This window comes from Petaurus breviceps, unplaced genomic scaffold (genome assembly GCF_028583685.1).
Source record: "Petaurus breviceps papuanus isolate PSGF00001 unplaced genomic scaffold, PetGlider_PUasm1.0 189, whole genome shotgun sequence".
Classification (NCBI taxonomy): Eukaryota; Metazoa; Chordata; class Mammalia; order Diprotodontia; family Petauridae; genus Petaurus; species Petaurus breviceps.
Genome location: NW_027185809.1, coordinates 31,395,824 through 31,467,912, shown reverse-complemented (window position 1 = coordinate 31,467,912; position 72,089 = coordinate 31,395,824). Strand labels below are relative to the sequence as shown.

The window sequence follows — 72,089 nt, the reverse complement described above, 5'->3', positions numbered from 1 at the left end:
TACTCAGTTTTGCTGGGTAGGTGATTCTTGGTTTTAATCCCAGCTCTCCTCTGCCCTCCAGAATATCATATTCCAGGCCTTTCGATCCCTCAGTGTAGAAGCTGCCAGATCCTGTGTTATCCTGATTTTATTTCCACAATATTCAAATTGTTTCTTCCTGGCTACTCGTAATATTCTCTCCTTGATCTGGGAATTCTGGAACCTGGCTATAATATTCCTAGGAGTTTTCTTTTGGGGATCTTTTTCAGGAGGTGATTGGTGGATTCTTTCAAGCTCTATTTTGCCTTCTCATTCTAAAATATCAGGGCAATTTTCCTTAAGAATTTCTTGGAGGATGATCTCTAGGTTCTTTCCTTGATCATGGCTTTCAGGTATTCCAATAATTTTTAAATTATCTCTCCTGGATCTATTTTCCAGGTCAGTGGTTTTTCCCATGAGATATTTCACATTGCCTTCTATTCTTTCATTTGTTTGGATCTGTTTAACATCATTTTGATTTCTCATAAAGTCACTAGCTTCCCTTTGCTCTGTTCTAAATCTGGGGGAATGATTCTCCTCAGTGAGCCTTTGAGCTTCTTTTTCCATCTGGCAAATTCAACTTTTTAAGGCATTCCTCTCCTCATTGCCTTTTTGAGCCTCTTTTGCCAATTGAGTTAGTCCTTTTTTTTAAGGTGTGATTTTCCTCAGTCACGCTGTTAACTCTCATTTCATAATTTTCTTGCATTGTTCTCATTTTTCTTCCCAATTTTTCCTCCACTTCTCTTATCTGCTTCTTAAGGTCCTCTGTGGCCTGTAACCAGCTCATATTTTCCATTGAAGCTTTTGGTGCAGGAATTCTGACTTCACTGTCTTCCTCCTGTTCCATGCTTTGTTCCTTTTTGTCTCCAAAATAGGAGTCTAATGTTGGAATCTTCTGTTTGCTTTGTTTCCTTTGCCTGGCCATGTCGCCCCTCAGTCAGTTGACCCCTGGGCTTTTTGCCACAGTAGGACTCTGCCACCAGACAGGGGATCTTCGTCCCAAATGCTGGGGTTTTCTCAGCTGCCGGAGGTATTAGTTGGGTACCCTCTCTGAAGCTTCCCCACACTCTGGCAACCTGGTCACACATCCCAGGACCTCCACCCTAGACTGCAATCCAGATCCAAGCAGGTTAAAGCAAGAGTGATTACCCCTCAGACTGGTCACTTGGTCCCCCTACACTCTGCAGGCCAGGAGCTGAAGCTGCTACATGATGGGGGCGCTGCAGCCCTCAGTGATTTCTCGCGCCAGGGCAAAAGTCCACGCACTCCCAACTACTGGGTCCCAAAATCCACAGTGCACTGACCTCTCATTTTGTCCTTCGCATCTATGTGTTGATAATTCTAGCCTGCCACAGCTGCTGGTGATTTGGAGTCCCTCTGGCCGGTGGCTGGTCAGGCTCCCCCGGGGCTAACGCCTCTGGCTCACATGGGCCTGGGATCCACTCCCAGAGCACTGCGCTGGCTGGTTCCTGCCGGCCTGCCAGTCTGTTCTCAGCAGGAGGTTAGCTTCTCTGTGTCATTTTGTGAGTTCTACAGCTCCAAAGTTTGTTCAGAGTCCTCTTTTGCATGAATTGGGGGAGGTGGAAGCTGGAGCCCTGTGGAGGTCTTGCTTCTACTCCGCCATCCTTACTCCACCCCGAGTTGTGAAGGATTTTAAAAGCCAAACAAGCAATTTTATTTTTGATCCTAGAGATTTTAGGGATCCACTGGAGTTTGAGGAGAGCATAATGACATGGTCAGACCACTTTGACTTTTGAGTGGAAGATGGATTGGAATGGGGAGAAACTTGAGATAGGAAGACCAGGCAGAAAGCTTTGCAATAGTCCATACTTGAGGTGATAAAAATCTATACCAGGGTGGTGTCTGTTAGGTAGAGAAAATGGGGATGTATATGAGAGATCTTATGAAGGTAAAAATGATAAGACTTTAGAAATAGATTGGATATGTAGAGTAAGTGCAAGTTCAGAGTTTAGGATTATGTCTTGATTTAGAAACTGCATGGCTGGAAGGAAGATAGTGGTACTCTTCATAGTAAGAGGGTAATTTGGAATAAAAGAGAGTTGGAGAGAAATGAGTTCTGTTTTGGACATGTTCAGTTTTAAATATCTGTGGGGCATCTAGTTTGCGGTATCCAAAAGGCAGTTGTTGACTGGAGTTCAGGAGAGAAGTTAAGCTGCATATAAAGCTTTGGGAACTATTTGCATAGAGATGATAATTGAGTGCATCATTGCTGATGAGATCACTAAATGATATACTGTAGACTAAAAGAGGACCCAGATCAAAGCCTTGAGGTACACCCATGGTTAGTGTGTGTCACCTGGTGGAAGATCCAGAAGTGGAGAACAAGTCAGGTAGGAAACCAGGAGAGAGCAGTGTCAAAAAAACTGAGAGAAGAGAGAGTATTCAGGAGAAGAATGTGAGAAGAAGAAAACAGTATTGAAGATTGCAGAGACGTTAAGGATGATGGTTGAAAAAAAGCCATTACATTTTTGCAATTAAGAGATCATTGGTGACTTTGGAAAGAGCAGTTTCAGTTGAATATTCAGGTTGGAAGCCAGGTTGCAGAGGATTTAGAATCCAGTGAGAGTAGAGGAAGTGGAAGCACCATTTGTTGCTTTCTCAAGAAACTTTTAGATGAAAAGAGGTGATAGGCTATAGAATGATAGGTAGCAAATGAGGGATTTTTAAGGTTAAAGGAAACATAATGATGTTTGTAGGCAGCAGTGAACGATCCAGAAAACGGAGAATTTGAAGTTTATGATAGAAAGTACAATCTTCTGGGGGAAATGGGATGGGATTGGATTAAGGATATATGTACAAGGATTTTCTTTGACAAGAACGGTCTTGTCTTCTTGAGAGAAGGTGTGAAGGAGGACATGGTAGAGTGATTTGAGAAGAGGAGGAAGAATATAGAAGACTTGAGGTAAGGGAAGAATTGGATCTTTAAAGTTATATCAGAAAAGAATAAAGGGAATACCATGCAGCTTGAAGGGCCTACTCAGTATTAGATTGCATAAATTAGTTCTAGAGCCTATCTGAAGCCTGTCCTTACAGATGGGGAACTGAAAAGGATAGGGTTCCTCTCCCACATGAAGCTCACTTTTGTTGAAGAACAAGTATTCATATTTCTTTTCCCTGTTTTTCTTTCTCCTCAGTACTTTGAAACTGATGATCCAGAATTTTATAAATCCAAGGTTTGTTTCATTCTCAACAATGATATGAGTGAAATGGAACTGGTTTTTGCAGAAGAGAAATACAACAAATTGGGACAGCTGGATAAGGTGAGAGGCAGCACTAAAGCCCATGTCCTTTTTTCATGCTAGCATAGAGAAGGATAGGAGCTTCTTCCTTAGTCTTGCAGTGATAAAGGGATGCCAGTCTAGCTATTAGTTATTGAACAAATTACTCCTTTTACCTGTTGGTGTAGCCTTGTTGTTCCCCTCTAGAAAAAAGAGACACAATGTGGGGATAGGAATCCTACAATTGTAGTGCTTAAAGGAATCTTAGAAATCATCTTATCTAGCCTTTATAGAATAAGAAACTGAGGCCAAGAGAAGTTAAGAGCCTTGCCAATGGTCCCACAGTTAGTTAATGGCACAGCTGGTGAGAACCCATGCTTCCTAACTTGTCTTGTTCTTATTACTATACCTTTTTGGAGAAAAGAATACAGAAAAGTTTAGGAAAACATCTGTCCCCACTTTGGAAACTCTTTCTAATTTTTAATTCTAATGAAATAGCAGAATTCTCTTTTTTTTTTTTTGTCTTTTTTGGAGGGGGGAAGGCAGGGCAGTTGGGGTTAAGTGACTTGACCAAGGTCATACAGCTAGTAGGTGTCAAGTGTCTGAGGTCGAATTTGAACTTAGGTCCTCCTGACTCCAGAGCTGGTGCTCTATTCACTACTCCACCTAGCTGCCCTAGTAGCAGAATTCTTTAGACCATCTATCATTCCTCCTTTCTGTGATATTTTATGGCATTCTTTACCCAGTCTTCTCTGCTTCTTGTGTGTCCTGTAGACTCACTGCTTAGTTGAGGAGTAGACATTATAAGTGAAATCAGTGGTGATTGAATCTTTTGACTACTGAGAGGTTGAGCCATTCAGCAGTAAGTTTGGTAGGAGTCCCTTCTGTAGTATTGTCCCTATAATATGACTAAAACAGGAAAACACACCCAGAAACGCAATCCATAAAAATAACCACTGCTATAACGCAGAAATAATTAAGAGCTTTGTTGAGCTTGAGGAAATGGATCGAGAAGTGAACTTGGTGAACAGTCAGAACTTATAGTGAAGTCTAATCGTCTAGTCTTTGTAGAACATCACCTTTTTTCCATTCCTCAAGTCTCATTACTGTTTCAGGTTGTAGAGCTCATGACTGGGGGAGCTCAAGTCCCAGTCACTAACTCAAATAAAACCTTCTACTTAAATTTGTTGGCACAATATAGACTGGCCAGTCAAGTTAAAGATGAAGTGGAACATTTTTTGAAAGGTAAACTTTTGTCTGCTCTTTTTGTTTTGATAGCTATAGCACCCTTAATAGCATTGTAGATTTGACTTCAGTTTTGCTACTCTGTTTCAGGCCTGAATGAATTAGTTCCTGAAAACCTTTTGGCTATTTTTGATGAGAATGAACTTGAGGTAAGTGCTTGAATTCCTGAGGCCCTGCTTTGGTTCCTGGCACCTGGCATGTAATACCTGGCACATATTAAAACTTGAATAATGTTTGTTGAATTAATTAATATGTATATTGATAAATAGTTATTTTATTTCTTGTCTGGTATGGAATATAGGAAGACTTTTATAGAGGACTTATTTTTACTTTTGCCACAACCTTCTCTTCATTGAACACTTTTTAAGTCTTTCTTGCTTCATTAGACTATAGTAATGGAGACTCTAGAAATGGCCAGTCACTTATAATGAATGATCATGTTGGGTGAGTAGATGGTGCAAATGGGTTGGCATCAGCACTGTTGAAGGGAATGTTAACTTGGATGCAATTACAGATTCATCAAGGTACTTAGGAGCAATATGAGAGGCTCATTTTATAGTGTCCAGGATTTTCTGAAAAACCTTGGGAACTTTGAAACTTCAATAACTAAAGCTGTAGGTCTGACAACATTTACCTGTAAGCAGTGTTTAAAAGCATCCTTAATGGCATTTGGGGGAACACCATCACATAGTATTCTTATTTCAGATTTGTGGCAAACACAGAATGGTTACTGTAGACCAGAAGGTAAACTGCCTCCTTGATGAACAGAATTGAAGTCCATACTATCTGTCAGAAGAGCATTCAGTTTGCCACTTACTGATGATTTCTGTCATACCTGCAACCTAAGTGAAGTTCATAAATGAAAAGCTTAGATTTTTTTAAAAAGGCCTTGACTTTTTTATAGATAGGATGCATTCTGCAAAATGGGAATGCTGCTGCTTTGAGGCAGCAGGGTTACACTTGTGTTTGTACTTGTTAACAGAATTTTCTTACATCATGGTAATGTGATACCTTTTGGGTGGTCTCTATGGCATTTGTATATTATCGGGTATCTTGAACCCTTGGATTATAGAATCTAAGTGACACTAATTGCCTGAAGTTTCTAACTGGTAAGTAAAGGACTTATTTTAAGGTTGAAGAACTCTCACCTCATACTTTTACTATTGTCATATTTATGCATTTGGGCAGACAGAAAGGAAAAATTCTTTGATGATTTTAAATTTCTGTTAGTTCTATAGACTCTGTGTGTGTGTGTGTGTGTGTGTGTGTGTGTGTGTGTGTGTGTGTGTGGTGGGCATCTAGGTGGCGCAGTGAATAGAGCACCGTCCCTGGAGTCAGGAGGACCTGAGTTCAGATTTGGCCTCAGACACTTAACACAAAAACTAGCCATGTGACCTTGGGCAAGTCACTTAACCCCAATTGCCCTCCAAAAAAAAGCAAAATAAAACAAAGAAGAGGTTATTTAATAGGTTTAGTTGGTTCTAGTGTTTGTATGGCATATGAATATTACATCTTCATTTCCAGTTACTATGTATTGGATATCTGTCAGACTTTGAACCAAGCAAGAACATCATTTGAGCTCTGAAATTATTAATGTACTTATGTTTTTATTATTCACAGTATAGTATAGTTTTCCATTTATCTGATTGAAGTAGGGGGAGTTAAGGACTAAAGGTGAGAGAATTAAAGTTTAATTTTAAAATGACTGTAGGCAGGTAGGAAGGCATATCAGAAACATTGAGACTTGGTTTGAGTGCTTCCATTGAGACAGGAGTACCTCCTTGCTTCCTTCAGTGCTCATGATCTGCTCTGCAAGGCTTAAAATAACTACTGTTGATTCCTTGTCCACGTTTGTTATTTCTCTTCACAGAAGTAACTAGCAATTACTCTTTTGCCCCCAAAACTTTTGATGTTAGGATTATGACCTTGCTTTTTTTCTCCTAAAATTTTGACTTACCTTGTCTTTTTTTCTCCTAAAATTTTTACTTTCCTTACCCTCTTTAGATATCATCTCTTTTTTCAAGATTTTTGCATGTTGGTCTAGGAAATGGGTAGTATTTTTATCTTTGGTGGTGTCATTGGTTGGATACTTACTTCAACAAAATATAGGAAAGGATCATCTAAGAAAACCTAGTAGAAATTGCTTCCTTTTGTTACAGCACTTAGTTGGTGAGTATGCTCCCATTAATTTTTGCCAATCTCCTTCTAGCTGCTGATGTGTGGTACTGGTGACATCAATGTCTCTGACTTCAAGGCACATGCTGTGGTGGTGGGAGGCTCATGGCACTTCAGGGAAAAGGTAAATAGAAAAACTTTTGAAATGAATAAAAAAATTAAATATTTTGTTTTTATATTATCTTTATTAATCTTTATTTCCAAACCTATCCCCACTCCCTTGACCCAACCTTTGTAATTAAAAAGAATTTTTAATAGGAGAAAAAACAGCTTTTCAGCAAAACTAACCAAATCATCAACTGAGTTTTGACAGTATGTGCAGTGTTTCTCATCCATAGTTGTCCACCTCTGGAATGAAATTTTTTCATCTCTTTTTTGGAGCCAAGCTTGGTCATTATAATTACATGATGATTAGTTTTGTAGGGCTTTTTGATGTTGTTATTGTTCAGAAAGAAATTTTATAATTAGCTACTCTCTCTTAAATGAACAAAGGTAAAAAATTATACCTCATCATATCAGGTATCCCACCTTGCCATCTGGGAAGCAGATTTCAAAGTGGAAACAAACTGGAGAATTCTGAATAAGAGACTGTGAAGAAGGTTAAAGGGAATTAGAGAAGTAGACATGTTTAATGGAAAGGCATGGAAAGTAGAGGTGAGGAGATTGAAATGTTAGAGGAGCCGAATCCTTAAGGGCTTTCCTAGAACATGCATCAGGAAAATCAGAAAGTATGCAGTACGAAATATAAATAACCAACCAGCTAACAAATATTCATAGAAAAGGTTAATTACAGCATTTGTTGACTACTGAAGTAGACCAGACTGAGACTTGCTACTTTCAGTCAAGGGATTTTGAGGTAATCATTTAGTCAGTAATTTATTGAACACTTATTTTGTGCTGGGCACAGAGCTAAGTGCTTGGGATGCAAAGAAAGACAAAAATAATGTCTTTACCATCAAGGATCTGACATTCTAATGGAGTTGAGAAAACATCTACATAGCTAGGGACAAACAAGATACAGAGACAAGTCCCCAAGGAAAGGCACCAGCATCTACGGGACTGGGAAACACCTCTTGAAAAATGTGGGATTTGAGTCGTCATGAATGAAGCCAGGAACACCAGTAAGCAGAGCTGGAGAGGCAGAGTGTTCCAGGCGCTGGGGACAGCCACTGAAAAGAGTTAGGAAATGAGGGGCAGCAAGTAGGCCAGAGAAACTGGGTTGTAGAGTGGGTGGAGGGTAAAGAGTAAAGTATAAGAAGAGGAAAGGTTGGACAGGGCCAGATTGGAAAGGTCTTCCAATGCCTGACAGTTACTTTTGGCACCATTCTGCTTCCTGAGTAGGATGAGATTCCTTCCTGGTCTTAGAATGAAGCAGTCCCATCACCAGTGCTTTGCACACATGCAGCAATTAGAGCTAATCTTAGAAGAGATCATTAGACATAATCTTTCCTTTCCTTACACTTTTGAAATAGCAGCTCTCAGTGTTACCCATGTAATTCCTAAATATTCCAGAATTTATTTTTTTATTTCCTAAACCATCAGGCTGATCGTCTTTGGGATAAGTTCCTTTTTCTTGATTTTTCTGACCCCGTGCTATTCTTTCCAGGTAATGAGATGGTTCTGGACTGTGGTCTCCAGCCTCACACAGGAAGAATTGGCAAGATTGCTTCAGTTCACAACTGGCTCCTCTCAGTTGCCACCCGGAGGCTTTGCCGCCCTCTGTCCCTCATTCCAGATCATTGCAGCTCCAACCCATAGCACGTTACCCACTGCACACACATGGTAAGTGGTGGACCATAAATGGCATCCTTTTGGAGGAACTTCTTTCCACCCCTTGTCCTATGTGACCAGTCATTGGTAATATAATTTAATTGATTTTCTTCTTGCCTTCCAGTTTCAACCAGTTGTGCCTCCCAACATATGACTCATATGAAGATGTGCACAAAATGCTGCAGCTGGCCATCAGTGAGGGCTGTGAAGGCTTTGGCATGCTCTGATCAACTCTTCTCCTCTCCACCTGACCTCTGGGTTTTCCAGAGTGCCCTGACTGCACAGTTTCCTTTCAGGCAGAGCATAGACATAACCTTCGGTCCTCAGGGCAGACATAACAGTCAGCCAGAATATGTTGCATGCTCCCCCATTTCTGGAATATTTTGCCACCTGTAGGCCTTGTCCCTAAATTCCATATTGTTTCCTTCTCCTCACCATATGCCATTTTGGTATGGTACATAAACATTGGAAACTTTTGGCATGTTATCCATCTAAGAGAAGAGGAATTTCATTTGGTCCTCAGGGAGCAGATCTCTGTAGTTAGGATGACCTGTCTTGTAGAAGGCTGTGCACCAAGGACTCTTGAGCTCCATTGGACATCTGGCTTGCTGGAAGCCTTAATATCTGCCCATGCCTTGCTCCAGCTCCCTCTGCTAATGCTCCCCAATGGAACCCTCATTTCTCTCCCCTCTGGGATTTGACACAGCCTCAAGAGCTTCTCTGTGGAAAGGATGATATCTTTTCTCATCAGGAGCAGAGAGAACCATAGTAACTGCTATAGGAACTGGCCAGTCTGACTCGTCATTGCTTTGTTTCCCTGCACAAAGCAGTCATACATAGGCCATAGCATTGTACTACCTCTAATGGGAACTGGCAGCACAAAGGTGCCCTTCTCTTGGTGTCACATGACACAGGGCACAAAACTGGAAGAGGAGCTGCTCTTGTGAGCATTTCCAGAAGAGCTCATAAAACCCCAGGAGAATTCTTTTGATGGGGTTTTTTGTTGTTGTTTGTTTTTCCCCCTCTTGAATTCACACCAGGTGAAGAAAGCAGACCAGGTTTAGAATATATAAGATGATAAATTTATAGCCTCCTAAGTTGAACATAGTGGGTATATCTCAACCTTTAGCTATAGTAGAATCAAGGGGCATTCTGGAGTGCACGGCTGGCTTGGAGGCCACTGACACTGTGCATTAGGTTTCTTTTCCCACAGAGGTTCAGCTTGGTCTGTTCACTTTCCTCCATGTTGGACAGTCTGCTATGTCCTGTGAATCTTTATTTTGCATGGCACTAGTATCTTGTCCTAAGACTCTGCTAGAGAAAATTTTCTAGCATAGGAATCCTATTTATTACCTATTTGACTTGTACTAGAGAAATCTTTCTAGCAAAGGATTACTATCCCTGGTAGATATGATTTAATTTTATTTTTCTTCTTAGTATTTTCCCCATTCTAGGAGTACTGAGGCAAAGAGAAAGGGATGTAGAGTTCCTGAATTATGGCACACTACTGATCTGTGGTAAAGCCTTCCTATGTCCTTTCTCTCAGGTTCAGGGCACTAAAAATATGCTTTAAAGAGACCTACTTTAATAGTAAAAGTTGAGCTGTATCAGTGCCTTCCCCTTATCAACCAGGGGTGTGAGGGGTATGGGCAACAGGAAAGGGAAAAAAGAAATTATGAATACTAGTTTCTGAGAAGCTCTGTGGAGTGTGTTGACTGGTGGAAACTGGCAAAGCTCTCTTGAAAGATTTTCTTTTTTTTATCATAAATTTGAATAATAAGAACAATTGCAAGATTAGAAATTTCTCCCATTTGAAAAGTTTCCATTTTCTTTTTCTTTTTGGAGGGGGAAGGCAGGGCAGTTGGGGTTAAGTAACTTGCCCAAGGTCACAACAGCTAGTAAGTGTTAAGTGTCTGAGGCCGGATTTGAACTCGGGTTCTCTTGACTCCAGGGCTGGTGCTCTATTTGCTGTGCCACCTAGCCGCCCCAGAAATTTCCATTTTCAAGGATGCTTTGCTGTGAGACCCCATTCTCAGTGTAGCACTCTACACCAAGAATACTACAAGCCATTTTTGTTGTCAAAACCAGCAAGTACAAGAGTCCTAAGAAGAGGCAGAACTTAGGGCAGGGCCTCTGCTTCCTGGAAACCTCCGTGGGAACCAGTAGGGACAAGCCCCCTCGCCCCTACTCCTTGCCCTCTCCCTGAGCTGCTATAGCTCCTCTGTGGCTTCAGTCTCTTTCAGCTGTCATTTGTTCTTTCTTGACCAGGGTGCTGTCCTCTCCCATCTGCTGGAACCAGAATCCTGCAGCTGGGGCCTTAGCACTCCTAGATCCTCCATGCCCCATGTTTACTGCTCTCCTCAGGGACCCAGACAGGGTGTTGCTTCTTGCCTTAATCCTCTTCCAGTAAGATGTAGGAAGGCAAGTGCAATCACTACCCTGGAAAACAGGAACAACTCTTCATCCCTCAGGCCCAGATAGGGGTTTCCAGCTTTGGGCATGTGGACTGCCTCTGTGATTTTCCTGTGGTGGGACCTCTTCTGGATCCCCTGATCACCATTCCAGTGGCCGTCTAGAGACCTTACTGCTGGGAATTAAGGTTATTTCTTTGGCTAGAAGTATGTCCTGTTGAACTTTTGTTTTAATATTCATTTAGGGGGACTTGGGTCCTATAATAGTCCTCTAAGGTCAACCCCATAACTGTAGTGGGTCTTCATTGTCTTTGTTAATGAAACCTTTTGTACTTACTATCTATTGTTTTGTTTTGTTTTTTTCCAGCCTCCAGTTTACCCTGCTCCTTCATTCAATCCAAAAAGTCTCTTGGCCCTATCTGATCTTCCCATCCTGCCCTTGGAACTTAACAATGGGGGAAGATTATTAATTTTTTGGCAGTTCTTGATATGTATCTTTTTGGTCGGCACTTTTATTTATTCCCTCATGACTGAGGTGCTTTGGGGTTAACTGAGTTCACAACAAAGAAAAAGGCTGCATGTTTCAGGAACTTGAGGCAAGGGCCAGTCCCTACTACAGATTGGTGAGGCTGGGTAGGGTTCGATTCATGAGGGCAATTGCAGCTGATGATGTAAATAATTTGTACAATAAATAAAAGTTTAAAAGAAAGAGTAAAGAATATGTGTGTTATTTAAAATAGAAACTTTTAATTTCCTTAAGCAGTATTAAAATCTCTTGTTTTTACATGTAACTGGGGAAAAATAAAATACTAAATAAATTTTTAAAAATTTTAGCTAAAAATAATCTCTTAGAAAAGCTCAAATCATCTGGGCTGCTTATGGAGAAAGTAGCTATGTGAGACTGTCCAAAGAGGCACTATGTCATGGGAACTAAATGGAAAGTCTTGAGTGAAGAAGGGAGAAGACTCTTATACCTAGAACTAGAAGGATGTTAGAGGTCATTTGATCTAACCTCATTTTCCAGATGAGAAAATTCAAGACGCAGAGAGGAAGAAAGGGTTCGAATCCAGGTACTGCCTCCAAACTCACCATTGGGGTGGGTCTTTATGGAGAAAGCATCCATGTTAGAGAGGTGATAAGATAAAAATTATTTTTCCTAAACCGATTAGCAGAAATTCTTCATTTATATGCTTGAGAGCTACCATCCTCAGTATGAAGCAGAAAGCAGAGGCACACAAGAATGATATCTTTTTCATACTTCCTTTCTAACTAGAGGAGAGAACATTATCGAGCCAATTTGTTGGAGTGGATGTAGAAAGAGGAGAGGGTTGGACAAAGTGGAGAAAGGCCGATGGCTGATTTCAAATGTTTCCATTTTTCCTCACTAACTGATTGGTATGCAGGTCTAAGCCTTCACAGGAGTGCTCATATTTAGTTGTAGGGATGGAAATGCTCCTGGCTGTTGGATAGACCTTCATTTTCGGGCTGTGTATGTCAGTGGATGATATAAACAATGGGGCTAGACTGTAGCCAATAACTATCTTTTTCGCATTAACACAATAGTTAACATTAATTTCTCCACATTTATTTAAAAAACTAATAGGTTATGGTGGTAGAACTCAGATGCTTGCTGTAGAAGAGGAAGAAAGAGAAGGAAATAAGCACTTCTGTAGTGCCTGTTCCTGCTCCAAGCACTTTGGACAAAGGTCTCATTTGATTCTCGCAGTAACCCTGCAAGTAGATGCTATTATTTTTTCTTATTTTACAGTTGAAACAGGCAAACAAGTTAAGTGACTTACCCAGGGTCACACAGCTAGTAAGGGTCAGAGGCCATATTTGGACTTAGTTCCTCTTGCTTCTAGGTCCCTCAGTATTCTATCCACTATACCACCAGATACCAGTTTAATACACTGAAATTTCTTAGCATTTTTGCTTGGCCTTGTGCCTGACTGAAGAAGCCCATTCCTTTCTTCTTGCTGAGTGCTTTGAGTTTGACTCCCAAAAAAGTAGTTTTTTCAAAGCAGTGCCAGTTTGTTAACACAAAAGATGTTTTATAAACGGAAGAAGCAGAGTGCTTTGACCTGAGTTGCAGATGACCTTAGCAGAGAGGGAAAAGGAAGTATCCTGTTTTTTTCAGGTGAGTGATTAATGATGATATCTCACGTTTTCTTTCTTGACTGTTTCCTTCTGTGTGACCTGAAACTTTTTTAAAAATCTTAAATGTTTTATTGAAAACTTAATCATGAACTTCAGTACAACTATCTAAGCCTGTTTATCAGCTATTTATACTTCATTTAAAGGAATAAGATACAATCTTTTTTTCTGTGTCTATTACTACTTAGTAAGCTTCCTCTTCACTTCAATACATAACACTTCCTTTAAGAAATTTTTTTATTATTTTATGGACATCAACAAATTGGAATGTTTCCCTGCATAAGGAAGACGAAAAAATGAGGATCATGCTGACACTTCTGTATAGCTTATTTGTTTAAATTAAATTTGACATGGTAGTTTTCAACTTTCCCTGCCTGTCTTCTGAACTTCCTTTGCCTCTCTTCTGTGTATTTAAAAATTTTTTTCCATCAGTGATCTTTTCTTAATCTTCTTTTTTTTGTTATCAGTTCTCTATACCCCACTGGCCCATGAACCCCTTTGAGCCTTTTCAGACCCTGAAAAAAAAAGTTTTCACTTAACAAATGAGTGAAAGAGCAAAGCAGATCTTCACATTGGCTATGTCTGAAGTTTTATATCTCATTCTAAACCACTAGTCTAAAACCTCTACTAGGAGAGAATCATGATTAATCATCAGGCTTCTGGAGTTGGGATTGGATATTGCATTTATCATAGTTCTTAAGTCTTTCATGAGGCAGTGAGGTGGTTCAGTGGATAGAGTATTCGGCCTGGAGTCAAATGACCTGAGTTCAAATGTGACCTCAGACACTAGTTATGTGACCCTGGGCAAGTCACTTAACCCTCTTTGCCTCCGTTTCCTCAATTGTAAAATGAGCTGGAGAAAAAAATAGCAAACCACTACAGTATCTTTGCCAAGAATATCCCAGTTGGGGTCACAGAAAGTCAGATACGATTGAAATGACTGAACAACATATGTCTTTCATGATTTTCTTTCATGATTTTTCTTTACAGAATTATAGTCATTGTGTAAATTTAATTGTGTAAACTGGCTGTTCCACTAATTTTTAAAAATTTTTTTCATTTTTCAAATGCTTTATTAACTTCTGATTTACATCATTCATTTCCTCCAGATTTTGAGTTACAAATTTTCTCCCCTTTTTTCTCCTACCCACCACCCCAAAATAGCAGTCCCACAGGATATCCCCTCCTCCATTCTGAACACTCCCATATTTTCTCCCATACCCCTTTCAACTTTTCCAGTAAGGCATGGTGGATCTCTATGCCCCAGTGCCTGTATATCTTCTTTCTCAATTACATGTAAAATAGTATTAATAATAGTATGTGTATATATATATATATATATATATATATATATTTTAAACATTTAATTTTAAAACCACCCTTACTGGAAAGATAAGCAGTTCAGTATTGGTTGTACATGTGTAGCAAATGCAAAACATTAACATAGTAGATACATTGTAAAAGACTGACTATATTTCCCTCCTTCCTATCCCACCTCCCACTTGTTCTATTCTCTACTTTGATCCTGTCAATTTTCAAAAGTGGGTGCTTCCCTCCCCCACAGCCTGCCCTCCCTTCTATTATCTCCCCTCTTATATGCTTTCCCCCTACTCTCCTATAGGGTGAGATATCCTATTTAGTGTGTATTTCATTCCCTCCCCAAGCCAAATTTAATGAGAATAAGGTTGACCCATTCCCTTTTGCCTTCTATTCTTCCCCTCCATGGTAACCATTTTCCCTTGCCTCTTCTATATGAGATAGTTACCCCATTCTATCTCTCCCCATCTTCTTTCATTATATTCCTCTCTCACCTCTTAATTTCACCTTTTAAATATCATCCCTTCCTATTAAATTGGTCCTGTGCCCTCTTTTTATGTATACCTGTAAACATAAACACACATTCATACATGTATTCATATGCCCATAAACCCTCATAAATTGACATATATACATATATATTTTTTTCTATTCCCTTCAACTATTTTCATACTGACAAAAGTTTCATCAGTTACATTGTTTTTCCACGTAGGAATGTTAATAGTTCAACTTTGATAAGTTCCTTATGATTTTTTTTTCCTGTTTACCTTCTCAAGCTTCTCTTGCTTCTTGTATCTGAATGTCAGATTTTCTATTCAACTCTGGTTTTTTCATTAAGAATACTTGAAAGTAGCTGCAGCCCGGAAGGCGCGGCTGGCAGAGGCAGAGGCAGGCCCAGAAGGGGCCTAATCAACTCGGAGGGCAAGTCTTCCCACCAACCACAAGGGCCACTACCAGGCCTATCACCAAAGGGCTGGGACTGGAAAGAGCAAGGTAAGAAGCAAATACAGGGGCCCCTGTCCTGGATAGCAAACATACCTGGGGCTACCACTTCATAGCCCAGAAATTAAAAAAAAACAAACAAACCCTTTCAGGACCTCCAAATACCAGGATGACAGAGTGAACCTCACTTGCTCCAAACCCCTCCCCCCCCAAAAACATACTAACTCTTGCCCCAGGGCAAAACCCTCTACAGTAAAGGCTTGGGATCCTAGAGGAAGGGAGTGGCTAGGACCCTGCCTCAAAATGGGTAGAAAGCAGGCTACAAAGACAAAGACTCTGGAGTCCTACTATCCTCAGAGGGAGGAACCAAACTCAGAGGGAGACAATGTGTACTCCACACCCACAGCTGAAACATCAACAGGAAATGGGTCCCAAGCACTGAAGGCTCTTCTAGATGAGATCAAAAGGAACTTTGAAAACCAAATGACAGAGATAGAAGACAAAATGAATAATTCTCTCAAAACTAAAATAGCAGAATTAGAAAAACATTATAATGAGGAAAACATCTCTCTAAAAAGAAAAGTGTCTGATATGAAAAAGGAGCTCCAAAAATTAATCAAGGAAAATGATTTGCTAAAAACTAGAATCAACCAAATGGAAACAAATAACTATGAGGAACCAAGAATTAGTCAAACAAAACAACAAGAATGAAAAATTAGAAAAAGAGGTAAAATATCTCAAAGAAAAAATAACTGACCTGGAAAACAGATTCAGGAGAGATAATCTGAGAATCACAGGTCTTCCAGAAAATCATGATGAAAAAATGAGCCTGGACAGCATTCTCCAAGAGCTCGTTAAGGAAAACTGCCCTGAGATACTAGAACCTGAGAATAACATAAAAATCGAGAGAATCCACCAGACACCTGCTGAAAGAGATCCCAAACTGAAAAGTCCTTGAAATTTTGTGGCCAAACTCCAGAACTACCAGATAAAAGAGAAAATACTTCAAGCAGCCAGAAAGAAACAATTCAAATATCAAGGGTCCACAGTGAGGATTGCACAGGATTTGGCAGCCTCTACATTGAAAGATCGGAGGCAGTGGAATACAATTTTACGGAAGGCAAAAGAGCTCAGGTTACAACCAAAGATCACATACCCAGCAAGACTGAGCATATTCTTCCAGGCAAAGAGATGGTCATTCAATGTTATAACAGAGTTCCAGACCTTCTTGATAAAGCCAGAACTCCAGTTACAAGATGCAACAGTGACTTAGAAAGGTAAACAAGCAAAACACACACACACACACACCCTGCTATTTGATAAGAACAAACTGGTTATAGACAAGTAGAGGGTATGAGTATAAAATACACAAAATAATGATTAAAAAAAATCTTATTAAGGGCTACAAAGGGACTGCAATGGAAGAAAGGGAATGAATGAAGTGGAAAAGGGTAAATTATGCCACACATAGAGGCATAAAAACTGTATAGCAGAGGAAAAGAAGGGAGGGAGATGGGAATCATATGAGTTTTTCCCTCATTGGTTGTGGTACAAGGAGGGAATAACAACCAGTTAAGCATAGGACTCTATGGAGAAGAAACGCAAAAAGTATCATTTTAGAGGGAAAGAGGGGAAGGAGAGGAGCTTCGCATGAGATTTGTTCCTGTCACTCTTGGTGCAAAGAAGAAATAACATACTTCATTAAGTATAAAAATATCCCACAGGCAGTAGGAGGGAGAAAGGGCTACGAAAGAGGAGTGGGGGTGGTTTGTAGGGAAGGAAGAAGTAAGGGGAAAGGGGAGGAAAAGGGAGGAGGGCTGATAAGGGAATACTGAGGGAGGCGGTGGTCAAAAGGAAAACAACGGGGGGAAGGGAGTAGTGGGGGAAAATATGAACATTAACAGGGGTGGGAATAGGATGGAGGGAAAAAAACAGATAACAATCATAACTGTAAATGTGAATGGAATGAACTCTCCCATAAAAAGGAGATAGATAGAAGAATGGATTAGAAATCATAATCCTACAATATGCTGTTTACAAGAAACACATCTGAAACAGAGGGTAAAGGTAAAGGCTGGAGTAAAATATATCATGCCTCAGTTAAAGTAGAAAAAGCAGGGGTAGCAATCCTTATCTCAGATGAAGCAAAAGCAAAATTGACCTAATTAAAAGAGATAAGGAAGGAAACTATATCCTGTTAAAAGGCACCATCGAGAATGAAGCAATATCATTACTTAACATATATGCACTAAGTGCATCCAAATTCCTAGAGGAGAAGGTAAAAGAATTAGAGGAAGAAATATATAGCAAAACTATACTAGTGGGAGACTTTAATCTCCCCCTCTCTGAACTTGATAAATCCAACCTCAAAATAAACAAGAAAGAAATTAAGGAGGTGAACAGGATTTTAGAGAGGATAGGTATGATAGATCTCTGGAGAAAACTGAATGGGGATAAAAAGCAATAGACTTTCTTCTCAGTGGTTCATGGCACATACTCAAAAATTGACCACATTCTAGGTCATAAAAACCTAACAATTCTATGCAGTAAGGCAGAACTATTAAAGTATCCTCAGATCATGATGCAATAAAAATTATATGCAATAAAGGTCCAGGGAAAGACAGACTAAAAGCTAATCGGATATTAAACAATTTAATCCTAAAGAATGAGTGGGTCAAACAAGAAATTATAGAAACAATCAGTAATTTCATTCAAGAGAATGATAATAATGAGACAACATACCAAAATTTGTGGGATACATTAAAGGCAGTTCTTAGGGAAAGTTTTATATCCCTGAGTGCATACATGATTAAATTAGAGAAAAGGGATCTCAATGAATTGGGCATGCAATTGAAAATCCTAGAAAAAGAACAGATTCAAAATCCCCAGTTAAATACTAAATTAGAAATATTGAAAACCAAAGGAGAGATTAATAAAATTGAAATTAAGAAAACTATTGAATTAATAAATAAAACCAAGAGCTGGTTTTATGAAAAAACCAACAAAATTGATAGACCCTTAGTCATTATGATAAAAAACAGAAAGAAGAAAACCAAATTATGAGTATCAAAAATAAAAAGGGTGAATCTACCTCCAATGAAGAGGAAATCAAAACAATAATTTGGAATTATTTTTCCCAATTGTATGTACATAAATTTGACAATCTTAGGGAAATGGATGGATATTTACAAACATACAAGTTGCCCAGATTAACTGAAGAGGAAGTAAATTACTTTAATAATCCCATCTCAGAAAAAGAAATTGAACAAGCCATCAGTCAGCTCCCTAGGAAAAAATATCCAGGGCCAGACAGATTTACTAGTGAATTCTATCAAACATTTAAAGAACAATTGATTCCAACACTCTACAAACTATTTGGGAAAATTAGTGAAGAAGGAGTCCTACAAAATTCTTTTTATAACACAAATATGGTACTGATACCTAAATCAAGAAGAGATAAAACAGAGAAAGAAAATTATAGACCAATCTCCCTCATGAATATAAATGCAAAAATTCTAAATAAAATACTAGCAAAAAGACTACAGCAACTTATCTCAAGAATAATACACTTTGATCAGGTAGGATTTATTCCAGGAATGCAAGGATGGTTTAATATTAGGAAAACCATCAGCATAATTGCTCATATCAACAATAAAACTAGCAGAAACCACATGATCATCTCAATAGATGCAGAAAAAGCCTTTGACAAAATACAACATCCATTCCTATTAAAAACATTAGAAAGTATAGGAATAAATGGAGCCTTCCTTAAAATAATAGGTAACAGCTGATACAATCCGTCTCTATAACCTGACTAATGTATAATGTGAAAGTATTTACAGATCTTATACTTGACTATGTGCAGCCATGTTGGGGACGGGAGGGAGGGGGACAAAATGTGAAACGGAATTGTGGAATTGAATCCTGTAAACTAAAAGGAAACAAACAAAAAATAATCAACAACCATAAAAAAAAAGTATACTTGAAAGTCCTCTATTCCACTGAATGACCATATTTTCCCCTGAAACATAATACTCAGTTTTGTTGGGTAGGTGATTCTTAGTTTTAATCCCAGCTCCTCTGCCCTCCAGAATATCACATTCCAGGCCTTTCAATCCCTCAGTGTAGAATCTGCCAGATCCTGGGTTATCCTGATTTTGTTTCCACAATATTCAAATTGTTTCTTCTGGCTGCTAGCAATATTCTCTCCTTTATCTGAGAATTTTAGAACCTGGCTATAACGTTCCTAGGAGTTTTCTTTTTGGGATCTTTTTCAGGAGGTGATCAGTGGATTCTTTCAACCTCTCTTTTGCCCTCTGGTTCTAAAACATCTGGGCATTTTCCTTGAGGATTTCTTGGAGGATGATTTCTAGGTTCTTTCTTTGATCATGGCTTTCAGGTATTCCAATAATTTTTAAATTATCTCTCCTGGATCTATTTTCCAGGTCAGTGGTTTTTCCAGTAAGATATTTCACATTGCCTTCTATTCTTTTATTTGTTTGGATCTGTTTAACAGTATCTTGATTTCTCATAAAGTCATTAGCTTCCATTTGCTCCAATCTGATTCTGAAGGAATGATTCTCCTTGTTGAGCTTTTGAGATTCTTTTTCCATCTGGCAAATTAGTCTTTTTAAGGCATTCTTCTCCTCATTGCCTTTTTGAGCCTCTTTTGCCATTTGAGTTAGTCTATTTTTTAAGGTATTATTTTCCTCAGTCAGGCTGTTGACTCTCATTTCATAATTTTCTTGCATTGTTCTCATTTCTCTTCCCAATTTTTCCTCCACTTCTCTTATCTGCTTCTTAAGGTCCTCTATGGCCTGTAACCAGCTCATATTTTCCTTTGAAGCTTTTGGTGCAGGAGTTCTGACTTCACTGTCTTCCTCCTGTTCCATGCTTTGCTCCTTTTTGTCCCCAAAATAGGAGTCTAATGTTCGGTTCTTCTGTTTGCTTTGTTTCCTTTGCCTGGTCACATTTCCACTCAATTACTTGACTTTTGGACTTTTGTCACAGTAGGACTCTGCTACCAGACAGGGGAGCTTCGTACCAAATCCTGGGGTTTTCTCAGCTGCCAGAGGTATTAATTGGGTACCCTTGCTGAAGCCTCCACATACTCTGGCAAGCTGGATATACGCCCCAGGACCTCCACCCTTGACTGCAATCCAGATCCAAACAGGTTAAAGCAAGAGTGATTACCCCTCAGACTGGTCTCTTGGTTCCCCTACACTCTCCCGGCCAGGAGCCGAAGCTGCCACGGAGGCTGCATAGCCGTGGCTCCTCAGCAGTTGCCCAACGCACTCCCAACTACTCTGTCCCAAAGTCCACAGTGCACTGACCTCTCACTTTGTCCTTAACATCTATGTGTTGATAATTCTGGAGACAACCACAGCTGCTGATGATCTGGAATCCCTCCAGCTGGTGGCTGGTCAGGCCTGCCCTGGAGCTAAAATCTCCAGCCAGAGCACTGCTCAGTTCTTTCTAGTTCTTTCTCTGGATGTACACTTATCTCTCCATCGTGAGTCTTTTGGGACTGACTTATATCACTGCATTGATGCGAAGAGTCCAGTCTGTCAGAGTTGGTCATCACACATATGTTGTGTCTGTAATTGTGTACAAATTTCTCCTGGTTCTACTCTTCTCATTCAGCATCAGTTTGTATAACCCTCTCCAGGTCAATACGAAGTCCATCTGCTCCTTGTTTCTTATAGCACATGCTTTCTTTTTTTTTTTTTTAAACAAGAACAGTTTTGATAATTACTATTTAGTATTATGTAGTTTGAGATATGGTATTGCTAGGCTCCCTTCTCACTTAAAAAAAATTGTTCGGGGCGGCCAAGTAGCACCGCAAGTAAGATCACTGGCCCCAGAGTCGGCATGACTTGGGATCGAATGCGGGCTCAGACACTTAGCACCCACCCAGAAACACCTGGCCAAGTAACCTTGAGCAAGTTACTTAACCCCAATTGCTTAGGGGCGGCCAGGTGGTGCAGTGTGTAAGAGCACTGGCCCCAGAGTTGGGATGACCTGGGATCAAATCCGGGCTCTGATACTTAGCACCACACCCAGAAATAACTCAAGGTGTAACCTTGAGCAAGTTACTTAACCCCAATTGCTTTAAAAAAAAATATTGTTCTTCTGGGCATTCTTGACTTTTTCTTCTTCCAAATGAATTATGTTACTACTATTTTTAGCTGTATAACATTACTTTGGTAATTTGATAGCTATTACACTGAATCTGTGAATTAATTTGGGTAGTATTGTCATTTTTATTATGCTGCCACAACCTAACAAAAAGGATTCATTATCTCACTAGTTATATAGATCTCTCTTTGAAGAGTATTTTGTGGTTGTAGTTATGACTTCTTTGTATATTGGTAGCAGGGCTGTCAGATATTTTACACATTTTGTAGTTATTTTAGCAGGAAGTCCTTTTAAAAATCTTTTCCTTCTAGGTTTTGTTGATAATATACAGAAAGATTTTTGTGAGTTTATTTTGTATTTAGCTGCTTTGCTAAAATTATTGTTTCATTTGATTTGGAGTTAAATTTTTAAAGCTGTATAAGTAAAACATCCTATTACATGCAAAAGGAAATAATTTTGTTAACTTTTTGCCTATGGCTATTCCTTCCATTTCTTTTTTCTTATTTTATTACTATAGCTAGCATTTCTCCAACTATAATCAAATAATAGTGTTAACAATGTTCTTCTTTCCTTATTGGAAAGACTTCTGTTATTTCTCCATTATTGATAATGAGATAATTTTAACATTTGATGTTAGATAAATACTATTTGCCATATTAATAGGAAGTCCATTTATTCCTATTCTTTTTGGTGTTTTTAACATAAGGTACTGTTGCATTTTGTAAAAAGCTTTTTTCTGCACCCCTTGATATAATCCTGGTTTTATTGTTAATATGATCTAGTATTTATTGTAGTTTTCCTAATATTGAACCAAACCTACCTTCTTGATATAATTGTTTTTTTTTTTTTGGAGGGGAGAAGTCAAGGCAGTTGGGGATAAATGACTTGGCGAAAGGCACACAGCTAGTAAGTGTGTCAAGTGCCTGAGGCTACATTTGAACTCAGGTCCTCCTGACTCCAGGACCTGTGCTCTATATTCACTGTGCTACCTAGCTACCCCCTGATATAAATTTGACCTGATGATATTGTATACTCTTTTGAATATATTATTTTAACTTCTTTGCTAATAATTGATAATATTTTTGAATCAATGCTTACTACAGTTAAATCTTAATTACTCTCTCCCTGGTTTAGGTATCATATATAATAAATATATGTCTATATTTGTCTCAAAGAAGGGCTTTGGTAGAATTCTTTCATTTCTTATTTTTGCAACAATTTATCTAATATTGAAATTTTTCTTTAAATACCATTAAAATCCATTTGGAAATCTGACTCTGAAGTTGTTTTTATCCTTTGGAGAGTTCCTTTATTACTTTTTTCAATTTATTATGTTATTAAAATTCTTTATGTCTTGTTCTGTTCATCTAGATATTTTACATCTTTTTGTAAATACTTGTCCATTTCATTTAAGGGATTGATTTTTTACATAAAACTAGATAAAATAGTTTTTAATAAATTTTTATGTCCTTTTGTTGTGAGTTCTCTTTTTGCATGTTTTAAATTGGCAATTTGGTTTTCCTCTTCCTTTAAGAAATCAGATTAGCTAATAGTTTATTACTTTTTTCAAAAACCACTTGGTTTTATTTATCAATTCAATTAACTTTTTTGGTTTAGTTTTGTTTGTCTCTTTGATTTTCAGAATTTTTATTTTTGTATTTGGTTGAGGTTTTTTACTTGTTTTTGTAGTTTTTTTTTTAATGCTTTGTTAACTTCTGATTTACATCATCCGTTTCTGCCAGATATTGAGTTACAAATTTTCTCCCCATTTCTCACCCATCCACTGCCCCAAAATAGCAGTCCCACAGGATATCCCTTCCTCTAATCTGCTCTCTCCCACATTTTCCCCCATACCCCTTTCCACTTTTCCAGTGGATCTCTATGCCTCAGTTCTTGCACATCCCATTTCCCAGTTACATGTAAAATAGTATTAATAATAGTATGCACACACACACACACATACATATTTGAATATTTGATTTCAAAACTTTCAATTCCAGATTCATTCCCCTCCTTCCCTGTCACCCACCCCTACTGGGAAGATACGCAGTTCAGTATAGGTTGCATATATGTGGCTAATGCAAAACAATAACATAGTAGATACATTGTAAAAGACTGATTACACTTCCCTCCTTCCCATCCCACCTCCTACCTGCTCTACTCTCCACTTTGATCCCGTCTATTTTCAAAAGTGAGTGCTTCCAACCTCCCTCCCCCCAGCCTATTTTCCCTTCTATCATCCCCCCTCTCATCCCCTTCCCCCTCCCCCATTCTCCTGGAGGGTGAGATACCCTATTTAGTGTGTATTTCACTCCCTCCTCAAGCCAAATTCAAAGGGAATAAGCTTGACCCATTCTCTTTTGCCTTCCTTTTCTTCCCCTCCATTGTAACCATTTTCCCTTGCCTCTTCTGTATGAGAGTTTACCCCAATCTGTCTCTCCCCATCTCCTCTCATTATATTCCTCTCACCTCTTAATTTCAACTTTTAAGTATCATCCCTTCCTATTAAATTGGACCTGTGCCCTCTATCTATATATACCTGTAAACATATACACACACATTCACATATGTATTCATATACCCATATGAATATATATAGACATATATAGACAAATATATATATGTATATGTATATATATATATATTTCTAATCCCTTCAACTACTGAGAAAAGTTTCATAAGTTACAATTATTGTTTTTCCATGTAGGAATGTTAATAGTTCAACTTTGATAAGTTCCTTATGATTCCTTTTCCCTGTTTACCTTCTCATGCTTCTCTTGCTTCTTGTATCTGAATGTCAAATTTTCTATTCAACTCTGTTTTTTTTCAGCAAGAATGCTAGAAAGTCCTGTATTCCACTGAATGACCATATTTTCCTCTGAAACATGATACTCAGTTTTTCTGGGTAGGTGACTCTTGGTTTTAATCCCAGCTCCTTTGCCCTCCGGCATATCATATTCCAAGCCCTTCGATCCCTCAGTGTAGAAGCTGCCAGATCCTGGGTTATCCTGATTGTGTTTCCACAATATTCAAATTGTTTCTTCCTGGCTGCTTGTAATATTCTCTCCTTAATCTGGGAATTCCAGAACCTGGCTATAACATTCCTAGGAGTTTTCTTTTCAGGATCTTTTTGAGGAGGTGATCGGTGGATTCTTTCAACCTCTATTTTGCCCTCTGGTACTAAAACATCAGGGCAGTTTTCTTTGAGAATTTCCTGGAGGATGATTTCTAGGTTCTTACTTTGGTCATGGCTTTCAGGCAGTCCAATAATTTTTAAATTATCTCTCCTAGATCTATTTTCCAGGTCACTGGTTTTTCCCATGAGATATTTCACATTGCCTTCTATTCTTTCATTTGTTTGGATCTGTTTAACAGTATCTTGATTTCTCATAAAGTCATTAGCTTCCATTTGCTCCAATCTAATTCTGAAGCAATGATTCTCCTCATTGAGTTTTTGAGATTCTTTTTCCATCTAGCAAATTTGGCTTTTTAAGGCATTCTTCTCCTCATTGCCTTTTTGGGCCTCCTTTGCCATTTGAGTCAGTCTGTTTTTTAAGGTATTATTTTCCTCAGTCAGGCTGTTGACTCTCATTTCATAATTTTCTTGCATTGTTCTCATTTCTCTTCCCAATTTTTCCTCCACTTCTCTTATTTGGTTTTCAAAATCTTTCTTAAGGTCCTCTATGGCCTGTAAGCAGCTTGTGTTTTCCTTAGAAGCTTTTGGTGCAGGAGTTCTGTCTTCACTGTCTTCCTCCTGTTCCATGCTTTGCTCCTTTTTGTCCCCAAAATAGGAGTGTATTGTTGGAATCTTCTGTCTGCTTTGTTTCCTTTGCCTGCTCATTTTGCCACTCAATTACTTGACTTTTGGGCTTTTTGCCACAGTAGTTCTCTGCCACCAGACAGGGGAGCTTTCGTCCCAAACGCTGGGGTTTTCTCAGCTGCTGGAGGTATTAGATGGGTGCCCTCTCTGAGGTCTCCACATGCTCTGGCAAGCTGAACACACACCCCAGAACCTCCACCCTAGACTTCAATCCAGATCCAAGCAGGTTAAAGCAAGAGTGATTACCCCTCAGACTGGTGCTTGGTCCCCCTACACTCTGCAGCCCAAGAGCTGAAGCCACCACGTGGTGCTGGCTGGCTATGCTGGCATCTCAGTGGCTTTTCACCCTCAGGCTAAAAGCCATGCGCTCCCACTTACTGGTCCCAAAGTCCAGAGTGTACTGACCTCTCACTTTGTCCTTTGTGTCTATGTGTTGATAAATCTGGAAATGGCCACAGCTGCTGCTGATCTGGAGTCCCTCTGGCCAGCGGCTGGTCAGGCCCGCCCTGGGGCTAAGCCGTGGGGCTGGGCTTGCCTCCCAGAGCGCTGTGCTGGATTCCTGCTGGCCTGCTGGTGTGTCCTCGGTGGGAGGTTAGCTTCTCTGTGTCATTTTGTGGGTTCTGAAGCTCCAAAGTTTGTTTAAAGTCTTCTTTTTACATGGATTGGGGAGGGTGGAAGCTGGAGCTGCGGGAAGGTCGTGCTTCTACTCAGTCATCTTGGCTCCGCCTCCGTTTTTGTAGTTTAAAAAAAAAAACCTTTCATGCAAACTCATTGATTTACTCGATTTACCCTTGTTCTTTTGTAGATGAAAGTATTAGAGATAAACATTTTTCCTTAAGGACTGCTTTGGCTTCCAAAAGTTTTGGTACAGTATATTGTTATTCTCTTTTGATGAAATTATCTATTGCTTTTTTATTCATTCTTTAAGCCACTATTTCTTTATGATTAAATTATTTAGTCTTCAAGTTTGGATCTTTTTTTTTTAATCAGATGCCCTTTACTATTTATAATTTTATTTCATTGGGGTTAATAAAGGAAATGTTTAATATTTTTGCTTTCATGCATTTGTGTGTGGGATTTTTATGCCTTAGCACATTGTCAGTTTTTGTAAAAAATGGAATCTATCCTAAATATCTTAAAACAGATTTCCAAAATTGAACTCATCTTTTCCCCAGACTGTTAGTATCAAGGGCCCATCATTCTCTCAGTCACCTAGGCTCATAACTTAGGTATTATTGTCAACTCTTCTCTATTTTTACCCTTCCTTCACATATATAATTTGTTGCCAAATCCTATAGATTCTACCTTCACGACATCTCTCATATATGTTCTTTTCTGTTCTCTAATACTCGTAAGACCTTCATGATCTCATGACCAGACTGTTGAAGTAGTCTTCTGATTGGTCTGTTTGCCTCAAGTCTTTTCCCACTCCAGTTCATCTTCCATTCAGATGCCAAAGTGATCTTCTAAAGCACAGATCTCTGCTACTTACTTGTCACTCTCCTACTCAGTAAACTCCAGTGGCTCCCTATAACCTCCAAGATCCCTTCAGAACTCTCTCCCCCACTCTTGTTCAGTCTTCTTATACTTTATTCCCCTCCATGTATGCTGCAATCTAACTGGCTTCCTTGCTGTTCATGGAAGGAGATATTTCATCTCCAATCTCTGGGCATTTTTACTCACTGCCCCCACTCTTAGAATGCTCACCCTCCTTGTTTCTGCCTCCTGACTTCTTTGGCTTCCTTCAAGTCTCAACTAAAATCCTACCTTCTGCAAGAGACCTTCCCTGTTCTCTTTCTCCACCTCTTCCATTCTCTCTAATATTACTTTCCGTTTACCCTGTATATATCTTGTATGTATATAATTATTTCCATGTTGCCTCCCCATTAAAGTGCGAAGGATAACCACCATATTTTTGCCTTTCTTTGTATCTCCAGTGCTTAGCAAGATGACTGGAACATAATAAATGTTTGCTGATCGACTAAAAGTGTCTTGTGCAACTAAATATATATTCCTATTAGTTCCCATTAATCACCAGAAAGCTATTATATCTTAATTTTCTAAAATTAATTCAGTTCCTTGCATTCTTTCTTATATTTATTTAAGTATGAAAGGGGTAGGTTGAATACCCTAACTTTTAGTTTTGATATCTACTTCTTTTTAGTTAAGTTTATTTTCCCTTTAAATCCTTAGATGCCTTTCTGCTTTGTGTATATGTGATTACGTATTAATGTTATTTCATTATCTGTAGTTTCTTTAACCATAATGTAACTTCCTTGCTTATTTCCTTTAGATATGTCTGTTTTTACTATTGCTTTGAGATTGTGATTGCTAATCGTACTTTTAAAAATTTTCCTGAAACATGATAAATTCTGCACCAACTCTTTGTTTTAAGTGTAAATAATATTCAAAGTGTGCTTCTTGCACATAACATATTGTTGGATAGTGCTTTCTAATCCATTTTGCTACCCTCTTCCATTTTATGACTGCATCCATCCTATTTAGTCACTCTTATGATTTGTTAATTATGTGTTTCCCTTTATTATATCCTCTTTTACTTTTTAAATCTTTTTTCCACTAGTCTCTCTCCTTACAAATATGAAGAGAATGGAGAAAGAGAAGGAATATGATCAATAATATAGTCATTTAGGACTGAAGTGGTCTGTTCCTGCTCCTTTGCCTCAACACTTATCTCTGGTTTTTATACTTCAGTTATTTTCTTTGTAATCCTTCCTTTACTATTCATGCTCCAAATTTGAGGTTTGTGTTTCTTTGGATCTTCTCTCCCTTTTTAGCTCCCCCTCAACATTCCCTGTACCTGATTGTTTCCTTGTCAAATTTAATGTGTTAAACTCTGTGGATGTACATGTATTCAACTCTCCTTTGCATGGTTCATATAAGAATGAGGATCATGAGATGCCTCTTCTTCTCATTCCTACCTTCATATTTGTATATTCTTTTTCTTGTGCAATTTGTTCCTGTGAGATTGTTGCTTTCCCTTCTTCCTTATTTCTTTATTTGCATAGTCCTCTTTTTCTTCCTTTCCAGCCTTAAAAACAACAAAACCAATCCTAGATTCTATACCTGTATTTTTTTTTCCTTTCGGAGGGCAATTGAGGTTAAGTAACTTGCCCAAGGTTACACGGCTAGTTTTTTTGCGTGGGTATTAAGTGTCTGAGGCCAGAACCAAACTCTGGTCCTCCTGACTCTGGGGCCGGCGCTTTACTCACTGTGTCACTTAGCCTCCCCCTTATACCTGTATTTTTTTAGCCCCCTCCATGACTCTTGAAAACTGGGATTCTAGAGACACATCTCTTCTCTATTTGAATGCACTTATTTCATCACCATCTACTCTCTTCCAATTGTTGAAATACATTTACCCTTCAAGGTTTCTTTTGTTTCCCATGTCAGCATTTCAGAACTTTTGATTGAGTCTTTTCATACAGAATTCTTGGATGTCATCTTATTTATTTTATTTTATTTCACAGGTGGGGGTGACAATTGGAATTAAGTGACTTCCAGGATCACACAGATAATAAGTGTCTGAGACTGGATTTGAACTCAGGTTCTCTTGTCTCCAGAGTTGGTGTTCTATCCACTGTACCACCTAATTGCCCCCTGCTATCTGATTTATTAGAGAGCCACTTATTCCCTTCTTGGAGTGTACTCAGTCTTGCAGATTTTTATAATACTCTATTACTAGATTTTCTATCCTTTTCACAGAAGTTGCTGTCAAGTCTTGGGATACTGATTTTGGTTCTTTGGCACTTGGATTCTTTCTTTCTGGCTAATTGTATATTTTTTTCATTGATTTGAAAATTCTGGATCTTGGCTGGCCTTCCTGGGAGGTTTAGGTTTTTGTTTTTGGTTTTTTTTTCCCAGGAGGTGATGCATGGATGCTTTTAATTTTTACGTAACCCATTATTTCCAATAGATCTGGGCATTTTTCTTTTATTATTTCTTGCAATGATATTCAAGTTTTTTGGCCACTTTTTTTCAGGGAGCCTGATGATTCTTAAATTATCTCTCTATTTTATTTTTTACAAGTTAATTTATTTAATTTTTAGTTTTCAACATTCACTTCCATAAGTTTTAAATTTTCGTCCTCCCCCTCACTCTCCTCCTCCCTCCCCAAGACATCATGCAGTTTGATAGAGGCTCTATATACATATGTATATGCATATACATATATATTCCTATTAAACATACTTTCATGTTAGTCATGTATAGAAGAATTAGAATGAATGGGAGGAACCACAAGAAAGGAAAAAACAAAACAAAAAAAGAAAATAGTCTGCTTTGCTCTGCATTCAGACTCCATAGTTATTTCTCTGAATGTGGATGGCATTTTCCATCATGAGTCTTTTGGAATGTTTTAGGTTCCTGCACTGCTGAGAAGGGTTAAGTCTATCAAAGTCACTCATTACACACTGTGGCTGTTACTGTGGATACTGATTCTGCTCACTTCACTCAGCATCAGTTCATGTAAGTCTTTCCAGGTTTTTCTGAAGTCTGCCTGTTCATCATTTCTTATAGCACAGTACATTCATATACCACAACTTGTTCAGTCATTCCCCAACTGATGGGCATCGCCTCAATTTCCAGTTCTTTGTTGCCACAAAAAGAGCTTCTATCAATATTTTCGTACATATGAGTCAGCTCTAGAAGTGGTATTGCTGGATGAAAGGGTATGCACATGTTTATAGTCCTTTGGGCATAATTCCAAATTGCTCTCCAGAATAGTTGGATCAGTTCACAACTACACCAACAATGCATTAGTGTTCCAATTTTCCCACATCTCTAGCATTTTTCATTTTCCTGTTTTGTCATGTTAGCCAATCTGACCAGTGAGATGTGTTATCTAAGAGTTGTTTTGATTTGCATTTCTCTAATCAATAGTGATTGAGAGCATTTTTTCATATGACTATAGATAACTTCAATTTTTTCTTCTGAAAACTGCCTGTTCATTCCTTTGACCATTTATCAATTGGGGAATGACTTGTATTCTTATGAATTTGACTCAGTTCTCTATATATTTTAGAAATGAGGCTTTTATCAGAGACACTTGTAAAAATTTTTTTCCCAGTTTTGTGCTTCCTTCTTTTTTTTCTTTTTTTAAATTTTTTTCCATTTTCCTTTTTTTTGAAGTAGGGATGTCCAAGTCTATATTATACAGGAAGATCTCCAAGAGGCAAATGGGGGACAAATCTTCAGCTAACACAATTGCAAAGAACACTTACAACTTGTTCAGCCCTTGGGTGATTCATTCAATCTCCCTGAGCCTCATTTTCCTCTGTAAAATAAGGCTGGGTAGATAGATGACTTCTGAGGTAGTCACTCCCACCTCTAGACTCATAGCCCCGTGTCCCCAGAACAGCAATCAAATAAAAGTCTAACCCTCCTCACTAGCCCTAAAGGAAGGGCAGAATGCAGTCATAAGACAAGGGCACAGCAAACAGGAGTGACAGAGTCCTACCAGTGGCAGGAGGAGAATCAGAAGCAGAAAAGATTGCTAGGATTCTCTTGCTGAATATCTGATGTTACATATCTCTTCTATGATATAAATGAGGCAATGTTTTAACAACAGGCTGACAAGGAATAGAAGTGGTTAACCTCGTGTGTCAACTCATTTATCAACTAGCTGATCATTAAAGACAGTGAGGGTTGAGGTGGGGAGGCTTAGAAGAGACTTGACTTCCCCAGCTAGTGGTGATTAGGATTTTGAAGAGCTTCCCACTGTGCAAAACATCCTTCCTTGCCTAACACCTCCAAAAGGACTAATTTCTTGATTTCAAGACAGTCTCCAAGTTAGTATCCTCCTCCCCCAAGGGAAAGGTCACAATCAACCCCTTACCCAGAGGGAAAAGGGATGTCTGTATTTTATTTGGAGTTATAAACAGTTCATCTACAGAAACAGGCAACTTAAAGGTGATGATTGAAGAAGAATCCACTTTTCTTCTGCTCTATCCTATAGGTCGGGTCAAGGGAGGACCCACATCAGTTGGAGTTGCTGGCTGTAGCTGCTGCTCATTGGGTTTCCTCACAGGGTCACAAGTTTCTCGTTGAGAGCAATCTGTGACTGGGTTAGGTTGGCAAGGTAAATCACCATCAACAAGTCATTGATGTTGCTGTTCAGCATGGTCTCGAAGTCCTAAGGGGCAATCTTGGGAACTTGGTTAACCAGGCCCATCAGGAAGCGGCCCACGGTGTTGTCAGCTGACACCTTTCCCGACAGCACATCCTATGCATACTGCAACACTGCTTAGAGCATCCTGGATTTGGGCTGATGCACCACCCACCAACTTGCTGCAGATCACTTGAAAGGCCAATCACACGGTTGGGGCTGAAACATGTCTTCATTCAATTCCAATTCTCTCAGTATCCTAGTAGACATATTTCACTGTCAGTGGAGTGAACATCACCCCCATTGTTTTTCCAGGAACACCCGTGGAAGCACTGACTTTGATGCTCATCCGCCCATTCTGGAGGCTGGTGTCCACAGTGAGGTGAATGGGGCTATGGGCCTCCCAGCTGCAGTACTCATGAATCAGTACTGAATGTTCTGTGATGTCATGGCCTGTGGCATACCAGCTGTAATCCATTGTGTAATTCTTGTGTAATTCATACATATTCTTGGCAAATTTCATGTCCACAGCAACCTCATCCTCAGACTCATGATGTGGCACTGAAAAGCAGTTGGTGACTTCTACTGAGTGTTTGTCAATTGCTCCCAGCAGGGTGCCGATGATGCAGCCCGAGCCCTCGTGGCGCTGCTCATAGCTGTCCACGATGGAGGCGAGGATGACCGAGTGTAGCCGGACCACGCGGCCGCCGGCACGGCCGGGGATCCCAGGCCTGAGGGGCGCGGGTGCTGGAGCCGGGGTCGGGGAGGGAGCTGGGGCGGAATCCGGTGTAGACGCCGGGGTTGGGGTCGGGGCCGGAGTCGAAGTCGGGGAGGAACCCGAGGCTGCCGTAGCAGCCACCATGTTGCCGAAGCGCGAAAGGGTTTTTTCCATTTTTCATATGCTTTATTAACTTCTGATTTACATCATTCATTTCCTCCAGATTTTGAGTTACAAATTTTCTCCCCGTTTTTCCCCTACCCGCCGCCCCGAAATAGCAGTCCCACAGATTGGTGGATCTCAATGCCTCAGTGCCTGTATATCTTATTTCCCAATTACATGTAAAATAGTATTAATAATAGTGTATATATAATTTTATTTATTATATATGTATATATACATATATATATATTTAAACATTTGATTTTAAAACTTTTGAGTTAAAGATTCATTCCCTTCCTCTCTTGTCACCCACACTTACTGGGAAGATAAGCAGTTCAGTACAGGTTGTACATGTGTGGCTAATGCAAAGCAATAACATAGTAGATATATTGTAAAAGACTGACTATATTTCCCTCCCTCCTATCCCACCTCCCACTTGTTCTATTCTCTACTTTGATCCTGTCCCTTTTCAAAAGTGTGTGCTTCCAACTTCCCTCCCCCCCAGCCTGCCCTCCCTTCCATCATCCCCCCTCTCATCCCCTTCTCCCCTACTCTCCTGGAGGGTGAGATACCCTATTTAGTGTGCATTTCATTCCCTCCCCAAGCCAAATTCAACGAGAATAAGGTTGACCCATTCCCTTTTGCCTTCCTATTCTTCCCCTCCATTGTAACCATTTCCCCTTGCCTCTTCTTTATGAGATAGTTTACCCCATTCTGTCTCTCCCCATCTCCTCTCATTATATTCCTCTCTCACCTCTTAATTTCACCTTTTAAATATCATCCCTTCCTGTTAAATTGGTCCTGTGCCCTTTATCTAGGTATACCTGTAAACATATATATATGTTCACATATTTATTCATATGCTCATATATATATATATTTCTATTTCCTTTAACTATTTTCATACTGACAAAAGTTTCATCAGTTACAATTATTGTTTTTCCATGTAGGAATGTTAATAGTTCAACTTTGATAAGTTCCTTATGATTTCTTTTCCCTGTTTACTTATCATGCTTCTCTTGCTTCTTGTATCTGAATGTCAAATTTTCTATTCAACTCTGGTTTTTTCATCAAGCATGCTTGAAAGTCCTGTATTCCACTGAATGACCATATTTCCCCCTGAAACATGATACTCAGTTTTGCTGGGTAGGTGATTCTTGGTTTTAATCCCAGCTCCTTTGCCCTCCGGAATGTCATATTCCAAGGCCTTTGATCCTTCAGTATAGAAGCTGCCAGATCCTGTGTTATCCTGATTGTGTTTCTACAATATTCAAATTGTTTCTTCCTGGCTGCTTGTAATATTCTCTCCTTAATCTGGGAATTCCAGAACCTGGCTATAATAGTTAAAATTTGAGTCTATTTTTTAAGGTGTTATTTTCCTCAGTCAGGCTGTTGACTCTCATTTTGTAATTTTCTTGCATCGTTCTCATTTCTCTTCTGGGGGAGTTTCAAGGTGTGTACTGTAAGATTCTGCCCCAGATTGGGGCTGTTGCTATTGCTGTATCTGAGACATGGGTGGTGTCGGCTCAGCCCACCATGTGGCCTGATCAGCCATATAGTGTTTTTAATAAAGGGTCCATTCTAAAATTATTACTTGGGTCTTGTTCGCATTAATCAAGGTATGGTAATACACATAGACATCTCAAACTCATGTCCAAAACTGAACTCATCATTTCCCCAGAAATCCTATGCTCTTTCAAACTATTAGTGTCAAGGGTGCCACTATCCTCCCAGTCACTCAGACTCAAAACCTAGGGGACATCCTCAAATCCTGATTCTCACTTCCCATATTTAGTCTGTTGCCAAGTCCTACTGATTCTGCCTTCATATCTCTCATATATACTCCCATCTCTCCGATATTGCCACCATGCCTGTCCTCATTATCTCGACTCACTGCAATAGCATTCTGGTTAGTCTCCTTGCCTCAAGTGTCTTCCCATTCCAGTCCATCATTTTCTCAGTTGTCAAATTGATCTTCCTGACCTAAACCATATCTCTGACCTTGTCATCTCTTCTCTTCACCCCCACCCATCCCTGATTCAGTAAACTCCACTGTTTGCTTCCAAGGTCAAATAAAATCCTTCTTAGCTTTTAAAACCCATTGCAATCTGCCCCTTGTTTCCTTTCCAGGTTTCTTACATTCCATGAATGCTATGAGCCAGTGGCCCTGGTCTTCTTGCCATTCCTCACACACAATACTCCCAACTCCCAATATTTTCAGACTTTGTTTCCCAACTCTATTTTATTGGCTGCCCCTCATGTTTGGGATACTCTTTCCTCATCACCTCCTAGCTTCCTCCATATCTCAGCTAAAATTCTACCCTCTGTAAGGCAAGAAGTCTTTCTTATCCCATCCCCTATTTCTTCTTTCTCTCCCTTCTTCCCTCCATACCCCCCCCCCAGTGCCTTCACTCTGAGATTATGTGCCTTTTACCCTGTATATATCTTGTATAGTGCACTGTATGTATGTGTGTCTGTATTTACACACACATACACACATATGTATGTATATAAACACTATATATCTTTGTATTGGCATGTTGACTTCTCAATTAAAATGTGATATTTGAGGGCAAGGACCATACATTTGCATTTCTTTGTAATTCCCAATACTTCACACAAGATCTTAATAAATGATTATTGACTTGTTGCCTCCCTAGATCTCTCACTTTTGCAGAGTGGATACTGGCACTTTCTATTCCTTTATGTCAGTTTCCCAACATGTCACTTGGGGAGGGGGCATATAGCCCTATTAATTCACCACAGAAGGTCGTAAGAAGTTACTATCAACAATGGCTAGAAAATCCTTTACAAATATAAAGTTCCATGAGAGCATTCAGTAATGAGTTTAGTGGAGAGACTTCCAAGTTTAAATGAAATGAATTCTACATAAAGAAAGCAAGACACCCTAGAGGATACAGATGGAAAAACCCCACCCCAAACTTTAATATTCCCACTTTAGTGGAAAATCTGTAGGTCATATGCAAGTGAAGCCATTAGAATGAGAGAGAAAACAGGCAGATGTTTATCTCTAGCTAGAGTGCCTGGAGAAAAAGCTCATTTAAATAATTCCTTTAAGATTTTTGTCTCTAAATAACTTTCCTTATGTGAAAAACAATAGGAATGGCGTGAGCCAAACTCCTGGTGCCTGTCCCTTACAAAGCAATTATTCTTTTGTTTGCCTAGTTCTCTCAATGAAGAAGAAACCTTACTCTTCTATTTTGTTATTCTTGTCTCATACTACGAAGCACCTGAACTCTTGTCTCTATTCCATACTCTGCTTTCCTCAGATCACCTTCACCATCTTCCCATCACTTTTCAGAGAAAAGGAAATTATTTAACCTTTATGTCCCTTTTCTAGTCAAGTGATGACAAAATACTGTTATTTTTGTAGAGCATAATATGTTTTGTGTTTCTTAGCATCTTGAAATGAGCATCATCCTATGAACTCTGGGTTCACAGGATCATACATTTAGAGCTAAAAGGATTTTAGAGGTCATTTTTTCCAGCCTCCTCATTTTGTTGATGAGGAAATGGGCCCATTGAGGTGAAGTAACTTGCCTAAGGTCACATAATAGGTAGCAGAACCAGGATTTAAACTAAGTTTTCTGGCTCCAAACCTAGCATATTTCCCACTCTACTATGCTATCTATGTTTATGAGTATATAGATATAAAAAGGTAGCAGGACAAAGTAAATAGACAAGTAACCTATAAACCAAGGAGGCCTGGATTCAAGACTCTTCTTACATGTAATGGCTTTGTCACTGAACAATTAATTTCACCTTCTAATGGTCTAGGCTTCAAAGACTATAAGTTGCATAGAAGAGGCCGATTTGTGTTGGCACAGAGAGTTTCTCCATTTAGGGAGATCTTAATCAGTGAAATCGCAGGTCTAATCCCTATCCCTATAAATATAGAACCAAACCTTGGAGTGCTGGTTTCCTGATTTTCCTTTTTAAAAAATAGATTTTTATTTTGTTAAATATTTCCGAATTACATGTATTTTTTCTTCACATTCATGTTTGAAAATTTTGAGTTCCAAATTCTCTTCTTTCTTCCTACCACTCTCCCTTCCTTGAGAAGGCAAGCTATTTTAAATCAATTATACACGTGAAGTCACGCAAAACATTTCCATATTAGCCATGTTGCAAAAGAAAACAGACTTAAAAAAACTCCAAGAAAAAGTTTTTTAAAAGTATGTTTCAATCTGCATTCAGAGTTCATTAGTTCAGGGGCAGCTAGGTGGTGCAGCGGAATAGAGCACCAGGCCTGGAGGCAGGAGGACCTGAGTTCAAATCCAGCCTCAGACACTTAATACAAAAACTAGCTATGTGACTTAGGGCAAGTCACTTAACCCCAATTGCCCTCCAAAAAGCAAAAAAAAAAAAAAAAAAAGATTAAAACCAGAATTCATTAGTTCTCTCTCTGAAGGTGGATAGCAAGTCCTTTGGAATTGCCTTGGGTCATTGTCTCAATCACAGTTGGTCATCCTTATTGCTCTTATTATGCACAGTGTTCTTCTGGTTCTGCTCACTTCACTTTGCATGAGTTCATATAACTGAGTTACTCATTCTAACCTCAGTTGTTCTCACATGGGTAGAGTCAAGGTACCAGGGTACAGAACAAGATGAGGCTCAGAGCTATGTAATAGTTGCCTCTGCCAGCCATTCCCAGGTCTGTAAGCTGCATCCATCATCACTGTACTCCATTTGTCTTAAAGTGTCTTCCCTTACCACCTTCACATTTGAAGCCATTCTACTTTAACTGGGCCTCTACCACTGACCCTATTTCCTTTACACACCCTTCTCCAGAGTTTATACTCTTCTATCAATTTTGTGGTCTTTTCTTTGTATGCCTTCCAGTTTTCCTTGGATATTTCCTCCCCTTTCCTTCTTTGTGGGGCACCCGAAACCCCTTTCCTCATTCCTATTTAGTTTTTGGGAAAACACTTCTGTTTATGAATTTTGAAGACTTAAAAGAGGTACAGCTGTAAATGGAATCTGTCAAGTGCCTTTTTTACATGTATGAATGGAGAGAAATTATCCTCCCTTTTTACTTTGCAGAGAAGCAAGAAAACCTGCAAAAATGAATTCTAAACCAAGAGGCAGCAGGACAGAGGTTTCCCCCCTCCCCCTACCCCATCTCCCATGTGCAAACTAATCAGACTCTGGAACACTACTGGGAAATTTGATCACATGGTACCAAAGCCCACTATTCTCTTAAACCTGCTGTCCCAGACAAAGCAGACCTGAGGTGTTGACTTTGGCAGCAAAGGGCTGGACAGCAGCCTGCCTGTACAGTGAATGTAATTAAGGTCTGAGTGTTGAGGTAGGGTACTGCTTACTTCTCTAGCACTATCACTGCAATCAAATGAGCTTGTCCTTTAGTCGAAATAACTAAGGGGGTAGAGAATAGATAAGGTCATGCCAAGTCTAACGGACCCCACAGCTAGTGCTGAGTCAGCTTTGTGAAGTGATCAGCAAAGAATTGTACAATGCAATGAGACCAGTTGTTCGTGACCAGACTGGATGAGAAACACAACTTCACTCCATTTTCTCTTGATGTTAATCAAAAACAGGCAGGCAGGAGTCTCTGGTCATCTTCTTGGAAAAGGCTGCAGCTGATTTATATTTCTAAGTTTGGACCCAAACTAGAGTAAGATCTAAAGTCTCTGAGCTTGATTTCAGCTGAATGTGACCTGGGTCAGGATGTGGCCATAGAAAAAGTAGGCTTTAGTTTCTTCCTCAAGGCATCCAATTCACCCCAGGAACTTCAATACTGAAAGGGATTCCTTTATTTTAAGTTATCCCACAAAAGGGACCTGAATTACCCAGGGAATCATAAGATATTAGGACTTGGAAAGAACGTTAGAAATTGTAAAGTCCAATTTTTTATGAGATGAAAAGGAGTGATGTCCTAAGAGGCTAAGTGACTTATCCAAGGTCATACAATTAAGGCCTGGGATTTGGATATCCTAGTCAGAGGAGTATTAAGATGGTATCCTGACAGTCTCAAATGTGCAGCTCTGGAGATCTCTGGAGTTGGAAGCATCGTCAAAGAATTGTGAAAAGGCTTTTTGGGGTTGAGTTCATTCAGGGGTAATCTGATGAGCTAGGTCTCTAAGATTGATACATTATGGGAAAGCAACAAAAAAATTCTAGCTTGTACAAGGGATACCAAGAAGTCAGACCAGAGCCAAGTCAAATTTGGCATTTGAAAGAGATGGACATTTTACTATTAGAAGTCACTGTATTTCTTTTCCTGCTTTAGGATTATTGTCACAGCATTTCAGAGTTCTAGCTGAGTCCATATCCTTCCTTATGTCTCAACCCCAACCTCTGTCATCATCTTAAGAATCTGCTTTCTTGTTTATATCAAATGATGAGGGGATACCAAGTGAGAGAACTGCCCCCTAGGTAAATGTAAAAGGCTATATAAGTCTCTGTATCATTGAAATGGACAGTCAATCAGTAAACAGTTATTAAGTACACAAAGCAATGTGCCAGGCTAAGTGTTGGGGAAACATGCAAAGAGAGATAAAGATGCTTTCCATTCTCAGGGAGCTCACAGCCTAATGATAGGAAAACTTGATAGGAAAACAACTGTACAAACAAACTATATACAGAATAAATTGGAAATAAGCGAAAGAGGAAAGGCTTCAATTAGAGAGATTAATGCTCAGAGTGAATAGCAAAAAGGGGTTGATGAGGTGTTTAACATGAGTTAACTAGCAGCTTAGGACAAACTGAAACAGATGGAGCTGTCCAGAAGCAATCAAAATAGTTTGGAACTGCCAATAGGTTGAAGGATATCATGCCTAAATTTAGAGAAGGAATTGATAATAGTCAAATTAGCTGTTAGGTACTTTACTTGGCATTTACTTATTAAAATTTCTTTTAACACTTGATTTATGTGGTATATTTCTGATTTATGAAAAGAAAGTGAAACTAATTTGCTTATGTATTCCATTCTTTGAAGGGCTTTCAAGTAGAATTAAGCTTGTTCTGCTTGACCCTAGAGGGCAGAATGAAAATTAATGAACAGGCACACATTAATGAATTGGCAGACATTGCAGGAAGACATATTTTAGCTCAAAACTTCCTAACAATTAGAGAAGTAAGAAGAAAAAAAAAAAGGGAAATGGACTTCCTCTGGAAGTAGTAGATATTCCTTCATTAAAAGTTTTCCAGCTAAATTGCCCAAATTAACTGAAGAGGAAGTAAATTACTTAAATAACCCCATTTCAGAAAAAGAAATCAAACAAGTCATCAGTGAACTCCCTAGGAAAAAAAGCTCCAGGGCCAGATGGATTTACTAGTGAATTCTATCAAACATTTAAAGAACAATTGATTCTGATACTCTACAAACTATTTGGGAATATTAGTGAAGAAGGAGTCCTACAAAATTCTTTTTATAACACAAATATGGTACTGATACCTAAATCAGGAAGAGATAAAACAGAAAGAAAATTATAGACCAATTTCCCTCATTAATATAGATGCAAAAATAAAAAAAAATATTAGCAAAAAGACTACAGCAACTTATCACAAGAATAATACACTTTAATCAGGTAGGATTTATTCCAGGAATGCAAGGATGGTTTAATATTAGGAAAACCATCAGTATAATTGATCATATCAACAATAAAACTAGCAAAAAACACATGATTATCTCAATAGATGCAGGAAAGGCCTTTGACAAAATACAACATCCATTCCTATTAAAAACACTAGAAAGTATAGGAATAAATGGAGCCTTCCTTAAAATAATAGGTAGCATCTATTTAAAGCCATCAGCAAGTATTACAGATAATGGGGATAAGCTAGAAGCATTTCCAATAAGATCAGGGGTGAAACAAGGATGTCCACTATCACCCCTCTTATTCAATCTAGAACTAGAAATGTTAGTAGCAGCAATCAGAGAAGAAAAAGAAATCAAAGGAATCAAATTAGGCAAAGAAGAGACCAAGCTATCACTCTTTGCAGATGATATGATGATATACTTTTATTTTATTTATTTATTTTTTGCTTTTTGGAGGGCAATTGGGGTTAAGTAACTTGCCCAAGGTTACATGGCTAGGTTGTGTGTGTGTGTGTGTGTGTGTGTGTGTGTGGGTGTGGGTGTGGGTGTTAAGTGTCTGAGACCAGAACCGAATTTAGGTCCTCCTGACTCCGGGGCCAGCGCTTTACTCACTGCACCACCTAGCTGCCTGATATGATGACATACTTAGAGAATCCTAGAGAATCAAGTAAAAAACTACTTCAGACAATAAATAAATGTGGCAAAGTTGCAGGATATAAAATAAACCCACATAAATCCTCAGCATTCCTGTATATTTCTAATGAAATTCAACAGTAAGAGATAGGAAGAGAAATCCCATTCAAAGTTACTGTAGACATTGTAAAATATTTGGGGATCTACCTGCCAAAACAAACCCAGGACCTATATGAACACAACTACAAAACACTTTTCACACAAATAAAGTCAGATCTAACTAATTGGAAAGACATCAATTGCTCGTGGCTGGGTCAAGCTAATATAATAAAAATGACAATTTTACCTAAATTGAATTATATATTTAGTGCCATACCAATCAATTTACAAAAAAAAACTACTTTATAGAGCTAGAAAAAATAGTAACAAAATTCATTTGGAAGAACAAAAGGTTCAGAATATCAAGGGAATTAATGAAAAGAAATGCTAGGGATGGTGGACTAGCTATACCAGATTTTAATTTGTACTATAAAGCAGTAGTCCTTAAAACTACTTGGTACTGGCTGAGGAATAGAGCAGTGGATCAATGGAATAGATTGGGTACAGGAGACTCAGCAGTCAATGACTATAGTAATCTACTGTTTGATAAATCCAGAGACCCCAGCTTTTGGGATAAGAATTCACTATTTGACAAAAACTGCTGGGAAAGCTGGAATATAGTATGGCAGAAACTGGGCATAGACCATTATCTAACACCATATATCAAAATCAAGTCTAAATGGGTGCATGATCTAGGTATAAAGGCTGACACTGTAAGTAATCTGGGAAAGCAAGGAATAGTTTACCTGTCATATTTGTGGAGAGGGGAAGACTTTATGACTAAACAAGATTAGAAAGCATTATAAAATGCAAAATGGATAATTTTGATTATATTGAATTGAAAAGCTTCTGTACAAACAAAGCCATTGTAACCAGGAAGTGGAAAATTGAGAAAGAATTTTTCCAACCTATGTCTCTGATAAAGGACTTATTTCTAAAATATACAGAGAATTGAGTCAAATCTATAAGAATACAAGTCATCCCCCAATTGATAAATGGTCAAAGGATATGAACAGGCAGTTTTCAGAGGAAGAAATTAAAGATATCTATAAGCACATGAAGAAATGCTCTAAATCACTATTGATTAGAGAAATGCAAATCAAAACAATTCTGAGGCACCACATCTCACCAGTCAGATTGGCTAAGATGACAAAACAGGAAAATGACAAATGCTGGAGAGGATGTGGACAAATTGGAACACTAATGCATTGCTGGTGGAGTTATGAAGTGATCCAACCTTTCTGGAGAGCAATCTGGAATTATGCCCAAAGGACTATAAATAATTTCATACCCTTTGACCCAGCAATACCGCTTCTAGGGTTGTATCCCAAAGAGAGAATAGAAGTGGGAGGAAGACCCATATATACAAAAATATCTATAGCAGCTCTTTTTGTGATGGCAAAGAATTGGAAATTAAGGGGGTGCCCATCAATTGGGGAATGGCTGAATAAGTTGTGGTATATGCATGTAATGGAATACTATTGTACCATAAGAAATGAGGAGCAGATGGACTTCATATTTACCTGGAGAGGCTTATACAAACTGATGCTGAGTGAGAAGAGTAGAGCCAGGAGAAATTTGTACACAATTACAGACACAACGTATATGTGATGACCAACTTTGATAGACTGGACTCTTCTCAGCAATTCAGGGTTATAAGTCAACCCCAAAAGTCTCATGATGGAGAGAGATGTCTACATACAGAGAAAGAACTGAATTTGAATCCAGATTGAAGCAAACTACCTGCTCTTTTTCTTTTTCCTATTTGGTTTTATTTCCTCTTTCCCATTGTTCATTCCATTTGATGCAATCCTTCTTTATAACCTGACTAATGTCTAATGTGAAAGTATTTGCAGATACTATACTTGATTGTATGCCACCATGGAAGGGCGAGAGAAAATTTGAAACTCAAGGAATTGTGGAAATGAATCTTGTAAACTAAAAGTAAACAAATTAATAAAGACCAAAAAAAAAAAGTTTTCCAGCTGTGGTGGCTAGGTGGTGCAGTGAATAGAACACTGACCCTGAAGTCAGGAGGATCTGAGTTCAAATACAGCCTCAGACACTTAACCCTTACTAGCTGTGTGACCTTGGGCAAGTCATTTAACTTATCCCCTCCAAAAAGCAAAAAAAAAAAAACCCTCAAAGTTTTACAATGGAGGTTTGATGATCACTTTTCAGGGATTTGTAAATTGGGTTTCATGTTTAAACATGGGTTGGTCTTGAGTAGAAATTCCCAAACTTCTTTGGCATACTGCCCCCTTTTTAAAAAAAATTACTCACTGACCCCTGAAAATCTACTTTCTTTAACCCTAAAAGTTTTTTCAAAAGAATTTACATCACTTCAAGAAAATATAATTTTTTTTAAATGACACATCTTCAATTTAATAATTTATTGTAAATTTGTGGATTTTTCCCTTGCATTGAAATTTTGATGATGTAACATTGCATCATGTAACCATAAAATATCATATTGTAAACAAGTCCTTACACACACATATTCCTACTGATGCATGCTGGACTTCCCAACAGTATGCAGTATGTTCACCTACCAATACTTGCTTGTTAAGACCTGTCAGTAGACTTAACCACTGATCGGTTATAGCTTGCACTTTGTATGTATATTTGGAAAATCATGTAATTACTACAACTTTTACTCTGTTACACAATAGATGACACATGTACAGATAGTTTTTCAAAATTTTCTTCTCTTCTTTCCTTATGCTTCTACCACCCCCTTATTTTTATTCACAATCCCAATTGCACCGGAGGCTACTTCCAGCCCTGCCCTGGATCATTCATTCTAGTGCCCCTGGGGGTGGTATCATCTACTTTGGGAACATGTGGTCTAGAACAAAGATTCTATTGGTGCCTTCTCAAAATGATGAATTAAAGGAATTTCTAAATTTCAGTTAGAGGTTAGTGAAAATGAAGAAGTCATCTTTTCCCCCCTCCAATCAAGTTCATAGATTCCCTGAAATCTATCCACTGACCCCTTAGGGGTCACAGAGCCTACAGAGAATAGCAAGTAAAAGAAGAATATCAGTGAAGAGGAGGAATCTACCCATTAAGAGAGGGACAGCAACAAAACCCATGGTCTTAGACTTCTATACAAAATATGAACAATGAAGAACTAGAAAACTAATTTTCTCCCCAAGAGAAATTCGGGTCAGTCGGGATGGGAAGCTCTCAAGAACAAGGATCTGATGACACAAATAAATGACTCATAGGTTGAAGGAAGAACTAACCAAAAATGACAATGTGGATGCACAGGGAACTCATCAACCAATTTAGATTGTTCAAAGATTGGCATAGGATGGAAATGAAGGCAGGTAAGTGAAGATGAATATAACAAGAGTGGCATAGCTGAGTAAATAAAACTACAAATGCTACAACTAATAATGAGCTGAATAATGAATGCTAAAGTTAACCAAAAAGGTTTTCCTTTTCTATCATGGGAGCAAATGGAAGATTAAAGGAAGGATAGGGATAAGGCCATTGTTTGGGTTGGGCAGATCAATGATAATGGAGACAGGGCAGAACTATTCAACTTATTTTGCTTTTTTTTTCTATTAAGGAGAATGATCTTACTGGAAAGAATAGAAAACAAATAATGGGAGTTAATTCTCTATCACATATAAGTTCAGTGAGTTTCCTTCAAGAGTTGAAATCAATAAACCTGGAAGAATTAGCAGAGTGCTGAAAAACCTGGTGGAGGTGATTGCTGACCTCTTATCACTGATCTTTAAAAAATTAGGGCAAATGGGAGAGATCCTGCAGAAATGGAGACATCAAAAATTCTGATTTTTTTTTTAAGGAAGAGAGTGGATTCTTTAGACTATAAGAGCTTGACTTAATTTTTTTGGTCAAAATCCTACATCATAAAATTAAAAACATGAGTTGTTAGCATTTAGAAAGAAAAAGAATGACTGCTTAGACTAGTGTAATTTCATTGAGAATAGGTCATGTGAAATGAATCTTTTTTTTGGACAGTTACGTAAGACTGGAGGATCAGAATTTCATATACTCATACTTGCATTTCAACAAGGAATTTTATTGTATTTCCCAAGGTATCTGAGATATGGGCTGGATAATAGATGAAAGTACAATTAGGTGAATTTGAAACTGGCTTAACATCCAGACTAAAAAAGTGAATATAAATGGATGAATGTCAACCTGGACTAATGGAATCCAGGCCACTAATGGAATGGTCCAGTGATCTGTCCTTGATCCTATGATATTCAGTATTTTTATTCATGATTTGGATGAAGGGGTAGATGGCATACTCATCAGATTGGTAGCTGAGATGAAGCTAGATTGATCATCTAACACAATGAATGAAAGAATCAGGATTCAAAAGGATTTTGAGCTCTTTAGTTCTGGCTCTTTCAGGAGCAGCAGTAGCCACAGCCAAGAAGTTTATCTCCAAGAAGATCCAAATTGCCATCTATGAATTCATTTTTAAGAAGGGAGTAATGTTAACCAAGAAAGATGTCCATATGGCAAAGTACCCTGAGCAGTCAGACAAGAATGTGTTCAACCTCCATGTCATGAAGCACATATAGTCTCTGAAGTGTTGTTGTTGGTATGTGAAAGAGCAATTTGCATGGAGACATTTCTCTTGGTACTTTACTAGTGAGGTTATTTGGTACCTCTGGGGTTGCCTTCACCTGCCCCTTTGAAATTGTGCCTGCCATGATTCCCAGTTGTCCTAAGGCAGAATTCCAAGTTAGAAGTGGATTTGGTCATGGATCTGGTCAAACTACAATAAAAACTACAGTTTTTAAAAATGTTAAATGAAAACTTTTTTCTTTTGAGGTGGAGATGGGCTAGAGTAGTGGGATGTAAGTAAGATCCAGTAAGATTCATCCAGCAAGATGAAATTTAATGTAAATTCCTAAATTGATTCAGAAAACTAATTGCACAAGTGTAGAATTGGGAGGACGTACAGATGGCATTTTGTAAGAAAAATCTATAGAGGTGGAGTTTAATGTATTGCAAGCTCAAGAGGAATCAACAGTATGACAGTGGCAGAGTAATAGAAAACCCCAACTCAATCTTAGACTGCATTCAGAAAGGCATAGTGTCCAGGATGAAGAGAATACTTTGCCTGGGTTTCACTACATCTGAAATAATGGGTTCAGTGTTACAATACTTTAGCAAAAGCACTGATAAGCCAGTAGAGGAGGGTGATCAGAATGGTGGAGGGTTTCCAGATCATGCAATAGGAAGATAAGTTTAGGAATTAATGTTGGTTAGCCCTGAGGAGAGATTTTTGGTGGGGACTTAACAGTCTTCAAGCATTGGAGGGGATGCTCTGTGGAAGAGAGAATAGATATAATTAAGAGCAGCCAAAATTGCAAAGAGGTATATTTCAGCCTGGTGTAAAGAAAAACTTCCTAACAATAAGAATGGTCCAAAAGTGCAGTGGGTGGCCTCAGGAGGTGGTGGTTTCCCCAGTTTTTGGAGGTTCTTAGGAAGAGATTGGATTGACTGCTTGTAAGAGAGGGAGGAAGAGTTGTGTGTGACTTTTTGTTTGCAGATGATTGTGCATTCAATGCAGCCTCTGAGGTTGAGATGCCACAAAGTGTGGATTGATTTTCTGCTGCTTGTGCTTATTTTGGCCTAACAACACCAAGAAAACACATGTGCCAGCCAGCACCATACCATCTATATGTGGAACCATTGGTTACAGCAAATGGAGAAATACTGAATGCTGTGGATAAGTTCATTTACCTTTGCAGTATACTTTCCAAGGATGTGCACATTGGTAACGATGTTGATGCATGCATTATCAGAGTTAGCTCAGTGTTTGGGAGGCTCTGAAAGTGTGGGAGAGAAGAGGTATTAGACTGCCTACCAAACTGAAGGTCTACAGAGATGTTGTGCTGACCTTATTGTTGCATGTCTGTGAAACCTGGACAGTCTACCAGCACCTTGCCAGGAAACTGAATTGCTTGCATTTGAGTTGTCTCAGGAAGATTCTGAAGATCACCTGGCAGAATAAGGTACCAGACACTGAGGTCCTTTCCCAACCTGAACTGCTGGCTCTACCACAAAAAGCACAACTCTAATGGGCTGGCCACATTTTTCAAATACCAAAGGCATGTTTGCCTAAAAGACTATTTTATGGAGAACTCACATGGAGGTCAGAAGAAGCAATACAAGGACACTCTCCAGATCTCTCTGAAGAACTTTAGAATGAATTATGTGTCATGGGAGACCATGGTAAAGGCCTACCCAGCCTGGCATGCCCTCATCAAAGAAGGTACTGTGCTCTGTGAACAAAACAGCATCACAGCACCTCAAAGGAAACACAAGCTGTGCAAATTTAGAGACATCTTCACTCCAAATGTTCATGTGGACTATTTGTGCCTCACCTGTGGTAGAGCCTTCCAAACTGTTATTGCTCTGATCAGTCACAGTGGGACATACTACCCTGAACTCCAACGTAGTGATGTCATTTTGGTCCTCTCTGAGAACAAAAGAGATTCCTGTTCAGGCAGGGGTTGAATGAAATACCTTCAAAGTTTCTTCCAAGGCCGAGAGTCTGTGGTTCTATGACTACTAATCTTACAGCTACTGACTGGATTGTGAAGACAGAATACCTAAGAGGAAATAAATAAAACCTCCGTAGTTTTCATTTTATGCCCTTATTGCTCCTTCAGACCACCATCCGTGAACTTTGCTATCTGCTCAACCCTGGGCCTCCAGAGTTCTAAAACCATGGCACCCCCCTCCTACAGCCCACTTTCTTCCACTGTACCCTTTCCTTTGACCTTCTGTGGTGTGGAGAGTTGGGAACTAGTATGTGTCTTGGGAGCACAGGCCAATCTCTTTAGAAGACAAATCATTTCAATATTTATTGAAATTTTTTTAATTAAAAAAATTTAAATCTTTTATTTTTTTATAAGATGGGCAGTTTTAAAATTTTTGTAATCTTTTGTTTTTATATCACTTTTGTTACCAAATATACCCTTCCTCCTGCTCAAGCCATCCTGTGTACCAGAAAAGAAAAAAGTAGTTCATAAAGCTGATTAACATATCAAATGCATCTCATAGTATTTGCAGCTTTTCAAACCCCTAGTTCCCACCTCTTTAAGGAAGTGAGATCAGCACATTTTCTCATTTTTGCTTTGAGAAGTTTGACCATTATAATTACATATTATTCAGTTTGGTTTCTTTAGTTCTATCCATTTACATTTTTGTAGTCATGTATGTTGCTTTCCTGATCCTGCTGCTTTCATTCAGCATCTGTTCATATGCATCTTCTCATACTCCTTTGAGTTCTTCATATGCACTAATTTTTTTTATTATAAATATCAAGAAACATAAATGTTTGAATATGCACAGAAAAAAATAAAAACCAAAAAGGGGATTATATTTGAAACTGAACTTAGTTGTATACAGTTTCTTTTTCTTTCCAATATGTATAGTTTGACCTTTTTGTGTAATTCAAATTTTATTTGGTATCTCCAATACTTTGCTTGCCTGTCTTTCTCCCTTTCTGAACATTCTTCTGCTAATTTTTAAACAAAGTTCTTTTCTTTGTTTCCTTCCTTGGTTTTTAGTATCCTTATCACCCCTCTTGAAGCCCTCCATATTCTTCTGCTCTATAAAAAAATAAATCAGGAGGTAGCTGGGTGGTACAGTGAATAGAGCACCAGCCCTGGAGTCAGGAGGACCTGAATTCAAATCTGACCTCAGACACTTAACACTTACTAGCTGTGTGACCTTGGGCAAGTCACTTAACCCCACTTGCCCTGCCTTCCCCCTTCCAAAAAGCTAAATAAACAAATAAATAAATCAGTTGGAATGAATTCATTAAATACCTACTCTGTGTGAGGCACTGTGCTAAGGTACTATGGATACAAAGAAAGGAAAAAAGATAGTTTCTGCCCTTAAGGAGCTTACAATCTAATAGGAGCCAGCATGCAAACAACCAGTTAGATACAGAATAAATAAGAGATAACCAATGGAGGAAAGGTTCGAGAATGAAGAGACACTGATTTTAGCGGGTGGAGATGAGGAGGGAGGCATTCTGGGCATAGGGGACAACTAGAGAATTTGCCTTGGAGTTGAAAGATGGAGTGTCTCATTGCAAGAACAGCCAAGAGGCCAGTGTGACTGGATCAAAGATCACATGGTAGGAGATAGAGTGGGGAGGAGGGTGGTGTAAGGTATAAGAAAACTGCAAAGATGGGGTGGGGAGGACTAGGTTATAAAGGACTTTGAACACCAAACAGAGGATATGAAGTCATGCAAAAGAACTCCACACATTGTAACCAAAAAAACCCCCTCTCATTCAGCAGTCATCAACTCTAGAATGAAGAGGGAATCGTGATTCAACATTGCTCTTCGTTGAATTGGTTGGTTATGGCATTGATTATAGGTCTTAAGTATTTTACAATTGTTTTTCTTTATAATGATACAATCATTCTATAAATTCTTCTCATCATCTGCATCACTTCATTCTGCACTGATTCATACAAATTTTCCAGGTGTCTCTGAATCAATGACTTATAGCATTTCTTTTGGCACAGTAATATTCCATTTATTTTTTCATCCATTTCACAATTGATGGGCATGCCCAGTTTTTTGCTCTAACAAAAAGTCCTGATACATTAAAAAAAAAAGTCCAGATACAAATATTTTTGCGCATACACATCCTTTTTCTTCTTTAAAAAAATCTCTTTGGGTTATGTGCTAATAATAATATCCTTGGGGTAAAGGGTATGCCCAGTTTAGTGACTTTTTGGTTGTAGAACCAAGGTTGCTTTCCAGAACAGTCAGAACTTTTCACAGCTTCACCAACAATGTAATAGTGTGCTTTGTCCTTTTACAGCCCTTCAACAATTATTGCTACCCTTTTTGTCATTTTTGCCAATCTAATAGATGGGAGGTAGAAACTTAGTGTTATTTTAATTTCTTAGTAGTAAAGATTTTAAAAAATTAATTAATATGGTTGTTGATAACTTATCTTCTTTTAAAAAATTGCCTGTCCTTATCCTTTGAATTTTTATCTTGTAGAATGGTTCTTGTTCTTATATATTTGAAACAATTCTCTATATATCTTGGATAGTAAGCCTTTATTAGAGAAATTGCAACGATTTTTTCCATTAGCTGTTTCCCTTCTATTAATTTTTTTAAAAATACAGAATCTTTTTAATTTTATTAAAACTGTCCATCTTTTATTTCCTGTGATTTTTTTTATCCTTTGCTTAATCAAAATACTATTCACCTATCTGCAATTGTGAAAGGCATTTGCTTCTATATTCCTTTCATTTGTTTATGATATGACTTTCAGGTCTTGGTCTTGTATCTGTTTCCCTATTTTGGAATATGACCTAACCCCTAATTATGGTCAGACTGTTTTCCTCTCTCAACCTTTTTGGTCAAGTTCTACCAGAGTAGCTATAATCCTTGGGATTATCAAACACTCCTATGTTCAATTGCTTTTGGGTCTTGTGTGAATGAAATCTGTTCTAGTAATAAACATGTAGCATATTTTGAGATCTAGGCTGCCTTCCTTCTCATTTTTTATTATTCCTTTTGAGATTCTTGATCCTCAGTGAATTTTGCCATTATTTTTCTAGTTCGAAAACATTTCCCTTTGGGGCAATTGGATGTGTAGTACATAGATTCATCTTTGTGACTTCAAATTCAGCCTCAGATGCTTACTAGCTATGTGACTCTGGGCAAGTCACTTAACCCTTGTTTGTCTCAGTTCTTATCTGTAAAATGAGCTGGAGAATGAAATGACAAAAACCACTCCTTTGTCAAGACAACCCCAAATGGGGGACATGATTGAAACAACTGAAAAACAGCAACCAGTTACTACTTAGAACTTTGGTATGGTAATGAATCCATAAATTAATTTAGGTTTTTAGGTAATTTAAAATTTATCATTTTTATGATATTTTCATGGTCTAATCATGAGCAAGTTTAATATTTAGAATTATTTAGTTCGATCTTCTTACCTATGAAGATTTTTTAAAAACAGTATTCATATAATTTCTGTCCTTGTTTTGCTAACTCAACTCCAAATTATTTTATATATTCCCTAGTTATTTTGAAAGAAAAATGATAATTGAAGCAACTATAGGAAAGCACACCAAACTTTCTGTTATGGATGTGTGAATTAGTCCAACAATTCTGGAAAACCATCTGGAACTATCTCCAAAAGGGAACTAACTGGTGAATATCTAGCCTATGATTTTATCTCTAAATAGATCAAAGAAAAAGGAAAAATAAACATATATTCAAAAATATTTATAGCAGCCTTTTGTTATTGATGATGTAGCAAAGAATTAGAATCAAAAGGAGTGCCCATCAAATGCCAAATAGTTGAACCAAATTATGGCATATAAATTTAATGGAAGATTATTGAATTGTAAGAAAAAATTGAAGGGATGGATTCAGGGAAATTTGGGAAATCTTGTATGAACTGATACAGTTGGAAGTGGGTAGAACAAAGAGAATAATTTAAAAAGTAACAACACTATAAAGAAAAACTACTGGGAAAGACTTAAGAATTCTGATCAATGCAAAGACCAACTACTAGAAAACTACTGATAAAGCATGCTATGCATCTCCTGGACAAGGAATGATGTATGCCATGTGCATAATGAGATACATATTTTTGGTCAAGACAAATGAATGGACTTGTTTTTCTCATTTGTTATAATAATTATGTTTTTCTTTTTTAATGGGAGTGGGTTTGTGGAAGGAGTGTAGAGTTAGTGATAATCTTTCAAAAAATAGAAAGGAAACAAAAGGTGGTTACTGAAACAATTTGTTTTTAATGCACAGATGAATAGGGAAGTTCAGAGGCAAACACAGAACATCTGAAAGTAACATGCTGAATTATGTGCTTAAAAAAATTAAACTGTAAATAATAAAGGTTACACATGTAATCCTCATTTTCTGTTCTACTTTGTAAATATATATATTTTCTTTTGGGGGGAAGTGTTTATTAAATTTAGAATAAAAAATAAAATTCAAAAAGACAAAAAGCAAAATAGATAAATCATTATCTAATTTGACTTTTTAAAAGAGTGAAACCAAATTGTCCATATAAAAATATAAAAAAAGAATTAATAAAAAGTGAGGAAATGAAGGAGGAAATTTTTGCCCAGTCACTTGTCAATACAGCTAATAAATTCAGTGCATTAGTATTTTTAAAAATATAAAATATGCAGATTAACAGGACAAGAAGTAAGGCATTTTAATTGTCAATCTTGAAAAATGAAAATGAATAAGGCATAAATAAAGGAGCCAGTTAAAAAACAAAAACAAAATTTCAGTACCAAGTGGATTCCAAGTGATTTATAGCAAACATCCAAAAAAAAGGAGTATTCAAATGTCTCATAAATTTTTTGCATAAGTAGTGAAAGAAAAAATCGTACAAAATTCCTTCTATGAAACAAATCTGCTTCTAATACTTAAATCAGGAGACAAAACAAAGGAAGAAAATAGTAAAGCAATCTATTTAATGAATATTGATGCAATGAATGTTGATTTTTTTATCCTTCATTAAGAGGTCTTATTTCAACAATAAAACCAGATACACACTTCAAAGTAGGTTTGTTGCATATTGAATAAAATATTCACAAAGTGGTTACAGCAACATATTAAAAAGATTATACACTATGATCAGGTTGAATTTATACCAGGATTGGAGGGTTGGTTCAATATTAGAAAAACTGTAAACATAATACACCCTATTAATAACAAAAAAGTCACATGATTAAATCAATAGATGCAGAAAAGGCTTTTGAAAAAATATAACATTGCTTTATGTTTAAAAAAAAACATGGGAATCAATGAACCATTCTCTAATATGGTAAATAGTATCTATCTACAACTAAGAGCTAGTATTATATATAATAGAGAAATGTCAGGGACTTTTCCAATAAAATGGTGGTAAAGCAAAAATTCCCATTGCTACCACTATTTGCTCTAGTTCTAGAAGTGTACTCTGGGGGCAGCTAGGTGGCATAGTGGATAGACCACCAGCCCTGGAGGCAGGAGGACCTGAGTTCAAATCCAACCTCAGACTCTTAACACTTATGTGTGACCTTGTGGCAAGTCACTTAACCCCAATTGCACTGCCCTCCCACCTCCAAAAAGACAAAAAAAAAAAAGTATTCTCTGCCAATCATCTTTATCCGCTCTCCCCACTCCCCCATTAGCAACCTATATCTTTGCGTCTTCCAGTTCCTACTAATATGTGATGTTTTGCCTTATCCTGCTCAAAGTCTGTTTTCATGCCACCTCCTCCCCATACACTGTGACCAACATCTTAATCTTCTTCTTTCCCCTCCCCTTACCACATGCCTTAGGACTATACTACTAGACGTGCCTGGCTTTGATTGATAGATAAACTTTTGCCTTATCTTTTCTCCTCATCTGTAAAATGAGCTAGAGAAGGAAATGGTCAATTACTCCAGTATCTTTGCCAAGAAAACCCTAAAAGGAGTCACAGAGTCAGGTACAACTGAAAAAATGATTGAACAGCAATACTGTCTGAAAAGATAGTGAATAAAATGTAAAAAGAGGCACTAACGGTGGGAACTGACCAAGGCCCTAGCCTGTCAGAAGTACCAATTAAAATATTAATGAAAAAAATAAAAGCAAAAAAACCCAATAAAATAAAATATTAACCAAATGAGCTCACTTCAGAGGCAAGTGCAAACTTTGGAAGGACAGTTTGGAGAACAGTCATATATTCCTGCTCCCACTGGCAGGTCTTTATGGGGCAGATAGGTGGGCAGGGGTGGGTATAGACTTCTGAAGGCTGGCAGCCATGGGATCCATGTGTATCCCACATCTTCCTCTCTCCCTCTGAAATTTTACTCGTCTTCCACAATTCCTTCTTGTGCTTTTCCACCTCCATGAAGCTTCCTGGAATGCTATTCTACTGTGATTTCTCCCGCTCAGTTTCTGTGCATCTTATGGTTATGGTACTTGACCATATGTAGTAAAGGGTTTAACAATGTTGGACCCTCAGGATGTACTCAATTAATACTTTCAAATGAATGAATGGAAGAGAAAAAGATTACTTTTTCATAGTACTTGACAAGGGCTCTAATTGTGCTCTGACATCGCCCTTATCACCTTATTATCAAAAGCATTTGTTAAATGCCTCTGCATATGATGTTCTGCTGGAAACTTTACAAGGTAGGTCAACAGACACCGTCCCTACCCTCTAAGTGTCCCAGACTTTCTGGAGTCATAATACCCTATTATTAGATGATTTCACAACACTTCCCTCCAGACCAGACTGAAAAAGAATCTCCCCCTCAAAAATAGTTGTGTAGTATATACAATGTGTGTGCTTGTGTGATGATTGGTAACACCAAATTGGTGTTGCTAGAACCGGAGTTCGTGTAGTTCAGAGGACTAAGTCAGCCAACTTTGCTGTAGACAGACCTATAAAAGATACAGACAGCTGAATGTTGAATGCATAGCTATTCGATTTATATTGTATACAAGCCAGAGGGAAAATGTATTTGCTGGTAGAAGCCTCCTGGGTCTCCACAGTGGGTGGGGTGATGAACTAGGGCCTGTGAAATGGGTTGTCTGGGTTTTAGTCCAGCCTTGAGTATAGAGGGATCATGAACAGAACCCAATCTTTTACCTGGGCCTATTATATTCTTGAACAAAAAAAAAAAAGGGAAACCGGGGACTGCAACTCTGGTTTTTCCAAGTTGGCAAACACAGAAAGGAGGAGGCTATAACCTAGCATTTCTTTCTGTGAAAAGTTGGGAGTTTTTCCAGGACAGGGCTAGCAGACTGTAGAGGTTCTTCATGAGACCCAGGGAGAGGTGGAGGCTTGAATGCATGAGGAGTAAAGAAAGAGATGCTGAACTGTGTTGTGAAACCAGAGATCTTCATCTCAGCTGCTATCATACTGTCTGGGAACCGCGAGGCTAGTGGCTTCTTTGCCCTTTCTGTGTTCAGACTAAATATCCAGCTCTCAGGGTGAGCTGAGGAATTCCTGGCCTCTACCCACATGGGGCCTCTTTGGCTTCAACTCTCCTTCCACTAAGCCAGGGACTGCTGTCTACCATTACCCTGCGAACTCATTTAATCTCTCACCCGTGAGGGGCTCAGGGTTGTCAACCGACTGCCCAGCAGGGTGAGGATATTAGAACAGCCAGGGGGTGGAACTTGTCATTTGGGAAGGAGAAGGTGAGAGAGTAATGTCGAGGATGACCATGAGCTTCAATTGGATTCCCACCAGGTACCCGAATGGGCTGAGTGGTTTAAGTTACTTTTTTCTGTCTCTTTTATTTCTCCCTTCTTTGAAAATCCTTGTACTAAATCAATGGGAGATATTAAAAAATTATCGGTATAATACATGCCTTCTGCCTTTCTCCTCCTGGCAATACCATATGACTGGTACCTTCAGAGACAGTGATGTGAGGGTGGGATTGTGGGGGGAAAGAGGACAGAAGAGAAATACCCCCTGAAGTATATCTGAAAAAGCTACAGCAAGGTCCTGGACTTTTCAAATATATCCACATCTGCTTTGCATCTGCATTCCTACTCATGGCTAATTTGCATCCACAGGCCTTCTCTCCACAACCGCAACCCATTCAAAATAAACTGTTGGTTTTAATTTTTATCTACAAATTCATGCAGACATCTGCAGCTATCCTGGATCCCCTATGGACCTGCAGATCTCTAGGCAGCAGGTTCCTCCATAATTTCTACCCCTATCAGTCCTAAAAGAAAGGTAGCTCTCCTGCAGCAAGAGGGGGTGATAGTCTATTTGCCCAGATCTAGAAGGAGGAGACAACTCTGGGTTAAAAAGATGAGGGGAAGGGGAGAGACCCCAACTTGGTGAATCTAGCATTGGAGGGCACATCAGTGCCACCATTACTATTCCTTTTGGAGAACTGTGGCTCAGTGGGAACCCATGTCTCTCACCCTCACTTCAATTTTAGAAGCCATGAAAAGGATCTGGACTTCTTGGGCCCTGCCTCTTCCCTGTGGATCACAGTTAGGACATATACTGGTGGGACCAAATTTGTCATTTCCAGTTTTCACTCATTTTAACCCAAGATTCTCTAGCAGCAAGGCAAATACTGTGAAAGATGGCCCTTCAGAATGAAAAAAGATAAAAAAAAAACACAATATATAGTCCAGGCATTGTCAATAAAGTACAGTGCTAAAGTCTGGGGATACAGTCCCTACCCTGAAGGAATCCATAATCTAATTGGGAAAAAAAATAGGCAAATAATATGTACAAACAAATTATATACAAGAAAAATAGGAAATAACTAAAAGAAGGAAGTCTTTACAATTAAGAAGGCTTGGGAAAGGTTTCTTATAGAATATAGGATTTAAGGAGTTGAAGGAAGCCAATAGAGATGAGGAAGGAGAGCATTCCACGCATGGGAGACAGCCAGGGAAAATACCCAGAGGTAAGAGATGGAGGGTCTTGTTTGAAGAACAGCAAGGGAGGACAGTGTCACTGGATGAAAGAGGAAGGGGTAAGGGATGGGGAGTAGGGGCAAGAAGACCAAAAAGGGTTGAGGAGGTGGTGGTTATGAAAGGCTTTGAACATAAAACACAGGATTTTGTCTTTGGTCCTGGAGGCAACAGAGAGCCGCTGGAGTTTACTGAGTAGGGGAGAGACATGGTCAGACCTACACTTTTGGAAAATCACTTTGTCAATTGACAGGAGGATGGATTGGAGAGGGGAGAGATGAGGCTGGCAGACCTGCTAGCAGATTGTTGAAATAGTCCAAGTATGATGTGATATGGGCCTGTACTAGGGTGGTGGCAGTATCAGAGAAGAGAAAAAAAGCATATTCCAGAGATGTTGCAAAGGTCAGCTCAACAGGCCTTGGTAACATATTGTATTGTTACTACTAAGGAGTAGTAAGTAAGGAGTTAGTAAGGAGTAGAGGCTGACACCTAGGTTGGAGTCTGAGGACCTGGGAAGATGAAGTTGCCCTAGACAGTAATTAAGGAAGTTAGGAGGCAGGGAGAGCTTAGGGGAAACATAATGAGTTTTATTTTGGACATGTTGAGTATAAGACATCTGGCCGTCTAGTTCAAGAGATCTGAAAGGCAGCTGGAGATGTGACATTAGAGTTAAGAGCAAAGATAGATCTGAGAATCATCAGCATAGAGATGGCAATTAAATGCATGGGAGTTGATGAAATCACCCGGTGAAGTAGTGTAGAAGGAGAAGAGAAGAGGGCCCAGGACAGAACCCTGAGGGAAACTTATGAATAAAGGGAGTGATCTGGAGGAGAATCCAGCAAAGGAGACTAAGAGGAAATGGTCTGATAGGGAGGAAGAGAACTAGAAGAGTGTGGTGTTCCAAAAACCTGGAGAGAAAAGATTATCAAGGAGAAGAGGGTGGTCAACAGAATTAAAGGCTGCAGAGAGGTCAAGAAGAATGAGGGTTAAGATTTAGGTTAGGGTTAAGACATGACTAGTAACTTTGGAGGCAGCTATTTTGGTGGAATGATGAGCTCAGAAGTCAGACTTTAAGGGGTTAAGAAGTGAGTTAGAGGAGAGAAAATGGAGGCAACTATTGTAGATGGCCTCTCCAACGCTGCCCTTCATCACTAGAGGTAGAAGAGATATAGGATGATAGTGGGGATAGAAGGATCAGGTGAGGGATTTTTGAGGATGGGAGAGACATGAGCATGTTTCTAGGCAGTAGGGAAATAGCCAGGAGATAGGGGGAGATTGAAGAAAAGTGATAGAGTGGAGATGACTGAGGGGACAATCCATTGGAGGAGACAGGATGGAATGGGATCCCTTGTGCAGGTGGAAGGGTGGGTTACCTCTTCTTCTGAAGTAGAGGTGAAGGAGAGGATAGTACAGAAGGCATCTGAGTGATATGAGATAGGGAAAGATGGAGAAGAGGGAGCTCACAGTGAATGGCCTTCAATTTTTTCTGTAAAGTATGAGGCAAAGTTCTTGGTTGAGAGAGTTGGGGTGGGGATCAATAAAAGATTTGATGAGGAATGAAAAGGTGCAGAAGATTTAGTTACTGTGGAGAGAGGGATAATGAGTTAATAAGGGGCATGTAGAAGGATTGCCTACTGGCAGTGAGGACCCAGTTGAGATTTTGCAGCATAAATTTGTAATGAACTGAGTCAGAAAAGCTGTGTCATTTTCTCGACTCACCTTCAGCAGAAGGTGTATTATTGTTGTTGATTATTGTTTTTCTTTCATTCTTTTTTTATTTTAAAATTATTTTATTGATCCTCTTTATTTTTTTTACATCACAGACATTTCCCAAATATCTCCTCATACCCATATAGCTCTTTCCTTGTTAGAAAAAAAAACAGCTAAGCAAAACCAACCAAAACAGCAACAGCTCTGACAGCATTTGCAACATTCAGGATCCATAGCCCCCAGCTTTCCACCAAAAGAACAAGGACTTGCTTCATTATCTGTCTTTTATTTTTTTTTCCAAATGCTTTATTAACTTCTGATTTACATCATTCAATTCTTCCAGATTTTGAGTTACACATTTTCTCCCTGTTTTTCCACTACCCACCGCCCCAAAATAGCAGTCCCACAGGATATCCCCTCCTCCAATCTGCTCTCTCCCATATTTTCTCCCAAACCCCTTTCGACTTTTCCTATGCCCCAGTGCCTGTATATCTTATTTCCCAATTACATGTAAAATAGTATTAATAATAGTATATATATATATACATATATATTTGAATATTTGATTTTAAAACTTTGAATTCCAGATTCATTCCCTTCCTCCCTTGTCACCCACACTTACTGGGAAGATAAACAGTTCACTATAGGTTGTACATGTGTAGCTAATGCAAAACAATAACATAGTAGATATATTGTAAAAGACTGACTATATTTCCCTCCCTCCTATCCCACTTTCCATTTATTCTATTTTTTACTTTGATCCTGTCCCTTTTCAAAAGTGGGTGCTTCCAACTTCCCTCCCCCCCAGCCTGCTCTCCCTTCCATCATCCCCCCTCTGATCCCCTTCCCCCCCTACTCTCCTGGAGGGTGAGATACCCTATTTAGTGTGTATGTCATTCCCTCCCTAAGCCAAATTCACTGAGAATAAGGTTGACCAATTTTTTTGCCTTCCTGTTCTTCCCCTCCATTGTAACCATTTTCACTTGCCTTTTCTATATGAGATAGTTTACCCCATTCTATCTCTCCCCATCTCCTCTCATTGTATTCCTCTCTCACCTCTTAATTTCACCTTTTAAGTATCATCCCTTCCTGTTAAATTGATCCTGTACCTCTATCTATGTATACCTGTAAACATATATACACATATTCACATATGTGTTCATATGCCCATATACCCTCATATATATATATATATATATATATATATATATTTGTATTCCCTTCAACTACTGAGAAAAGTTTCATAAAGTATAATTAGTTTTTCCATGAAGGAATGTTAACAGTTCAACTTTGATAAGTTCCTTATGATTTATTTTCCCTGTTTACCTTCTCATGCTTCTCTTGCTTCTGGTATCTGAATGTCAAATTTTCTATTCAACTCTGGTTTTTTCAGCAAGAATGCTTGCTTGAAAGTGCTCTATTCCACTGAATGACCATATTTTCCCCTGAAACATGATACTCATTTTTTGGTTAATTCCCTTGATATTCTGGACCGTTTATTCTTCCAAATGAATTTTGTTGCTATTTTTTTCTAGCTCTATAAAGTAGTTTTTTGGTAAATTAATTGGTATGGCACTAAATATATAATTTAATTTAGGTAAAATTGTCATTTTTATTATATAGCTCGACCCAGCCACGAGCAGTTGATATTTTTCCAATTAGTTAGATCTGACTTTATTTGTGTGAAAAATGTTTTGTAGTTGTGGTCATATAGGTCCTGGGTTTGTTTTGGCAGGTAGATTCCTAAATATTTTATAATGTCTACAGTAACTTTAAATGGGATTTCTCTTTCTATCTCTTGCTGTTGAATTTCATTGGAGATATATAGGAATGCCGAGGATTTATGTGGGTTTATTTTGTATCCTGCAACTTTGCCAAATTTATTTATTGTCTCAAGTAGTTTTTTACTTGATTCTCTAGGATTCTCTAAGTATATCATCTGCAAAGAGTGATAGCTTGGTCTCTTCTTTGCCTAATTTGATTCCTTCGATTTCTTTTTTCTTCTCTAATTGCTATTGCTAACATTTCTAGTACCAGATTGAATAAAAGGGGTGATAGTGGACACCCTTGTTTCACCCCTGATCTTATGGGAAATGCTTCTAGCTTATCCCCATTACATATAATACTTGCTGATGGCTTTAAATAGATGCTACCTATTATTTTAAGTAAGGTTCCAGTTATTCCTATACTTTCTAATGTTTTTAATAGGAATGGATGTTGTATTTGGTCAAAAGCCTTTTCTACATCTATTGAGATGATCAGGTGGTTTCTGTTAGTTTTATTTTTGATATGATGAATTATACTGATGATTTTCCTAATATTAAACCATCCTTGCATTCCTGGAATAAATCCTACCTGATCAAAGTGTATTATTCTTGAGATAAGTTGCTGTAGTCTTTTTGCTAGTATTTTATTTAGAATTTTTGCATCTATATTCATGAGGGAGATTGGTCTATAATTTTCTTTCTCTGTTTTATCTCTTCTTGATTTAGGTATCAGTACCATATTTGTGTCATAAAAAGAATTTTGTAGGACTCCTTCTTAACTAATTTTCCCAAATAGTTTGTAGAGTATTGGAATCAATTGTTCTTTAAATGTTTGATAGAATTCACTAGTAAATCCATCTGGCCCTAGAGATTTTTTCCTAGGGAGTTAACTGATGGCTTGTTCAATTTCTTTTTCCTAGATGGGATTATTTAAGTAATTTATTTCCTCTTCAGTTAATCTGGGCAACTTGTATGTTTGTAAATATCCATCCATTTCCCTAAGATTGTCAAATTTATGTACATACAATTGGGGAAAATAATTCCTAATTATTGTTTTGATTTCCTCTTCATTGGAGGTAGATTCACCCTTTTCATTTTTGATACTCATAATTTGGCTTTCTTCTTTTTTTTTTTTATCATATTGACTAAGGGTCTATCAATTTTGTTGTTTTTTTCATAAAACCAGCTCTTGGTTTTATTTATTAATTCAATAGTTTTTTTTTAATTTCACTTTTACTAATCTCTCCTTTGGTTTTCAATATTTCTAATTTAGTATTTAATTGGGGATTTTGAATTTGTTCTTTTTCTAGGATTTTCAATTGCATGTCCAATTCGTTGAGCTGCCTTTTCTCTAATTTAATAATGTATGCACTCAGGGATATAAAACTTCCCCTAAGAACTGCCTTTAATGTATCCCACAAATTTTGGTATGTTATCTCATTATTATCATTCTCTTGAATGAAATTACTGATAGTTCCTATAATTTCTCATTTGACACACTCATTCTTTAGGATTAAATTGTTTAATTTCCAATTAGTTTTTAGTCTGTCTTTCCCTGAACCTTTATTGCATATAATTTTTATTGCATCATGATCTGAGGAGGAGGCATTTAATATTTCTGCCTTACTGCATAGAATTGTGAGGTTTTTATGCCCTAGAACATGGTCAATTTTTGAGTACGTGCCATGAACCTCTAAGAAGAAAGTCTATTCCTTTTTATCCCCATTCAGTTTTCTCCAGAGATTTATCATACCTATCCTCTCTAAAATCCTGTTCACCTCCTTAACTTCTTTCTTGTTTATTTTGAGGTTGGATTTATCAAGTTCAGAGAGGGGGAGATTAAGGTCTCCCACTAGTATAGTTTTGCTATCTATTTCTTCCTCTAATTCCTTTACCTTCTCCTCTAGGAATTTGGATGCTACACCACTTGGTGCATATATGTTAATTAATGATATTGCTTCATTCTCGATGGAGTTTCCTTCCTTATCTCTTTTAATTAGGTCAATTTTTGCTTTTGCTTTATCTGAGATAAGGATTGCTACCCCTGCTTTTTTAACTTTAGCTGAGGCATGATATATTTTACTCCAGCCTTTACCTTTACCCTCTGTTTCAGATGTGTTTCTTGTAAACAGCATATTGTAGGATTATGATTTCTAATCCATTCTTCTATCCATATCCTTTTTATGGGAGAGTTCATTCCATTCACATTTACAGTTATGATTGTTATCTGTTTCTTTCCCTCCATCCTTCTCCCGCCCCTGTTAATGTTCATATTTTCCCACCCTTCTCCCTTCCCCCTGTTAAGTTTTCCTTTTGACGCCTCCCTCAGTATTCCCTTATCAGCCTTCCTCCCTTTTCCTCCCTTTTCCCCTGACTTCTTCCCTCCCTACAAACCACTCCCACCCCCCTTTCATAGCCCTTTCCCCCTCCTACTGCCTGTAGGATATTTTTATACTTAATGAAGTATGTTATTTCTTCTTCGCACCAAGAGTGACAGGAACAAATGTCATGCGAAGCTCCTCTCCCTCCCCTCTTTCCCTCTAAAATGATACTTTTTGCATTTCTTCTCCATAGAATTCTATGCTTAACTGGTTGTTATTCCCTCCTTGTACCAGAACCAATGAGGGAAAAACTCATATGATTCCCATCTCCTTCCCTTCTTTTCCTCTGCTATACAGTTTTTATGCTTCTATGTGTGGCATAATTTACCCTTTTCCACTTCATTCATTCCTTTTCTGCCATTGCAGTCCCTTTGTAGCCCTTATTAAGATTTTTTTAAATCATCATTTTGTGTATTTTATACTCATACCCTCTACTTATCTATAACCAGTTTGTTCTTATCAAATAGCAGGGTGTGTGTGTGTGTGTGTGTTTTGCTTGTTTACCTTTCTAAGTCACTGTTGCATCTTGTAATTGGAGCTTTAATTTTCCATTGAGTTCTGGCTTTTTTATCAAGAAGGTCTGGAACTCTGTTATATCATTGAATGACCATCTCTTTGCCTGGAAGAATATGCTCAGTCTCGCTGGGTATGTGATCTTTGGTTGTAACCTGAGCTCTTTTGCCTTCCGTAAAATTGTATTCCACTGCCTCCGATCTTTCAGTGTAGAGGCTGCCAATCCTGTGCAATCCTCACTGCGGACCCTCGATATTTGAATTGTTTCTTTCTGGCCGCTTGAAGTATTTTCTCTTTTATCTGGTAGTTCTAGAGTTTGGCTACAACATTTTGAGGACTTTTCAGTTTGGGATCTCTTTCAGCAGGTGTCCAGTGGATTCTCTCGATTTCTATTTTACCCTCAGGTTCTAGTATCTCAGGGCAGTTTTCCTTAACGAGCTCTTGGAGCATGTTGTCCAGGCTCATTATTTCATCATGATTTTCTGGAAGGCCTGTGATTCTCAGATTATCTCTCCTGGATCTGTTTTCCAGGTCAGTTATTTTTTCTTTGAGGTATTTTACCTCTTTTTCTAATTTTTCATTCTTGTTGTTTTGCTTGACCAATTCTTGATTCCTCATAGAGTTATTTGTTTCCATTTGGTTGATTCTAGATTTTAGTAAATCATTTTCCTTGGTTAATTTTTGCAGCTCCTCTTCCATATCATACACTTTTCTTTTGAAAGAGATGTTTTCCTTATTATAATGTTTTTGTACTTCTGGTATTTTGGTTTTGAGAGAATTATTCATTTTGTCTTCTATCTCTCTCATTAGGTTTTCAAAGTTCCTTTTGATCTCATTTAGGAGAGCCTTCTGTGCTTGGGACCCATTCCCTGTTGAAGTTTCAGCTGTGGGTGTGGAGTTCACATTGTCTCCCTCTGAGTTTGGTTCCTCCCTCTGAGGATAGTAGGACTCCAGAGTCTTTGTCTTTGTAGTCTGCTTTCTACCCATTTTGAGGCAGGGTCCTAGCCACACCCTTCCTCTAGGATCCCATGCCTTTATTGTAAAGGGTTTTGCCCTGGTGGCAAGAGTTACTATGTTTTCAGGGTCAGAGGTGGGGTTTGGAGCAAGAGAGGTTCACTCTGTCATCCTGGTCTTTGGAGGTCCTGAAAAGGGCTTTTTTTTTTTTTTTAAATTTCTGGGCTATGAATTGGTAGCCCCAGGAATGTTTGCTGTCCAGGAGAGGGGCCCCTGTATTTGCCAGTCCCAGCCCTTTGTTGATAGGCCTGGTAGTGGCCCTTGTGGTTGGTGGGAAGACTTGCCCTCCAAGTTGATCAGGCCCTTTCCGGGCCTGCCTCTGCCGCACCGTGCATGATACTCAGTTTTGCTGGGTAGGTGACTCTTGGTTTTAATCCCAGCTCCTTTGACCTCCGGAATATCATATTCCAAGCCCTTTGATCCCTCAGTGTAGAAGCTGCCAGATCTTGGATTATCCTGATTGTGTTTCCACAATATTCAAATTGCTTCTTCCTGGCTGCTTGTAATATTCTCTCCTTAATCTGGGAATTCCAGAACCTGGCTATAATATTCCTAGGAGTTTTCTTTTTGGGATCTCATTGCCTTTTTGAGCCTCTTTTGCCATTTGAGTTAGTCTATTTTTTAAGGTGTTATTTTCCTCAGTCAGGCTGTTGACTCTCATTTCATAATTTTCTTTCATTGTTCTCATTTCTCTTCCCAATTTTTCCTCCACTTCCCATATCTGCTTCTTAAGGTCCTCTATGGCCTGTAACCAGCTCGTATTTTCCTCTGAAGCTTTTGGTGCAGGAGTTCTGACTTCACTGTCTTTCTCCTGTTCCATGCTTTGTTCCTTTTTGTCCCCAAAATAGGAGTTTAATGTTAGGATCTTCTGTCTGCTTTGTTTCCTTTGCCTGGTCACGTCGCCCCTCAGTCACTTGACCCCTGGGCTTTTTGCTGCAATAGGACTCTGCCACCAGACAGGGGAGCTTTCGTCTGAAATGCTGGGTTATTCTCAGCTGCCAGAGGTATTAGATGAGGTCTTCACATACTCTGGCAAGCTGGACACACACCCTAAGACCTCTACCCTAGACTGCAATCAAGATCCAAAAAGGTTAAAGCAAGAGCAATTACTCCTCAGACTGGTGCTTGGTCCCCCTACACTCTGCAGGCCAGGAGCTGAAGCTGCCACATGGCACTGGCTGGCTGTGCTGGCTTCTCCTTGCCCTGGGGGCAAAAGCCAATGTACTCCCTCTTACTGGGTCCCAAAGTCCAGACTGCACTGACCTCTCACTTTGTCCTTTTCATCTATGTGTTGATAATTCTGGAAACAGCCACAGCTGCTGCTGATCTGGAGTGGCTCTGGCTGGTGGCTGGTCAGGGCCACCCCGGGACTAAAGCCTCAGGGTGGGGCTGGGTTCGGCTCCCAGAGCACTGTGCTGCCTGATTCCTGCTGGCCTACCGGGCTGTCCTCAGCAGGAGGTTAGCTTCTCTGTATCATTTTGTGGGTTCTGCAGTTCCAAAGTTTGTTCACAGTCCCTTTTTTACATGGATTGGCAAGGTGGAAGTTTGTCTTTTATTCTTGAAGAGGATCATGACATCAGAGGTGATGATCAGAGAGATCAGTTCATGCAAGTGAATTGAATTTAAGTGAGGAAGGGCTGTGTAAAGTCATCAGCTTCCCTTTCTCCTCCAGAGTCATCTGGGTGTATTGGAGTGAAGGAGGCAGATGGTGGGAATCATCCAAGGCTTAGGCATGGCAGTATACAATTGGAAATATGATAAGGGAGGCAGAGACATAAGAGAAGAGGACAGTAAAGAGTTGAACTAGTTCACCAAGGGGTCAAGACAGGAAAAAGAATAGATGGGCTAATGCAAGGGAGATGGCCTGGGAGAGAGCTGAGGGGTTGAGGGATTCGAGGTCACAGTGCAGCCAACAAATAGGGTTTGATAAAGAATGGCAGAGGGAGAGATGGAGAGCCAATAGATTGTGGTCAGATAAGGAGATTTCAGAATTTTTAAACATGGAGGTGGTTCATAAGTAGGTAATCTTCAGTCTCAAATGGCAGTACCTTTCCCTTTCCTAAAGGACTACTCTTGAGAATTGGTTCAAATTTAGTCTCATCTTAGTGGTGCCATATTTCTCTTGGGCTTCCCCGCCACATATCATTCTTCCTCTTTAAGACTTTTTTTCTCTTATGCTACCTGACTTTTCTCACTACACATTCCATATCTCTGCTTAATGTCTCTCCCGCTGTTCATTCATTAACCAGACATTAAGCATCTACTACGTATCAGGCAGAGAAGCAAAATAGAAACTGGACAGGGATCTGGCCTTGAAATTAGGAAGACCTAGAGTCAGGTTTCAACTTTGACATATACTGACTGATGCTGGGCATGTAACTTAAGTTTTATCAGAGCCCTTGGCTGTGGTGGAACAAGAGTTGATCTATATTGATGAGGGAATTTCCCAAGAGTTCCCTATACTAAAAATAAATAAATCACGGGACTGGCCCTATTCCCAGCCCCTAAAATGTTCCTGCCCTCAGGGAGCTTAAATTTCATTGAAAGGAAGCAAGTTATATAGATTAGAAAATATGAAATATAGATAAAGCATTTCAGGTAATGGCAGTGAGGATGGCATTAGCAGCTAGGGTATTCAGGATTGGTGTCAAATAGAAGTTGGCACTTTAGCTGAACCCTGAAGGAAGCTAGAGATTGCATGAAGTGGAAGGTGAGAACCCAGTGCATTTCAGGCATGGGAGAAGATATACTTTGCAAAGATTACTATGTGCCTAGCTTTTGCATTGGGCACCATGAGGGATTCAAAGGAATATAATAAACATAGTCCAATACTTAGGAAAGTTTACAATCTAGTTTAAGAGAGAATATGACAAGTCAAATACCAACATAAGAGATGTGACAGGGAGTTGTGATATGTCCAAAGGACTAGTATGGACAATAAGTACTATAGGATTTAAGAGACAGGTTTGCCCTGGCATGTTTGGGGGTGGGAGTTGGGGTGGGGTGGGGAGGTCCTTCAGGGAGGAGGTAGGGCTATAGCATCTGTGAAAACATGACCCTACTACTGTGGATGAGTCTTGTCCATTGATGGTGTTGCATAAAGTATTTTTAAAATTGCAAAGCTACAGAATTACTTCAACTAACTATGCCCTGAATTCAAACTCTATTGCCTCATTTTGGTTCATAGATAATGCTGGGTTTTCAAAGGCCATGCCAGCAGAACCCAAACTCTGACTGTGATAATTATCACAGGCTGTGGTGTCTTTCTTGGGTGACAGACTGCCACCTGAAGACTAGCTTAGCTAAGTTTAGAAAGTCTCATCAATTGGTTGGCCCCAGGATGATGAAACTTGCTGCCACAAAGCAACATAGGAGGATCACCTTAATTTCCACAGTAAATATGGATCCTTGAAATATTCAAGAATCAAAGGACTGCAAAATATTTTTTTCTATAGTAGTAATGAAATTCTGGGAAAACACCACCCTGGTGTTGCCTAAAGGCAAAGAGAACCTGAGTTGTAAAGGGCTTGCCAATCAGCAGTTAAACTGAACACCTATAAGTCTTCTCTGAAGTATGGAAGGGAGTTGGTCAATAGACATTCTTGCCCCACTACCACACAGGTCCAGTAGATGAAATCACTTAGAGGGTTATTAGAGACAGGTTGCTAAAGCACAAAATAAAGTGAAAAAATGTGTCTATATCTTTTGGTTGTTGAATCATTTCAGGCATGTCCAACTCTTTATGACTTCATCTGGGGTTTTCTTGGCAGATATTGGAGTGGCTCGCCATTTCCTTATCCAGCTCATCTTATAGACAAGGGAAGTGAGGTAAACTGGGTTAAGTGACTTACCCAGAGTCACACAGTTAGTAAGTGTGTGAGGTCATATTTGAACTCAGGTCTTCCTGACTCCAGGCCCTGTGGCTCTATACACCAAGCCATCTAGCTGCCTTTTTACTCCTTTGTAAAGAATGGAGTTTTTCCTGGTGGAATTGGAGGGCAGATTGCTAATGGCTAGCTGAAAATTTGACACTCTTGAGAGAAGTGGTTACTAATAACTAATGACTTGGGGAGATTTAGTGTTCCCCCATTCTTTTCTATTGTCAAGACCTTAGTCTCTGAAGGTGAAGCCTAAGAGAAGTTTAGCTTAAGAGAAATCTCCAGTCTCAAGTGAATTCTATTCAATCAAGCTTGAGTGGAGACAGATCCTTTTGTCTAGCTAGCCCAGGGCTGGGGCTCTGGTTATAGAGATATCATCTCTGTCTGAGGGAGACATGATGTCACTCTCAGCCCCTCATTTTAATATAGCCCACCTCCTATTGTGTTAACCAATAAGAGTTGATTGCCACTCCTCTTCCAAAAGAACATATAAGCCCGGAGACTACTGCCATGATTGTCTTTGGTCTAAGAGAGATGGACAAATGTCCATCCTTTTATTAGTAATATAATGACCTTATTAATAAAATGATTAAATTGCCCAGAAACTATATCTCTAGAACCCTTTTAATCATCACGTTCTCCTAGAGGTCTCTAAAAAATTGACTTGTCAGTTCTGGAGGTAATATCTCCCTTTGCTTTGAGCTTTCTACTGGCTAACTATTAAAGTTAAGTACAATAATTTGGGGTTTGTGCGCTATATTTAAGGAATATAGATCCACAGAGTATCTTTGAACCCAAGGTAGAGCCATCCTCTGAGGGACTTCACCCAAGAAGACATATCAGTTGAAGGGCAGTAGTTGCTATGCCTATTTTAGACAGTTTAAAATGAGGGGGCAGCAATCTAGAAATTTGAGATTTCAGGTAATGTGGTCCTCAAATAGGAAAAGACTAATCTCCTTGTGGCCATTGAAAGGAGGAAAAGGTAAAGCTAGCCTTTTCACATATATATGCTCACTGGGGAAGTTACATTTTGGGGAACTGGGAACCCCAAAATATAAGGGCACAGGTGAGTCTGTCTGGAATGAATTCTATCACTCAAGCCTTCTTTCAGTCAAAGTAGCTAGGTTTATTGTAACAAACCAGAAGATTCCTAGTAAATCTATGAATCTGATGAGGATGGAGCTGATACTTATATACAAAAATGGGAAAAGGGTCAGTGAAAATATCTTGATGGGATTAAGGAGTAGTAAGTAGCCTGGGGTGGGACAAGGGTAGATAATGAAAGGAGTTAAGTGGTCAGAGAGCCAGTGAAAGGATTGTTAAGAGAATTATTGAGTATCTAGGTGGACTGGGATGGGCCAGATTGCCTCTGAGGAAAATGTCAGTGATTTGGGCTGCTTTCAGACATGGTCTTTTCCTTTTAGGGGTCCAGTTCCCATCGCCCCATCAGATAGAGTGCTGGGCCTGGAATCAGGAAGATTCTTCCTGAGTTCAAATCTGGTCTCAGACACTTACTAATTGTGTTACCCTGGGCAAGTCACTTTACCCTGTTTGCTTCAGTTTCCTCATTTGTAAAATGAGCTGGAGAAGGAAAATGACAAACTGCTACAGCATCTTTGCCAAGAAAACCCTAAATGAGGTCACAAGGAGTCAGATACAACTGAAAAAAAAACTACTGAACAACAAGAATGAATATACTCACTGGGCCAGGAACAAGGTTAGTTCTAATACAGTAACAATAGACAAAAATTTAACTTATTAAAAAGGTAGGACTAACCTTTACAACTGACAACAGTAATTGACATTTATATAGAGCTTTAAGGTTTGCAAAGAACTTTACATATATTATCTCATCTGAACAGTACAATAATGTTGATATTGATGGTGTACAGGCTCTGGGAAACCCCTTGAACTCCCATTTGATTAGGCATTTGCCTGAGGCCATAAGCCTTTCATTATAGCTAGGCCCAAATCTCTTACTCTTACTAGCCTCCATTGTCCATCTACTTACTTCCCACCCTTGATCCTATCAAAATATCTATACTCAAACCTGTTACCCTTAAACTGGCCTAGTCCTCCATTGTCTGTTATCTCCAGATAGTCTTCAGCTATTGTTTCTCACCCTTAATCTCATTACTGGAGTCTGACCTCATTTGACTCCTCCTCAAGACCACCCCTAGATCTCTCCCACAATCTTTCTGTATGTAAGATATATCTTGCCTTCTTGTCTTAGCCAAGAATGATCTAGTTCAGACTCACTCTGTGTCAGATTATTCTGGCCTGCTTGTCAATACAAGCTTCACATATACTTAAGCTCCTTAAGTGTCTACCCATTAAGGCAAATCTCTAATAAAATTTGCTTTATTTTGGTTGAGAGAAGACAAGTCAATTTCATTCAGTAAGACCCGGCATATTGGTATTTTGGGGTCCTGAACAGCCCTAAACCTTAAATTTCAACAGATATTATTTTCTGTTTTTACATAGAGGGGAAACTCAAGTTCAGAGAAGTTAAATGACTTGCCCATGGTCACACACCTAATTAAATCTTGTCAGAGGCAGAATTCAAATCTTGTTCTGTCTTAAAGATAACCTTCCACATATTATTCATTATATTTTTATTGTATATGTTGTTTTTATGTCACCTTCATTTCTGAATACAGCCCTTCCCCTCTGCCCAGCAAGCCACTTCTTGTAAAAAAAAAAAATGACTTCTATACTCTTCTCTTTTCTTAGTCTCTGACCCTAATATATTTCTAATTGTGTTCTGCCAAACCTCAGCTTTGGATGACTCCCACCATCAGCCACATTTACTCCAACACACCTACTGAGAGTAGGTAGGTAAAATGACAGTTTTCTGACTCAGTTCATTACAAAATTTATGCTGCAAAATCTCAACTGGGTCCTCACTGCCAGTAGGCAATCCTTGTGCATCCCTCTTATTAACTCATTATCCCTCTCTCCACAGTAACTAACTCTTCCACACCTTTTCATTCCTCATTTCATTGATCCCTACCCCAACTCTCTCATCTAAGAACCTTGCCTACTATTTTACAGAAAAAAATGGAGGCCATTCACTGTGAGCTCCTTCTTTTCCCCTCTTTCCTACCTCATATTGAAAAGGTATAGGGTTAGGCCTGCTTGAGATCCCAAAATACCAACATGCTGGTTCCTGCCAAATGAATTCAACTCAAGTCTTCTCTCAGCCAAAGAAAAGTAAAGTTTGCTTGTACTGGACACAGAGCAGTTCTCTGCTAGAAAATTCTTTGGCACTCACACACCTGGAGACAAGATTGGGTCTTATATACAGAAAAGTTGTGGGAGGAATCTAGGGGTGGTCTAGGTGGAGGAGTTTCAGGAGGGTCTTCAGGAGGAGTCAGATGAGGTCAGACTCCAGTAATGAGTTTGGTTGCTGGAGGCTACCTGGAGACAACAGACAATGGTGGGCTAGGCCAGTTCAAGGGTGTAACAGTTGATTTGGGTATAGATATTTTGATAGGCTCAAGGGTGGGAAGTAACTATGGAGAGCCAAGATAGTTTTGGGCAGAGCCACAATGAAAGGCTTATGGCCTCATGCAAATGCCTCATCAAATGGGAAGATTCAGTCAGAGTTCAAGGGGGTTCCCAGAGCCTGTACCTCATCAATATCACTCTGATGCCTTCTGCCACTATCTCCTCCTTCACCTCAGAAGAGGTGACCTTGCTCCTTACCAAGAACCACCCCTCCACCTGCACAAGGGATCCCATTCCATCCTGTCTCCTCCAACAGATTGCCCCCTTAGTCATCTCCACTCTATCACTTATCTTCAATCTCCCCCATCTCCTGGCTATTTCCCTACTGCCTAGAAACATGCTCATGTCTCCCCCATCCTCAAAACCCCCCCACCTGATCCTTCTATCCCCATTATCATCCTGTATCTCTTCTTCCCTTAGTGACAAAGGGCAGAGTTGAAGAGGCTACCTAACAATAGGTGCCTCCATTTTTCCTCCTTTTACTCACTTCTTAACCCCTTACGGTCTGACTTCTGAGCTCATCATTCCACCAGAACAGCTCTATCCAAAGTTACCAGTTGATGAAGGAGGGCTCCCAATAGGTTCAGCAGGAACTCAGATCTTATCTAAGACCAGAACCTGTGATTCAGTCTGGAAAGAATTCAGCTCAGCCTTACTTGGAGTCAGAGTTGAAAAAGTTTATTATACGCTTTACAGCAAGCAAGGATCCTTAGGGGACCTGCAAAGTGAAAGGAGGCACAGGCTTTTACTTTTAAAGGGTAGGGCTGCCATTGTCAGGGCTAACCAGATGGATGTAAGGGAACCAAGGCTAACTTGTGACTTCAGTGCATAGATAAAAATCTGAGGAGTTTAACTTGGAGATGAGATTTGGACCACACTGGAGGAGACATGAGGAGATTAAGCAAGGACAAAGGAGTCATAAGTTGTTGCCTAGGCAGAGTGTGGATAGGGGGAAGGGGCAGAGTTTGAGGCTGGGAAAGGGATTTTACAGACTGGTTTTACAAATTGCTATTACAATTTTACAATACAAATTGCAGTTACAGTTGCACAAACTGGTTTTACAAATTGATGTTACAGACTGATGTTGCCAATTGGTTTTACAAATTGCTGTTACAGATATAGATCCCAAGAACCCCAACCACCCCATCACCAATTATCTCTTAATTGCCAAATCCAGTGGCCTTTTCCTAATCTTCATTCTTCTTGACCTCTTTGCAGCCTTTAACTCTGTTGACCACCCTCTTCTCCTTGATAATCTCTTCTCTCCAGGTTTTTGGAACACCACACTCTGCTAGCTCTCTTCCTCCCTATCAGACCATTTTCTCTTAG

General features: G+C 38.9%; 1 protein-coding gene and 1 pseudogene across 5 annotated transcripts in view; one reads left to right on the top strand and one right to left on the bottom strand.

The window, feature by feature from the left end:
- AREL1 (apoptosis resistant E3 ubiquitin protein ligase 1) overlaps positions 1–11,557 on the top strand; it is a 70,135-nt gene extending 58,578 nt beyond the window's left edge. For 2 of the 5 annotated variants that reach the window (XM_069092223.1, XM_069092222.1), the window contains exons 15-20: positions 3,174–3,299; positions 4,373–4,502; positions 4,593–4,651; positions 6,712–6,801; positions 8,284–8,459; positions 8,572–11,555. In XM_069092223.1, coding sequence (XP_068948324.1) covers positions 3,174–3,299; positions 4,373–4,502; positions 4,593–4,651; positions 6,712–6,801; positions 8,284–8,459; positions 8,572–8,674 — 684 coding nt within the window. In that variant the 3' untranslated portion in view covers positions 8,675–11,555. Of the gene's footprint in view, positions 1–3,173; positions 3,300–4,372; positions 4,503–4,592; positions 4,652–6,711; positions 6,802–8,283; positions 8,460–8,571 lie in introns of all 5 variants that reach the window. The other 3 variants (XR_011169050.1, XR_011169049.1, XM_069092221.1) reach the window with 3 other exon arrangements.
- An 18,078-nt stretch (positions 11,558–29,635) lies between these two features.
- Positions 29,636–32,215, bottom strand: LOC138164053 (eukaryotic translation initiation factor 3 subunit F pseudogene; annotated as a pseudogene).
- Between the last annotated feature and the right edge of the window lie 39,874 nt (positions 32,216–72,089).